Here is a 70,874-nt window from a genome sequence, read left to right on the forward strand (position 1 = left end):
GAATGTTGCTAGACGCCAACCTTAATTAGTAAATTTAGTATGACTAATTTACTACCCACTTAGTATTGAACCTATGGGGTCACACACTAACGAGTGTTCTAATCTTTGCTGTAGAATTATTTAATTATTATTTTGATTTGATCAAATAAATAATTATCTTAATTCAAATAGAATAACATTATATTATTTGTTAGCACCAAGAATATAATAATAGTATGATAATTGAGAATATTAAATGATATTTGAGAATAATTAATTATTTTATTTCTAAATTTGAATTCTAAATTTGGATGAGATCCTAACTAATTTTGTTTTAAATAGAGTTATGATATAATTCATAAATTTGAAAGATTCAAGTTTAGAATAGTAAGATAGGATTCAAACTTGAATTGAGATTCAAATTCAAAATCATTAACAAATCTCATACCATATATATGTGTATGCCAAGAGTAGAAAAATCACAGAAGAGAATAAAACACAAGGGTTTTATTCCTTTACCTCTACACACATAAACGTATGTGAGCTTGATTCTTGGAGAAGAATTTTATGACGTGCAAAGAGTTGTAAGAGGTTTTTCAATTTAGATCAGATATCTATTGGTCAAGGAGTTGACAGCAAAGGTTAGTCTCGATGTGGATACGCATAGCGCCTTCGTACTATCAAAGGAGAAATTGATTTTTACTAGCGTACACAGGTATTTAGATCTTATCTATATTACTCGAATAAAATTTAAGCACAAAATAGATCTTTAAAATTACTTTATTTTCTTCCACTGCATATTATGAATACATAGTAATCTTTAAATATCGTTGAACCCACAAATTCTAAACAATTAAATGTTGAAAAAAAGGTGTTCCTCTGAAAAAAAATGAAAGAAAATGCAAAAATAATGATGAAGTTCTTCGTTATAAAGTTGTGAGAGTTAGAAGCATTAGAAGTATGAACATTGCTGTTGAAGCATGAAGCAATTTAAATCAGACTCGGCTAATACATGGAGTACACTCTCGTACACTCTTTGTTGTCAAAATCCAAGAAAACAAACTGATAAAGGTAGAAACTCAGATGCAGTTGATAGTTAATAATCGTTGAATGATTTGAAAGATTTGACTAAATTATCATCTAACAATTCTCAGCTATCAATTTTACATGAAATTAGCTGCACCTAAGTTTCTATCAATGATAAAAACTAGACATATGAGTCGTACATGAACTACCACCGACAGTTACTACCACCTGTGTTGCCCATGGTTTCCACCGCCGAATCTCATAGCCTCCTCATCCTTCGTTCGGTTATTGATTCTCTGCTCCAAATGAGCCACCTTTGCTCCAATAGGCCGTCCAAAACCATGTAAAACTCTAATCGGTTTTTTCTCATCAATTCTTTATTCATTTTTCTATTTCTTTTTAATTTTTTAATTAAAAAATTCATGATTTCAAAGAAGAGGGATTTATATTTTTTATTTTTTAATATTTTTTATGAGTGTTTGTTGCTGCAAAGAGATTAATTTCTTTTTTCAAAATAAGATTGGGACTTTGGTTATTTTTAGTTAGTGAGGTATTTTGTTATTAATACGTTGGACCACAAATTCTAAATAATTAAATGTTAAATAAAAAGTGTTCCTCGAAAAAAAAGAAAAAAAAAGCAAAAATAATAGTGAGGTTTTCATTATGAAGTTGTAAGAGTATTAGAAGCATGAACACAGCCGTTAAAGCTTGAAGCAATTCAAATCAGACTCAAATCAGATTCGGCTTACATATGGAGTATACTTTCGTACATTCTTTATTATCAAAATGCGACAAAATAAAATTATAAAAACTAGATATATAGCCGTACACGAACTGCCACCGACGATTATTACCACTTGTGCTGTCGACGATTTCCATCGTAGAATTTCATAGCCTTCTCATCCTCTGTTCGATTATCGATGCTCTCCTTTAAATGAGCCACCCCTACTCCAATAAGCCATCCATGATCACCATAAAACCTTAATCGATTTTTCCTCATCAATTATTTATTCATATTTCTATTTTTTTAATATTTTTAAAAAAATTTCATGATTTCAAATCTAATCACCACTTTTTTATTTTTAATATTGGGGGAGAAGTGGTGTATAACAACGATATGGGGCTGCATGGTGTATAACCGGAGTGTGACGGCCAGGATCGAAGAAATCGGACGGTCCGTTTTGATGAGCTGAAATCGGAGGGTCCGATTTTAGGCTGGGCAGGTACGCAAATCGGACGGTCCGATTTGCGCCCCCAGCCACGTGTCGCGCATGCACGTTGGTCCAGCAAAGATGATCAAATCCCAACCACCCGAGCTCCCTTAAGCCAGTTTCACTTTCCCTTTCCCATTTCACTTTCACTTTGTTCCATTTCTCTTCTCCCATATACCCCACCCCTAAGCCACGGTAGTTCACTCCATTGTTGAAGGTTTGAGCTCAAAAAAATTGGACCACACAGAAAGTATGCCTAAAAGAAGAAAAGTAAAAGATGTGAATCGTCCAGAACTTCATAGTGCTAATTATCTTGATCATCCTAATTATGTAAGTTTTTAATCCAAAATTTTTTATTTTAGTTAAAATAATAATTATAATGTTAGAGATTAGTAATAGTTTATTATAATGATAATGTTAGGAATTAGTGGAGTAATAATATTTAGATATTTGAGTTCAATTAAAATAATATTAGAGATTATTGGGTATTAATATTGTTCAGATATTACATTATAATAATAAATTAATTATTGTTATTAATAGAATAATTGCAATAATAATATTGTTAATAATAATACGGTTATTATAAAATTTTGGATGTATGATAAATAAATAGAATAAGTAATATTAATATTAATTGTTATAACGCTTATTGTAATAATAATAATTATTACTGCTAGTAGCGTTTAATTTAACTATCAGTAGAATAGAATACATATAGTAGTGCTAATGTGCTGTACGTGTGAATATAAATAAGTTAAGTAGTTTTAATTGTTAGTAATAAATAATTTTTTTGTAGTTACTTACTATTGTATTAGTAGTCGTTCGTAAATAAATATTATGAATTAAAAATTGTTGAATTAATTATTTATGTTATAAGTTTAATATAAATAATTAATGAAGGGTTAGTGATTGATTTATTATTGTATGTTTGCTGTTAGAATAGAATAAAATAGAGTAGTTAGTTATTTGAGTATTAGTAGATAATATAATAGTTATTTGTATAAAGTATTGTATTGTATTGTTGTTATTAATATATTTATTGATTCTTATGTGTGGCTGATTATTTGATAATGAAAATTCGATTCTTTTAAGTTTGATTTGTTAATTTATTAATATTATTGTTTTTGTTTAGGGATCTAGAATGTTGCAATGTGACCACTACATGCCGCCGGATCGGTACAATTCAATAGTGGAGGGGTTTTTACGGGACACCGGCTTTTATTATGTTTCACAGATTGGAGTTGTCCAATGTCAGACGGCATTGGTTAATGCTCTGATTGAGAGATGGCGCCCCGAGACTCACAGCTTCCATTTTCCGGTTAGTGAGTGTGCTGTGACACTGGAGGATGTGGCGTTAATTTATGGTCTTCCGACGAATGGTTTGCCAGTTACGGGACCGACACTGAGTAGTTATGAGGCGTTAGAGGCTGAATGCTTGGATCAGTTTGGTGTTGCACCTAGGCAGGCAGACTGTAGGGGAAGTTTCATCAAGTTGACGTGGTTTCGAGCATTGAAGGATCGGTTAGTGTTGGTTGATGATATCCAGATTCAAAGGTACGTGAAGTGCCACATAATGTTATTGTTTGGAACCGTTATGTTTGGAGATAAGTTTGGAGCAGGGGTGCACTGGAAGTTTCTCGCATTACTCCGTAACTTTGCCGAGATAATACAGTTCAGTTGGGGTTCGGCATGCCTGGCACACCTGTACAGAGCTTTGTGTAGGGCAACTCGTGTTGACTGTAAGGAGATTGATGGTCCGTTGACACTCTTGCTTGCCTGGGCTTGGATCCGCCTACCGTTCCTTGCGCCGATTCCTAGCAATCCTCGAATCTTTCCGATTGCAAATAGGTAAATTTAATTACTAAACGCTTTATAATAGTGTATCTTAAATTGAGTTGATAAATGTATATTAACGAATTGCATGATGTTAGGTGGCATAACTGGGAACGTGAGAATTGGCCTTACAGATTGAGGAAACTTGAGCACCTTAGGGGAAACATGGATGCTCTGCAAGAAGGACAGGTCTGTTGTAATAAATACGTAGTTGTTTTCAATTAGCCGTGTTATTATTCATTGTGTAATCCTCGGTTACTTGCATAATGTGTGCAGTTTATTTGGAAGCCTTATGCAATAGGTCGGACCGATCCAGACGTGATTCCTGCTGACATCCGTCAGCATTCGGCTATTTGGAGTGCCACAGTTCCGCTTATATCTTTTGAATGTATTGAGTGGCATGCATCTGATAGGCTGAGGAGGCAATTTGGCTTGACTCAAGGCGTTCCTCAACAAGAGCGTGACCTAGGTGAAGCACACGGCCAAGTTCTAACAGGTCCGAAGAATCAAGATTGGTCTGGAACCCACTCAGTCTGGGTTATGCATTAGATGAACCGGTATAGTCATATTCTTGTTCAAGACACGGTGCCATCACAGCATCAGTCAGATATCTACTTGCATTGGTACCGACGTACATATGGTGACCACTTGCATCTGTCACAGCTCGGACTGGAAGAGAATCAGCACGGTGATCCTATGATTAACCAGGAGAATCAACAAGAACAACCACCGCCACCACCACCTCCCCCCTCACAGACACATGCACAACAAGAGCCTGAGCAGTTCAGTCCATAAATCCCTGATACGCATTCTGCGGATTACTTGAGTATTCCAGTTCACCAGCAGTACTGGAATGTCCCGCACCAAGAATCAGGTGAATATGGTTCATTTAGCCAGTTGCTTGGATTCATGGCTCCTGTGTCAGGTTACTCATACCCAGCATATGGAAACATTCCCACCGACCAGATGGCCCAACCAAGTGGGATTGCTCCAGGTAGATTTTCATTGGATACGAGACCTCGACAGATCACTTCGTCTAGTACTTCCAGAGGTAGGATTTCTGTTTACTCAAGTATGAGTGATGATGCCACGAGGGGGATCATACAGAGTGGAAATTCACGCCGTGTTCCGATGAATCTCATTCTAGAGAGCTACCAGCCAGTTGATGAGGACAATGATGACTATCTGGTTGACCATCCAGATGGGGATGAGGATGAGGATGAGGATGATGATGAGGACGACGATGAAGATGAGGAGGATGGTGAGGATGAAGATGATGGGGGTGATGGTCTGGATGATGTTGGAGTTATTCACGTCTTGGATTTAGTTATTTGTATCGTATGACTTATGTATCTATCAGGTGTTGGACTTATGCATTTAGTGGACTTGTTTAAGTACAATGTGTTGGACTCATTTATGGTTCATGTCTTGGATTTAGTTATTTGTATCGTATTTATTATGTATCTATCAGGTGTTGGACTTGTGCATTTAGTGGACTTGTTTAAGTAGAATGTGTTTGACTCATTTATGGTTCATGTCTTGGATTTTGTTATTTGTATCGTATTTATTATGTATCTATCAGGTGTTGGACTTGTGCATTTAGTGGACTTGTTTAAGTAGAATGTGTTGGACTCGTTTATGGTTCATGTCTTGGATTTAGTTATTTGTATTGTATGACTTATTTATGTTTTAGGTGTTCGACTCACACTAAGGTCACATATGAAAGTCATACAATAAGGTCACATATGAAAGTCATACAATAAAGTCACATATGAAATTCATACCATACATAAAATACTGAAAGTCACACTATAACTGGAGCCCTATTGGGTTGTCGCATCCGGATTACCTGCACCACCACGTTGACAACATCTACTACGACTGTGGCCCTCGGCCCCGCACTGCTTACATCACCTAGGAGCACGCAACATCCGAGTGTCCATCTCATTCAAGAAACGGGTCATCCTTGGCCGACCTTTAGACACCTGTCTAAGGAATGGATTACCTACGAATCGAGGTCCATGATAAACAGGCCATGTTGTGGAATTCCCGAGGGGCCTAAACCTAGCCCTATACACTCGTCGAACCTGTTCCATCTTGTAGACATCATGCACATACAGTTGCCAATCCAGCCGTTGGTTTGCACAACAAGCAAACACATGTCGACACGGAACCCGGTCCACTTGGAATTCACCACAGTCACACCGTTGACGACGGAGGTCCACTGTATACTCCACACCACTGGGACACTCACGCACTTCGAATACCTCGTTCTGTCGGTCAAAGCAACTAACTTGGATGTTACATGCTACCCGCTGATTCGCATGCAATTTGGAGGTTACAAGCTCAGAGAACACATGTCCTGCGTTAATTCGAGCCTCGGCCTCGGCTCTTTTCCGGGTGAACAACTCATTAAGCCTGTAAAACGTTGCCTTAACAAGTGCCGTGACTGGAAGATTGCGAGCCCCTTTCAGAACCGAGTTGATGCATTCCACTAGATTGGTTGTCATGTGACCCCATCGATATCCCCCATCAAACGCTAACGCATACTGCTCAAGCGGAATCCGATCCAACCAGTTGGTATAAGCCTCACCCCGCTCGCGTAAACACTGATAACGTGTCTCGTACTCGCAAACTGTTCGCGAGTATCTTGTCAAATCAAAAAAGACCCACGTTTAAAAAAAGCTCATCATAATAACTGAGTTCAGGAGTAAATGTAATCATAACTATCATACCGATGTTGACGATTAGTTTCTGCAGATACGGAGCCTTGAATTTCCTGAGAAAGTTGGACTCTATGTGTCTGATACAGAACATGTGGAATGCTCTTGGAGGAGACCAAGCTCCATTACTACGAGCAATAGCAGCTCTAATGGAATCGTGCCGATCGGAGATAAGGCCGACACCATCACGTGTCACAACATGCTGTCTCAGGTTACTCAGAAAAAAGTACCAAGTCTCAGATGTCTCTCCCTCAACTATCGCAAATGCAATCGGTACGATGTTGTTGTTGCCATCCTGTGAGACTGCAACCAACAAACAACCCTTGTACTTTCCATACAAATGAGTTCCGTCTACCTGCACTATTGGCTTGCAATGTCTGAATGCTCTAATACAAGGGTAATAACTCCAGAAGACTCGGTGTAGTACACGAATATTAGGAACCAAGTCATCTCCCTGATACGCAGGCATCGTTTCAAAATGAACGACTGCGGATGGCTCCTTGTGACACATAGCCTCAAACCATATCGGCAAGGCTTCGTACGAAGCTTCCCACCGACCGAAAATTGACTCCACTGCCTTCTGTTTTGCCAACCATGCTTTGCGATAACTTATGGTGTAGTTAAACTTTGCCTGTACTTCCGCAATCACTGATTTCACCCTTATAGACGGGTCAACTTCTACCAATGACTTTATTGCTTCTGCAACTGTGTTGGAATCCAGCTTCGAATGATCTTGAGAAATGGTGACCCTAGTACAGGTGTGACTTCCATTGTACCTCCTTATCTCCCAGCAGAACTTTCTGGACATTTTGGTCACCCTGATCAGCCAATCACATCCTGCACCATACTGGGTGCATTTAGCATAGAATGTCGTCGGTTCTGACTCATACACCCGATAATCTACACCTCTGCGGATTGTATAATCTTTCATCGCCTTAATTACTACCTCCCTAGAACTGAACTCCATTCCCACAGTAAATTCGCCATCTGGCATAAGGAGAAGCTCTGCTGCAATCACATCACAAATTTTAGAGTTGTCAGAAGTAATAATCTAATTAACTAATAATCACAGAACGATGTCGTTGGTCCGGCTGAACCGGTCGGCCCGGCTGAACCTGTCATTCCGGCTGAACCGGTCGGTTATCCTGAATAGGTTGGTCCAGCTGAACCGGTCGGTCTGACTGAACCGCCAGGTCCGGTTGACTTACTACACAGAAGACTAACTTATTACATGCTATATTTGGCCTATTTACCGTTGTCTCTACTGTTTCTCATAAACTCAAACCTCATGCTCAAATCATACTATAACAAATCTTAATTTAAATTGATGGCTCACCTGCATTTACATATTAAGGAAACTCTGGCTCATGCATAGCCTCCAAATCCAACGACCGCATGAAACTCGGCTCCACAAAAGGCTGCTGGTTTGCTAGTGCATTTGCCACATCCGCCACATCTGCCACCATAGCCTCGTCAGCTTGATCTTCGTCTACACCCGGATCAACAACTTCGTAGTTACTTTCGAACTCTTCTTCACTATCACTGTTGTAATCTTCCAATTCAATGTCTCGGTCCACTACAGATTGCTCGAACTCGACATACAGTTCGATGAACGATATTCGCGACCGACTTTCAAGATACACTGAAAACATTTCTTGCATGCTCGCTTCGTCGGTCACGTATTTCGTTTGAAATTGCACGAACCCACCAAAGACAGGTACAGGATATCTGTACAGAACACACGACACTCTGCTAGATATTTGAGAATCTATCTTCTCAGAAATGACACCTTTTAATTCTTCAAATGAAAGTGTGAACGGAATAATAATATCCAACGGATTTTCACACACAAACTTTACTCCTTCTGATGTTTGTAATAAAATTTGGCCATGGTAATACACTTTTAATCTTACTCTATCATCCATGATAATAGAGAAGAGCAGATATACAAACTAAAAGAAGAGATCCGGAGATAAGAAGTTTAGATACTTGTAACACCGGAGAAGAAGAAAATGAAATGAGCTGCTCAGCTGCTCAGCCTGAGAAGGAACATATATATATATATATATATATATATATATATATATATATATATATATATATATATATATATATATATATATATCACATTCAAATCGGACCATCCGACCGCTTGCATCCTCTTTCGAAATTTTTTGATCAAGAAAATCGGACAGTCCGATTACTAAGAAGCCCGCCCAAAAATTTTGAAACCCAGAAATCGCTGGGTCCGATTTGATGCTCTTTTTGAAAGAGGCCTAAAATCGGTCGGTCCGATTTTCTTGGGCCAAAAAAACTAAAATCTCCCCACGCATGAAATCGCACGGTCCGATTACCATGCACGCGACCTCACCACGCACAAATCGGACGGTCCAATTTGTGCCCCCTGATCCCTGATCGAAATCGGACCGTCCGATTTCAGTCCGTCAACTAACCGCCGTCATAACTCTGTTAAACACCTCCCATGTCCATAACCGGGCGTTACACCAAACGCTGCATCATATGTTAAAAAATCAGCCTCTAATCACACCAACATATTTATCGTATCTGATTAAAAGTTTTACTGTCATTAACAATATAAAAGTTAAAATCAAATAACTTTCTTCTATTTACATGTACTGCATTAATTGGTGAAAAGAATATAGCCATTGTAGTTACAGTATATTTAGGGATAGTGGCAATGAGTAGGATAGGGTAGGGTTTGGAGCCAATCCTAACCCTACCCACAGGTTGAGATTTTTATATAAACTCGACTCTATCTTACTCGTGGATTAAGAATATCCCAACCCTAACCCTACCTGATCTTATCCGCAGGTTACAAAAAAGATGCAATATTATTATATAATTTGATGATAATTTAAAATCGAATTGATTTTTATGTAAAAAAAAATATCGAATTATTAATGCTAAGGATCTTTTGCATCTAGTGAAAAGTCCTTGGTTCAACATCTACTTGAAACATATTTTTATATAAGTATATAACATATACATATACAAGGTATGAGTTGGTCAGGTAGGATTGAGACTCAACCCGCACCCTATCCGTTCTGCACAAAAATTCTACCCCGTATCTTATTCTATCCGCTGCGAATTGAATTGACAATCCTACTCGATAGAGTAAGATGAGATCAAATTGGGTCCCTACAAATAGAATGTATGTTGTCATCCCTAAATATATTTATGACTACTATAAACGGCATCCTAAAAATATTTTTTTTTATTAAATATAATTAAAATTCACAAAGACTTGTATTTCTGTGTTTGTCTTTATTTTTCAGTCTTTCACATTGTGGATAGACATCAAAGTGAGAACTAATTAAAAAATGATTATATTACATGTATATTAAAATCGGTTACCAAAATCAATTATCAATATAAAATATATATTAGAATATAGATATATATTAAAAATAAATTAAACTTTACATATATTTATATTTTATACATAAATATATTAATAACTGATTTTAATATACGAATAATATTTTTTATTAAAAAATAATATTATACGACATAATAAAAAGTAAAAATATTATTGTAACCCCGTCAAACACGCCCAACCTATCTTTTTCTCAAATTAAATAAGAATTTCACCATGAAAAAATAATTTATTGAACAACTATGTGCATGTTATTTTGTTTAGTTTAGTATCTAGTTTGGTGTTGGTAAAGAGAAGGTAGAAATTCACTAAGCACCAAGAAAGTGCTTCACACTTTTCTGCCGACCCTACAAAATTACAATTTTAATGTATTTTTTATCTTAAATTATTAAAATAAAATCATATCTTGAAATCATCGTACTCCTCCTAGCTTTCTTTTTCATCCTAAGCAATTTAGCACATTAAAAAAACAAACAAGATTACAAGGGAGGGTAAGTGTATGATAATTATTATATGAACTTGTTGGACATTATAAATAACTGTCCCTAAGCTTCTTAGAGTTCCCAAGTTCATTCACCAACAAGCACTTCTTAAAGCACATTTGTATCCTAATAATATTATCACTTTTTAATTAATTTCTATACTAAAATAACATGGTTGTATATACTGACAATGATGAGTACACATCTCCAATCTCTCCAACGAGGTTGTTCAAGGCCTTGGTGGTTGATTCTCACAACCTCATTCCAAAACTCCTGCCACAGGCTGTCGCCGGCATCCAGCTCATTCACGGCGACGGCGGCACTGGAAGCATAAGGCAGATTAACTTTCTTGAAGGTATATATGCCTAACTACTCTTTATCACATATTTAGTGGTTAAATTTCTATTTAATTAGCATTTCATGCTAATCAATCTTTCCAAGAGTTTATGCTATTATGTAAATATATAAATACTTTTATATTTAATATGTCTCTAAGAAGAATTCTCATAAGATTTCTTTCGGTCATAGTTCAGTCCATGATTTAAAAAAAAACAACTAATAAAATGGTCAAATTGGTTCAAATTTTTAATAATTAATTCATTTAAAATAATAAAATAAAAAAATTATGTAAAAATTTATATATTTCATACATAAATATATTATTTTATTATATTCAGTTGAATTATAGATGAACTTTTAAACTTTTTACTGTTATAAAATATTATAAGTTATCTTTTTTAAATTTTAATAAAAATATATAAATGGTTATATTTCTATCAATATTAGTAAAAAAAAAGAAAAAAAAGAAATGCATTGCTTTATTTATTTATCTACTCACTTATTTATTTTATTACTTTGTTGTTGTAGGTGGGGAAGTGAAAAGTGTTAAGAACAGGGTTGATGAGATAAACGAGGAGACGTTAACTTACAGTTACACTGCAATAGAAGGTGATGCATTGAAGGACAAGTTTGCATCAATTGCTTATGAGGCTAAGTTTGAGGCAGCACCAAATGGTGGCAGCATTAATAAGATGACAACAAAGTATTATACTAAAGGTGATGTTGAGATCACTCAAGACGAAATTAAGATTGGGAAGGAGAGGGTATTGGCCATTTACAAAGTTGTGGAAGCATATCTTCTTCAAAATCCTCATGTTTATGCTTGATTTTAATTTATAGAGATTATTATTATTAGGTATAATTTCTAGTTAATTATTATCAATAATAATAACCCTATAAGTCTCTTAGGTCTGTTTCATAGTAAATGTAAGAGAGTCTGAAATATGCTTGCAATTCACATAAGTCATAAATATCAAATCAAAGGATATCAACAAGCTTTTGATGCTTGACAATAAAAAACGGAATAATCTAGGTTCCAGAATCTAGATTAACGGTGTTCTATTTCTGAGGGTGCTGGGATGTTTCAATCAAATAATCAAATAACAATAAGTAAATTTTAGTATAATTAATTAATTATGCTATAATGATTATGTAAATGTTATTAAAATTAAATTTATATTTTTTATATTTTAATAATATTTTTTAAGTAATATTTTAAAAAAAAATATTATTTAATAATAAAAAAATATTACTTTCAATTTTTAGTAATATTTTTTAAAATATTATAATCATTGTATTTACGATGACATAATCATATTAGAATTATTCATAATAATAGTGCTACATAATTTTAAAAAGTTGACCATCTATATCTATTATAAAGAGGATTATCTTTTGTAACTGCTTTCTTGGCGTTTAACTTTTATTTATACATAATTATATTGTTAACTTTTATTTTTCATATTCATTAATAAAATTGACAATTTTAAAATAATTAATTCATTCAATCCACTATTACACATGTCAAGAAATAATAAAATTAAAAAACATAAAACAATTAAACCTTCTTTCACTTTTTTCTTCTCACTCATATCTTTACTTTAAATTTCTGAAAAAAAAACCTTTAAATTAATCAATAAAAATACAATTTAATAGACAATTATATTCAAGAATTATAATTGTTTTATTGTGACCATCTCAAAATCCTATCTTTTAGTTTTTTTCTGTTTTGTCATCAATTTAATAGCAATATTGCCAAATAAGTAGCGTCAGGTCTGTTGTCTCATCATCAATTGTGCTAACATCGCCGTACGCAGCTCTTTTTCGCTACTATGCGGTGCACCATCATTCCTGTCATGGAGCAATCCACATCTACATCAACTTTCATCCAATTAGATACCATGATTCGATTAAATCATAACTAAATAATTCAGAACAACCTTTTTACACTTACACATTTACAACATAATTTAGTACAATATGCATCCAACTCTTCAGTCCATGAGCAAACCGAGACTCATGAGGACTCACTGGTTATATATGATGAAGCCGACATAGCTGAGAGTATTAATATGTGCAAGTATAATCTTGTGGAAAAACTTCTCACCGACAAATCAATTAATCCTAGCTGGATACAAAGTGCTATGACTAATATTTGAAGGAAACCCAAAAGATTCCGCATGAAAGAAATTCATTTCAAACTCTACCAATTTTTCTTAGACAAAGGAATCATATATGGTACGTATCATCATATCCTTAAAGAAAGTCTCTGGATTTTCAAAAATTCATGGCTACTCGTTGAAAAGTGGGAGAGAAACCTTAACCCACGACATATGAATTTCTCTATTGCTAATGTTCATGTGCAAATGTGGAGCTTGCCGAAACATTATAAGACTGACAAATTGGGCCGAAAACTGGCAATTTTACTTAAAGATGTTCTTGATTGCTACCTCTATGATGGAGGCAACAGATTTAAAAATTTCATTAAGGCCAAGGTGAGGATGCGAATTGATAAACCATTCTTGGTGGACACACATATCGGTAGCCATCAAGGCATAATTATGTGGGTTGATTTCAAATATGAAAGATTGTCAACCTTTTGTTACTTTTACAGTCATATTGGACATGATGACACTAATTGTGATGGTTCTACCGAAATAGACGAATTAAATTCTATACAATCACGTGAGTGGAGTATATGGCTTCGTGCTAATATTATGGGAAGGAGAATTCAGGCGGAGGATACTACACAGGATTGCGAGAGCAGTTTATGTGAGGAAAATTTTAAGTGAAGGGATGAAGCAGCAAGGAGACATGAGAAATTCCTTGCTAAACTAGTCAATCTCTCAACGAACAATTCTACTACAACACCAAATTCGGCATTACCTCAGACAAAATAGAAAGTATGGGCAACTGCTTCCTCAGACCTCGAACAAATTCCAATATTACATCCAACCCAGAAATAGGTGTAGTCAGTATATATTGTTAATGATCAAGCACATATTGTTAATGACGGAGTTGCAGTGATGGTCCCACATACGGTGTCACCAGTGACACTAGAAAATACTCCCCTAAAATGGAAGCGAATGGCTAGAGAGATGTACACTAAAGAAGGGCAGTTAGGGGGTCAGCTGGAATCACATGGAAAGAGAAATAATAAGGATGACCATTTTATGGAGTTAGCAGATGAGACTGCCCGAGTAAAAAGACAACATTAAGGATCACACAACTCAGAGACAGAGGCTATGGGGCAGCCATGCCTAGAGCCATGAATTTACTAAGTTGAAATTGACGTGAACTTGGGAACTCATGGGTAGTTAGAGCTTTAAACAAGCCCATTAGTCAACAAGCTCCTATCCTCGTCTTCCTTGTAGAAACTCAAAGGAAAGCTAATGTGATCAATCATTTATAATGGCGAGGACAGTTAAATAATGTAGTAGGAGTAGATTGTTTTGGAGAGGGTAGAGGCTGATATGGGAGTTTAGCGGTTCTTTGGGATAGTGCGATTATTGTGGAAATCCAATCTATATCTTCCAATCATATTGATCTGATTATCCGGGGAAAAAGCAACAACCATCTTTGGTGGACTACCGGATTTTATGGTTGTCCCGAAGCGACGAATAAGCAAAGGTCTTGGAAGCTACTCAAATCACTCAGTTATTCTAATCACATGCCTTGAATGATTTTTGGTAATTTTAATAAGATTTTGGAGCAACGTGACAAACAAGGGACCTACTAATGACATATACTCAGACTATAGGGTTCCGTGAGTCCGTCCAATAAAATAACCTGCTGGATTTAGGCTTTGCTGACCATGCATTTACTTGGTCAAACAATCAAGTGGGTGACCTCAACATCCAAGAGCAACTCGACCAGACTATAGCTAATATTGATTGAAAGGATGCTTTTCCTGATGTAGTCATACAACACCTACAATGGTACAGGTCTGATCAGTGTCCAATTTTACTTGATACTAAAGATAAATGACATCAAAAGAATCGACCTCACCTTTTTTGTTTTGAGGAAGCCTGGCTTAGCAAGACTGAATGTGAAGAAATGGTCACATGACATGGATAGTAGAAAAAATGTTATACAATACTTGTAGAATTGTGGCAAATGTCTTGACGAGTGGGGGCTAACGGAATTTGGGAATCATATCTATAGCTATAAAAGATAAACAAAAAAAGTTGGAGCACTCGCAAACCTCGATACAAAATGAACAAGTGTTGAAGGCTATACGGCAGACCCAATTGCAATTTGATGAACTCTTGAAACAGGAAGAGGTTTGGTGGGCATAATGCTCTAGAGCAACTTGACTCAAGGTCGGGGATCGTAATACCAGATTTTTTCACCACAAGGCCTCTCAAAAGAGGGATAGAAATAAAATTACTCAAATAATAGATGAAGCTGGGATCGTTCATAGAGAAGAACAAAAAATTGAGGGAGTCATAGTCAATTTTTTTCAGGATCTTTTTCGGCGGGAGGCAATTCAAAGTATTGACCAGGTCACAGAGATGGTGCATGATTGTATAACGAATAATAGACTGGCAATACTTCAACCTCACCCATGAAGAAGTTGACATAGCATTAGTTCAAAAGCACCCGATAAAAGCCCCAAGTTCGGATGGAATGTCGACCCTCTTTTATCAGAAAATGTGGAGTATTATGGGTGCCAGCACAACTAATTGGGTGTTAGATATCCTGAACAACAAAGGAGACTTTTTTGTCACAAACAAGACTTTTATTTGTCTTATCTCAAAGGTAAAGGAGCCTAACCACACTAAGCAGTTTAGACTTATTACGCTATGTAATGTTTTGTTTAAGATTATACAAAGACAATTCTTCCTAAGATAGTAAGAGAACTTTAAAGTGCTTTTGTCCCAGGCAGACTAATTACAGATAATGATTTAGTGCCTTTTGAGGCTTTTCATTACATTAGGAAGAAGAAGTATAGAAATAAAGGCTATATGACACTCAAACTTGACATGGCAAAGGCGTATGACCGAATCGAATGGCCTTTCCTCCTATCAGTCTTGCGACAAATGGGTTTTTCTCAATGCTGGATTGACTTAATAGGGGGCGTGTATTAGTACAATGTCATTTCAGATTCTTATTAATGGAATGCCTTCTAAGGAGTTCAGGTCAACCCGAGATATTCAGTAAGGTGATTTCCTCTTCCTATATCTCTTTATTCTTTATGCAGAAGTATTTTTAGGACTTCTACGATGAGCCCAAGAGAGAAACACAATTTGTGGGATCAAAATAGCCAGGATTGCGCCAGAGATCACACATTTGTTCTCTACGGATGACAACATACTTTTCTTACAATCCACTGATCACAACATTGCTACCATGATGGAAATTCTCACGTTCTACCAATTGGCTTTAGGTCAGAGGGTCAACTTGGAGAATCAGAGATTTTGTTTAGCCAAAATATACCTCCTCTCAGACAAACGCTTATCCAAGATTGGTTGAACATTAAGGCTGTCGAACATTACTCTAAATACCTGGGACTTCCTACAGTAGTGGGTTGCTCTAAGAAACAAGTATTTAATTTTATCCAAGGAAGAGTCTGGGTGAAGCTAAAAGGTTGGAAAGAGAATGCTCTATCAAAGGTTGGAAAAAAAGTTTTGATTAAATCGGTCGTACAGTCCATTCCCTCTTATATCATGAGTTGCTTCAAACTTCCCACGAGTTTATGTAATCACTTGGAGGATATGGTTAGTAGGTTCTATTGGGGTAGCCGACAAGGTCATCAAAAGGTTCATTGAGTTGCATGGAATAAACTATGTATAGCTAAAGTAGATGGAGGTTTAGGGTTCAGGAGTTTCGAAGTCTTCAATCATGCATTACTTGCTAAACATGACTGAAAGCTTATTAAATCGCCAAATTCTCTAGTTGTAATGACCTTGAAAGCCAGATATTACCCATGTCAACTCTTTACCGATTCAAATATAGGACACAACTCTAGCTATACCTGGCAGAGTATATATGGCTCTAAGTGGGTCGTAAAGCTAGGAGGTTTTTGGAGGGTTGGCACAGGGGAAATGATTAGAATATGGGATGATCCGTAGCTGCCTAATCAGAATGGTTTTAAAGCATGGAGTAATCTGTCAGATATGGATTCACAAGCTATATTGGATAATCTTATTAACTCAATAGACAAATCATGGAACCATAACGTTATTCAGAACACTTTTCTTTCCTTTGAGGCAGACAAAATTCTAGCCATTCCAATCGACATACAAGGGCAACAAGACACATTTTATTGGAAATATAATAATGGAGTTTTAGGTTAAGAGGACATACTGGTTGGTCCGACAGCAAGCTCAGACACAGTGAGGGGGGAACAACCTGGCAACCATCATTAATTGGAAACAATTTCGGCAGACTAAAGCCCCACGAAGAATGCTGAATTTTATGTAGAGATTCCTTCATAATTCTCTTCCCACAAAGCTTAGCCTGCAGTGGCGAAGGATTAATTGCTTAGCTTTATGTTCACAATGCTGAGAATATGAAGAATCAACCATTCACCTTTTCTTACATTGCGATTAGGCTAAGTATTTCTGGTTCAGTTCCCCATTTACGCTTCGATCAGCCAATTCACATAACACTTCCTTACAATCTTGGGTAACCCATATGTTCTACAAAATTGAAAAGTAGCACATAGTTTTATTCTTTTATTGAATTTATCAAATTTGGTTTGAGATGAATCATTTTCTTTTCAAGAATGAGACCAAATTACTTGAAAGCGTAGCATTGGATACGCAGCAACAGTTCTCCGAGTTCACCGTTGCTGTAACCTCCACGATTTCTTCTCTGGTAGTGTTAAGATCTCTGCCTTCAGGAAGCCATAGTCTCGCGTTTTGGACTACACCACCACCAACCTTTTTCACGAGGAAGCGTCATTGTCCGCAACCACCATGGGGAGGTTGTCGCTACAGCCACATTTTCGCTCCCAACCGTTCTCTCTAATAGGGAAGTAGAGACTACTGCTGTCTTTTTGGGCTTAGATTTTGTTAGACAAGGCTATTTTTTGGACTTTATTTTAGAATCTGATAACATACAAGTTATTACTACTTTACTAGATACATATACAAAGATTAATCCTTTTGGGCTGATTGTTTCTAATAGTAAAGCCCTTTTGTATAGCTTTAGAACTTATCAAATCTCGAGTTAAACCCCAAAATGGTCCCTGAAATTGGCGTCGTGCACTAAAATCATCCCTAAGATTTCAATTGCACTAATTACGTCCTTGAGATTGACAAAAATGCATCACATTAATCCCTGACCCATTTTTCATTAACGGCGTGATGACATGGCTTAATGAGGTGGCATGTTAGTGACACGTGTCACTCCATAATTTGACCATGTATAACAGTATGATGATGTGTTGACCAATGACGTGGCATGCTGACGTGGATATTGTGACACGTGTCACAATGCTATTTGGTCACGTGTCGCAAAAGTATTCATCCACGTGTCATCTATTATGTCATCATTGTAGATGCTGCAAATTAGTCCCTCACTTTGCGCTAAGTGACTCATTTTAGTCCCTGAAATTGAATGTCATGCACTAAACTAGTCCCTTCACCAATTTTTTCTCATTTTTTTTTAAAAATTTAAAATTTTCAACATTTTAGATGTATTAATTTCAATTCTATTTTTTCACATATCGTATAAATACAAGTGCTTTTATAAAAATTTTTAAAATTTTAGTTTTAATTATATAATTTTTTTCTATAATAATTTAACATTGGCAAATTTTGTAATATATAAGTATGCTATTATAAAAAAAAGACTTGTACGATTGATTAGATACATTTTTTCATAAAAAAATGTATTTTTAACAAGAAATTAAGAACTAAAATACACATTTTTCTGGTTTTTAATGAAATACACGTTTTCATTATGTGTAAATGGACTAGACTGAAGGCACTTCAAGTACCCTCACTACCATCTCCGACCTCCTCAGTCTAGACGAAAGAGGTCGGAGATAGTAGTGGGGGTGCTTGAAATATCTTCACGTCAATTCCAAGACAGCGATTCAAGGTACCCGCAAGAAAAAAATATTTTATAAAAGCACTTGTATTTAAATAACATGTGAAAAAATAGAATTGAAATTAATGGATTCAAAGGTATTGATAATTTTGAATTTATAGAAAAAAAGGAGAAAAATTTGTGAACGGACTAGTTTAGTGCACGACATTCAATTTTAGGGATTAAAATGAGTCACTTAATGCAAAGTGAGGGACTAATTCGGTGCATCTACAATCATAACATTATGGATGACACGTGGACGAATACTATTGCGACACATGGTACAAACAGACACGTGGCCAAAAAGCATTATGACACGTGGCGCAACCATCCACGTCAGCATGCCATGTGTCACTGGTCAACACATCATCATACCATTACACGTGGCCAAATCATGGAGTAACACGTGTCACTAACATACCACGTCGTCAAACCATGTCATCACGCCGTTAATTGAAAATGGATCAAGGACTAACGTGGTGTATTTTTGTCAATCTCAGAGACAAAATTAGTACAATTAGAATCTCATAAATGATTTTAGTGTACGACACTAATCTAAAGACTATTTTGAGATTTAACTCATCAAATCTCACATGTGAAAAGAGATGAAAACTTAGTTGCATATGCACTAGCTAACACAATTCTTATCAGACTAAATGTTGTGTGGTTGGAGGAAACACCATCTGAGATTTGTAACCAGGTCCAACATGACATTTTGGGCCTTTCTACTTAATATAGCCTTTTCTTTTTAAATTCAAGAATTATAATTTAATCATAACCAAATAACCCAGGAGTAAACCAAAATTACCACTACCTTTCTTTTTATCCAAGATACCGATATTTTATTTTATTGTGTTTTTATTTTCTTCTTATCTAACGATGAAGCCCCAACCTTATGTCCTTACTGATTGATTTTTTGTTGGAACATTCTGATATGTTATTTTGGTCGTGGGTAGGGCCATAGACCCTGCCGAACCTGAAACAAGACGGAAACGGGTCACTTTTAAACAGTGAACCCGAACTAATCCCTCCAAATTCCAATGGCTACACTTCTGTTGACTCTTTTTAGCTCGAGTTTTAAATCTCTAAGATTCCAATTTTATGACCAAAAACTATTTGCTCTGAACTCTCAACGGCTGCGTTTCAATTTATTATATTCAAATATACAATAAACGTTTTTCTCTATTCTTAAATTTTCTAATAGTCACCAAAAAAAAAAATTCTAATTACATAGTAATTGTAATTCGGAGCTTATGGCTACCACGTAACAAGTTTATACAGGGCTTAGATTTCTAGAGTCGAATGCTAATCTGAAACAAGTAAATTACTATTAAATTACTATTTTATGCTAATGCTAATAATTTTTTAAAATTAAATTATAATTAAAATTAAAAACTATCATAAATTTTAAATTATAATAAATTCTAATATTAAAGTTGAATAATTATAAAATATAATAAATAAAAAATAAGAATTTATTTAATTAACGAAAACTATAACCCTCTTTAATTAATAGAGAGCGTTTATCGACGAAACACCTTTAGATACTGCAAATAAAGCCAATGAGATCTATTGTAATGAATTTTCATCAATGGAATTCATATGTTATCTTGGGACAAAAAAGAAGAAGAAAATATAAGGTACCCAAAGTGGATAAGGATGAAACACAATGACAGCAAAACTTTCCTTTGAATAATTCCTTTTTCCCTTAGTGAGACAAAGTTTCCACATAGACGTGCTAATTATTAAAAGGGAAGTTTTATAGTAACATGATTTTGGTGGTTAAAGGTAGCATAAGTTTAATCAATAAATAAAATATTAATATATAACAAAATAAATCTAAAATTAAAACAATTTTGAATTCTTTCTTTTATAATTTTTTATGATTATTTTTATTAAAATAATTTCTTATAATTATTTTTATAATTATAAAAATAATTTAAAAAATAACACTAAAATAATTTTATAATTATTATTTTATTATTATTTTTATTTTTAAAAAATAATTTTTATAATTATTTTTACTAAAATAATTTATATAATTTATTTTATTTTTTAATTTTTTTTATTATTATTATTTTTAATAATTTCTAAAATTAACACCAAAATTATTTGTTTAATTATTTTTATTTTTAAAAAATAATTGTTTATAATTATATTTTTTGTAATTTCGAAAAACTAACACCAAAATAATATTCTGCCTCTTGGTGTTAGTTTAAAAATAATCATAAACAATTACAAGAGAGAGAATATTATTTTGATTTTAGTTTTTCAAAATTACAAAAAGAAAATATAATTATAAAAAAATTATTTTGATAAAAAATAATAATAAAAATAATTTAAAATAATTTTGGTATTAATTTTAGAAATTATTAAAAATAGTAATAATAAAAATAATTAAAAAATAAAAATAATTATAAAAAATTATTTTTTAAAAATAAAAGTAATACTAAAATAATAATTATAAATATAATTAAAAAATTATTTTGATATTTTTTTTAAATTATTTTTTATAATTATGAAAATAATTATAAAAAATTATTTTTGATAAAAATAATCATAAAAAATTATAAGAAAGATAAAATTATTTTGATTTTAGATTTATTTTTTTATTATATGCCAATATTTTATTTATTGATCAAACTTATGTCATCTTTAACCACAAAAACTAATGCTACCATACAACTTTCCTTATTAAAAAGCTTATGTAACATTAAGATTTATGTCTTATGTATCCAACAACATGCATATGGCAAAATCTTTGGTGTGATTCCATATTCCATTGGTCGTGTCACTGTCACAATCAGTACTCTGATCTCATGCAAATTCATTTCTACTGTATTTTATTTCTGTTAACATGATTAGGCTAAATAATAATGCTGTGTTAAGGGATATAGAAGTTATGTTTGGCTCTTTTTCATTATATTCCTTTCTTTCATTATATTCCTTGTTTCAAATTGGTTCATTGTGATTCAAATTATACTAGGTTGGATACGAGTGATTCATAAATTTATGAATTCAAGTATAGTAAAGAAAAAAAAAGGTTAACTGAAAGAGATTATTTTAATTTCTCAAACTGAATTACCATAGAGTTTAGATATCAATGCAAAATAATAATAATAATAATAATAATAATAATAATAATAATAATAATAAATAAATAAATAAATAAATAAATAAATGAAGAAATATAACCTATGAAGATAATCCAACCAATCTTGATTCTTTAGTTGGATGAAAAAACTATCCTCACATTATCGAGGTAGGTAATGCACTATTCTTGAACAAAAGCCAAGTCTAAATTGTTGGCAAATGACTTGTTCTGCCAATTACAGCCGCCCAGGGACGGATCCATTCATACGGGTGCTGCAATTTGAAATTTTATTAAGTAGTATATAATAATAATATTTATTTGTTTTTACTAAATTATTAAATTTAACTCCACAATAATTTTTTATTTAATTTTCGATACTTGATAGCCAATTTGAGAACTTTATATTAGATATCTATTATAATGATCAATTTTTAAATTTAAATAAGATTAGTGTTCTTTCTTAAAAATCGACTCGAAAGAATATTATCTATTCAATTGTGTTTCTTTTTTTTAAAATTAGCTTTAATTTTTTTCATAATAACTACACTATTTGAATAAACTTTTTTAACTATGAATATCATCAAGAGCTAATTATATGGAAGTTGAGTTTTAAATGATTGTTAACGATATATACAAAAAAAGGACATTTTAATTATATTGTCAAGGTTTTAAAATATGAAATATAAAAAATTAAATTTTAAATTATATGTTATTATTTAAATTACTATTTTAGTATTTTAATTTGTAATTAGATATTTTGAAACCTAATCATATTTTACAATAACAAAATATAATTATAGTAATAATTATGTTACGTATACATAAAATAATTACTTGTACAGAATAAATTTTAAAATACAAATTTTGAAATACAAAAATCACATTAAAAATAAGTTAAATAATATATATATTTATACACAAATTTATAGTATAAATGTAATATTTTTATTATAAAAATTATTATCATGTTATATATATTTTGTTCCATTATCAAAATTTTCTAGATTCGTGACTGTAAGCGCCCATATGTGTTGCATAAGTTTGATTAATACATCTTATAGGAAAATATGAGTAATTTATATTTTTTTCTCAAAAGAAGAAAAACTTATAAGCCACTAATATTGAACACCGTTTTCTAAATAATAGTTAAGCACTAATTATTTTTGTTTTTTCAGTTTCCATAAAATTGATCAACCTACTTCTACTTCATCCAGAAAGGTCAACTTTAATCACCAATAATTTTTCTTTTTTCAGTTTGTATACCTACTTAGCTTCAAACGTGTAGAACTACTACTACTACTAGACCTTAATCTTAGGCTATAAATTAAAACAATAAAGTAGTCTTCTCTCTCATCAGAATCCAAAACTCATCACACCCTTGAATATTGATCTTATATGTGATTTCTTCAATAATAATAATAATAATGGGTGTCACAGCAACATTCACACATGAGTTTTGTTCCTCTGTTGCTCCGCCACGCCTTTTCAAGGGCTTGATCACAGACTCAAGTAATTTGCTTCCAAAGCTATTACCGCAGTTGATTAAAGATGTCACCATTATCCAAGGAGATGGAGAAGCTGGAACCATTGAACAAGTTAACTTTGCACAAGGTTAGCAAAAAGACATTATATATACAACAATTTGATTAGTTAATATTACATATGTAACACTACTATACTACTATTTAATTTTTTGATTAGCTTTTCTTTATTACTTTTTTTTTTCCTTCAAAAATTTTAGAATAAAAAAAATGGCTTAATTACTCTATCCGTTCTTATAGTTTTACTTGATTTTCAATTAGGTTCTTATATTTTTTTTTTATTTCGATTGAATCTCTATATCATATCAGATTTTGTAATTAAGTTCCTACTGTGATAAAAATGTTGGAATTAACGGAATATTTCGTTAAGCAAAATGAATATGTCTAAACACTTGACTGAATATTTTATATAGTTTAACAAAATATTCCGTTAATTTTAACGTTTTTGTCACGATAAGAACTTAGTTATAAAATCTGATATGGTATAGCGACCTAATTGAAAATTCGATGAAATTATAGGGACCGACAGAATAACTAAACCTAAAACAATCATATTTTTTTAATTTTTTTTCATTTTCACAAAATACTAAAATAAATCAAATTATAGTATCACATTTTTTAAAATAGAACAGCGTTGAGTGTGACATATATCTAGCCAAAATTTCGGAAAAATTAGTGTATAAATTACAAATTAATTAGAAAATATCCTACATAATATCTTTTAGTAATCATAAAAAAAAGACGTTATGTATATTATTCATATTTTATTTATTTAATTTATTCCATATGTGCTTGATTATATTATAACTCCTGGTTAATGTTTCTCTTATGCAGCTATCCCCTTCAAATATCTAAAACACAGGATTGATGTGGTTGATAAGGAAAACCTGGTGTGCAAATACACTATGATTGAAGGGGATCCATTGGGAGAAAAGCTTGAGTCTATAGCTTATGAGGTGAATTTTGAGGCCACTAGTGATGGAGGTTGCATATGTAAAATGACTAGCAAATACAATGCCATAGGTGATGCTGAAATTAAGGAGGAAGAAGTAAAGGAAGGAAGAGAAAGCTCCATTGGAATTTGTAGGGTTGTGGAAGCCTACCTATTGAAGAATCCACAAATTTATGCTTAATTATTTTATTTAATTATTATATATAAGAGATGATGATATACAAACTTTATTCCATTTTTTTTTATAGAATTTAATTCTTATTAAGTCCTCACTTCTCATGTGGGTTTTGCAAAATATTTGTATTTTTTTTTTAGTGACAATGAGTTGAAGATTATATTTTATAAACCAATAGCATCACATACATGACTCTCTAGCTAAATCTCCCGAATTCTTGTGCAACTCATAAAGCTTATGCTATGATCCAAAACATATACCAAAGAACCAACGTTTAGAACAATGTTCAATCATGGTTAATTACTATAATTCAGACTATTAGGTAATTCAACATTGTTTTGGACATAAGACGTTTGTTTTCCTTTACTACAACATTTAGGTTCAATTTGGGTAAACAGTTTAATAAATTTTTTTTTTAAATAGTTTAAACAATAAATACTTATATTAAAAGTAGTTTATAAATAAGATATTTTGTATTTGATTTTTTAGTTTTAAAAGTGCTTATTTTAAAAAATATATATATATATATATATATATATATATAATAAAAAGTTTTTTATTATGAGAGAAGTCAATTTTTTTTAACTTTTTCATAATGACTTAAATAACTTCTTAATTAAAAAGCTACAATTTAATTTTCGAAATTGTACCAGATGTTAATATTACTATTTTTCATAAGTTAAAAATAAAAAAAAGTAACTTTTGAAACTTTTTAAACAGACCCTTAATGTTAGAGGATGGTTGAGTCAAATGTTTTTACTAAAAAATATATATGTATAAATAATTTTTTTTTACTCATTCATTTAATAATAAATATTGAATTAAATCCATTTTTTTGTGGGGAAGTAAGACAAAAGCATGATAATCTCAAAGGTTCTCACTTGGTCCACCCTTAGAACCGTGTGACACTGTGAATGCTTCACCATAATTTTCTATATATGCTATATATAATTCATTATGGTGAAGGCAAAGATATATTTGACTTTTTGTGAGAATTATTAGAGAGCATAAATCATAATAAATTAAAGAGGTTAAATTAGCACCTGAACTAATCACCAAATGCCATAGCATGTAGAGACAGAATCTAATCAAGTATATATAATAAAAGAGGGCAATTATTCCTACCAAACTCTGAAGAAACCACCTAGAAATTTTGTAGAAAAGGACCAGAAAGTTTTGAAGTGGCAACTAATAGAATATTAATTCTGCTAATTATTTGTATTATGAGTTGTGACACGTGAAGAAATGAATTGATCACTAAAATAAGTTAACCTTTTCGTGCTACTTTATGCCAAGGGCACATCTCTTAATCATAATATTATAGCTAAAGTACTAAAAATACACTTAAATTATTTTATTATTAATAAAAATATTCTTAAATTTTATTATCGATAAAAATATTTTTAAATTATTTAAAAACGTAACAAAAATACACACTCGTAACTAGAGATGTTTTATGTTAACAGAAAAGAATAATGTAAGTATGTAACAAATAGAACTTCTTATATAATAAGTGAGACTTTGACATTAGCAAATAAATCACATTATGCTTTTTTATTAACGGGTCGATCTTTGATACAGTTGAATATTTTTGATATATTTTAAAATTATTTAAAAACAATTTTATCGATAACAAAATTTAATAATATTTTTATCAGTGTAAAAATAATTCAGTCGTATATTTTGTAATTTACCCTAATATCATAATATGTGACTAATTGTAAAAGTTGGATGCTATGATTAATTGGCTGGCCGCAGGCCCATAGATGAGGAAGATTTTATGTGTATGTGCATTGATGCTATGCTCTATTTGTGGTTGCTATACACAGCTACATTAGATACACCAAAAAAAAAAAGAATCAATTGTTAACTAACAATAGTACTAACAGTTCTCAGATAGTAATAGAGGTACATTTATTGCTTAAGACACAAACAACAGCATTAGTTTGCCTGAAAATGAAAAAAATTGTGACTGATGTGTGTAGCAAGTCTTTGCCAATGTTGGATCCTTTCAAAATTAAGTGGGCATTGGATATCCATCCAACTTTACGCATAAATCATGTCAAGATTTTGCAGTACCAATATGCCATCCATAATAAAAGTGAAATCCCTTTGCTTCCCTTGTTATACAAAATGCTCTAAATTAGCTTACTTTTATTGTAAAATTATTTTTAACTTTTATTTTTTTAAAAATAATAATTAAGATTAGAATTTTAAACTTAAAATTTAGGATTTAAAGTTAATTTTTTAACATATTATTATTATTATTATTATTATTATTATTATTATTATTGTCAATAATATCATTTTTTAATATGTATTTAGACTAGAACAATGCTATGCATACATTTAGAAGTAATCAAACAACTAATAACCCTTGTCAAAAAGCCAAAAGTAAAAGGCAGGAAAAAAAAAAAACAAGAAAGAGGTGAGAAAATTTTTCACTTTTCTACAAAAGTTTTTCAACTACTTTTTCCTTTAGAATTTAGATTAATTATTTCCAAATTGTATTAAACATTCAAATCTGAAGAGGTACTGTATTTAAAATTTTAAATATTCTTATAGTCTTTGACTTTAGACAATGACTTTGTTGGACCAATGAAGCAATACAATTTATCTTTTGTTTTCTTCCCTCTCCATGCCACAAAAAAAAAAAAAAAAAAAAGATTCCTAATTCTTTGCATACTCTTACATATATTTTTGCCTTTTACTTATTCCCTGCCCCATACAAATAAATGGTACTCACAATATTCTCAAGTACCATAATTCAAACTCAAATCTCAATTGGTTTCTCTTAATTCAATTCAATTCAATCCAATCTACACTTCCATGGTTCCAGCTGAATTGCAGGTACATAACACATAATTGATTATAAACATGTCAATCCAATTATGTCTTTCATTCACACTACTAACCCATCATGAAATAATGCAGATACTGCAGAAACCTCGAGTAACAGAGGTACATGTTCGAATGGACTGTCAAGGATGCGTGCAGAAGATCAAGAAAGCACTCTCCGGCATCAATGGTAAGATCACTTGCATGCATGCCAGATGTATGATTAATTTCGCCAACCAACAAAACATTGTATATATGATAAAGCAACAATGCTACTATTATTAACCATTCATTTAATCCGATCACAGTGGGTTGGCAATCTAACACGGCCAATCCTATCCGTCCAACCGGCACTGTTAATATATAATATGCATGGTCATAAAAATATATATTTACATATGATGAACGAGTAGAGATTTAAATCCAAATTCTTCTCTTTTGATAAGAACACAGATTGAGGGGTTTAAGCTCATGGTAGAATTACGGTGGAGCTTAAATCTTACCCTAGCTTACCCTATCCCATCCCTAATTTGATAGATAAAGCTTCCATGTTCATGCAGGTATATATGATCTATATATTGATTACCCCCAACAGAAGATAACAATCATAGGTTGGGCAGATCCAGAAAAGATTCTCAAGGCAATCAAGAAGACAAGGAAAATTGCCACCATTTCCAATATAGATCTTCCAACCGATGTGCCGCAACCACCACCACAAGAAGAAGCAGAACCAACACAACAACCAGAACCTGAAGCAAATTCAGAAAAGGCACCTGAACCAGCACAAGAAGAAGCACCACCACTACCAGAGGAACCCCTGAAAGGCGAACCACCAACCAAGGTAACATCACCAAGACCTCCAGAGAATAATAATGAATGTCATTGCCAGAATCCACCACCTAGCACCCCGGAAACTAGAGATGTTGGAGAGGTTCATGTGATGCACCAACATCACCCATATAACTATGTGAACAGATATGATTTTGGCCATAACTATGTAGGATATTCGGATAGATTTCAATACCAGAATAGGAATATGCCAATGTTTCTAGGAGAGCGACCCCAACATGTTCATGTGACACATAGCTACAATGCTTATAGGCCATCACCTTATGTCACTGAATATGAGTATGTTAGGTCACCACCAAGGTACAGACATTATAATAGGATGGAATACTACACTACTAGAGACTACAATCACTCCTACTACAATGGCAATGGAAATGGAAACATCACATCCATGTTCAGTGATGAGAACCCAAATTCATGTAGGATAGTGTAGGAGAAGAACATTAAGGTTGTTCTTGGTAAGTGTTTCAACTTTCAAGACAAAAATAATATTGTGACTTGAGACGATGCCATCAAGTTTTTCATGGCAATTCGGCAAAACAACAAAATTTGAGCTCAGAAAACAAAAATATGGGATAAAGTATGTTTTTTGTCTCATATTTGTATTTTTTTTTCCAAAAAGACCTATAACGTTTAATTTCATTCAATTTTGTCTCTAACGTTTTTAATGTGTCAAAATTGTCCCTGAATATTAACTTCATCTAAAATGTTAGGGATAAAATTGAAAACATCCAGGAATAGTTTTGACACAAATAAAAAACATTAGGGACCAAGTTGAATGATCTGAAAACGTTAGGAATAAAATTGAATGAAATTAAATGTCAGAGATAATTTTAAAGAAAATCATAAACATTAAGGACAAAAAGTATACTTTACCAAAAAATAATGTATTTTTGGTTTTGCAAGTGAGGGATGAAAACAAGAATCAGATTCTCATCTTTTGGGTGTGCCAGAAGAACTGATTCTAGATTCCTTTCCCCAGAGAAAACAATGCATGCTACCTTATTTTTCATAAAACAAAACGTAAGCATATATTCACAAAGATATTATTGATGACTTGCAGTACTATTCCCATAGTCCCATGGTTTTCCTTATTTGAAAACTTTATCTTTGCAAATCCTAGAAATGAGAACATGCTCAACAAGTAGAATACTAGATTCCTAGTGAATTCTAAGTCTAGAATGATGATGATTGCTATCCCTACTGAATCCATTCAGTTAATATATTGCATCATTCTGGTTCTATGGGTAAGCATAATCATGCTTGTGATGCCGTAAAATGCATCAAATAGAAAAGGGCCATACTAAAATCTTCAGATAAAAATGATTATAGTTCAATGAAATAAATTTCTGCACTGTTTCTCACCCTTTAATTTCTGCATGCACTTATTATAATATTTATTCTGTGTATATTTTACTTTTCATATCTGATTCTATGTATGCAAGCTTCAATTCACATCCATAAGATGTTCAAAACACTTAGAAACCTGTGTGAAACAATTAAGTGCGGAAATTAAACCTTTGAGCTTGTGATCTTTTAGTACAAGACAAATTGATTGCGCCACAACAAATTAACATAAATTTCAATGTGAAAAAAAATAACAAAGAAAGAAATAAGCAAAGAACATTTTTAAAAAGGAAATTGTGATTAAAAATTAGGAGAATAGCATCGCTTGATCAAGCTTTTAGAACACAGAATTATGGCTCAAAATATATTTTCTTTAATCGAAGTATCATCCAAATCCACCTCATGCTTTACACGAAAAAACAAAACTATTAGATTGAGTTCTCCTGTGATGACACTACCAAAATTTCCTTACACATGAATGAAGAAATGAAACTGTACAAATAATGTGTTTTCACGCAACATGCAAGAATGTAAATCTAAGGGATGAACAAATGAATGATTGGACTATCTTATTTTCAAAGAATATTGAACCAAAATCTTAGAAGGTGGATGACCGTACACTTTTTTCATCGACATCAATCAAACAAGATACCCAAGAAGATTGAATCTTCTGGTGAAGTGAAAGAGAATCACAGTGCTGAGGCTTTTCTTCCACTGGTACTCAGTAAGTAGAAACACGACGAGGAAGAGTTTGTAGGGTTCCGAAGTTCTGGACAAGGTTCAGGATTGACAAAATCCGAAGATCCTAAGACATTTGAACATTCCCAGGCACTTGAAATAGAGTTTATAGACAAGGTTATGTTGGAAAGGCATATGTTGGTGAAAGGGGATTCTTCTATTCCAGCAAAGCTTCCGGCAACAGTGATGTTTCTGCCAATAACACCCTTCAAGGTGATAAAATCCAAATGTGGAAGAGCGTTTGGATCAAACTTGTCATCAGGATGAGAACCACAATGACCTGTGGCCGCAATCGCAACATAGACATTGTCCATTTGTATGTCAGATATAACAATTTCTTTCATGTAACCACCTCTACCTCTGGTTGTTCTGAACTGGACGCCTTTATCTGAGTCGAGAACATGAGAATGTTCCACGAAAACATTCGAAAGACCACCAGACATTTCACTACCAAATGCAAGAGTAGAGCCAGAAAATGCACTCAAAGTCACCCTTCTAATGTGTACATTCTCTGTTGGTCTACCATAGGCAACACCATACTCATCCCAACCACTTTTAAGAGAAATTGCATCATGTCCCATAGCAACAATGCAATCTTCTATACAAACATTATTAGAAGAATCTGAAGAATGAAGTACACAAACATTAGCCAAGTGATATTATAGGCCAAAGTGAAGTCCATAATATGTTACATTACATACCAGGAACTATACCAACAGTAAAAGGTGATTCTGCAGGAGCAGAAATTGATACATTTTGAATATGTACATAGCTGCATCAAATTAAACATAACTAAATCAGTTAAGAGCTCTATTTAATTAGAAAACTGAGCATTGTTTCAATAAAAGCACATACCTGCAATAAACAGGGTGTATTGCGTATGCCGGGGCATTCAAGATTGTGAGATTTGAAACTACCACATAATCAGATTCGACGAGTTCAATCAGATGAGGACGGCTATGATTCAGTGTATGCAAGGTAAACCACTCCCACCAAACAGATCCCATGCCGTTGATGGTTCCATTGTTACCTGAAGAAGCACATCAAAATATATAACATCAGAGTTCATTGTAGAAACAAAACAATGACAAAAAAGAATGAAACTTGGGACCAGAAAACTAGAAACCTGTTATGACCACATCATGTAACTGGTATCCATTGATCAAGCTCTGGTATCGTCCCCCGGGAACTTCGAGCCCTCGGCCATAAGAAGGTAAGGGCTTTACAACATCCCAATGAGTTGGATCCTGAACAAAAAATCAAGAACATGCTAAAAACACCAAAGCCTAAGTAAAAGTGTGAAACACACTTGAATCTTGATTAATTAACCATTGTACTAGAACATGTGATCCATCAATACCTGAGATCCAATAATAGTAGCACCTTTTTCCAAAAAAAGGGTAAGGTGGCTAGTGAGGTTGAAGCTTCCTGTGAGCCATTTTCCGGGCGGCACATAGAGCTGAGCGCCACCTTTATCAGCGAATGACTTGAGATAGAAGACAGCATTTTGGAAAGGGATTGTGTTGAGTGTTTTGCCATCTCCAACAGCACCAAACTCAAGAATTGAGACACTGTGTGGTCTAGGATCAAGTGTTGGATTCAAACTACATTGTCCACCATATCCATCAACAATTATCACGGCATTGCTCCATGCCAGAAGCAAGAGCAATGCCACCTGAAAAAGATAATAGTAAAAAGATGGAAAATGCAACCCACTGATTCTCACAAGATTTCCTACAAATGCAAATGATTAATCCAAGGTTAAGGCACAATGCTCAAATATAGTAGAAACAATAAAAGCACAACGCTCATCTGAATTCAGAATGCATGATGCTAACACTACACACTAATGAATTGCTAACAGTTTATACAGTTTATACTTGATAATGACACCCAAAAAACAGAGGCTAGTTTATCAGATCAGAAAGGAATGGGAGTTGATTTGATTGAAGCAATACAATTGGTGGCAATTACCATTGCCATGTGCCTATGAAAAGGAATAATACAAAGACCAAACCAAAACAGAATCACATACATAATAAGAACATAGACACCCTTTGACTTAAACATAAAAAAAAAAAACAAACAAAGATTGTAACTTGAGAAGGCCTTGTGAGTTATAATCAAGACCCAGAATCCAAAATTTCATTACGGGCAGAAATAAGAAGAGAGAGGAATGAAGAACCAAAAGAAACGTACTTACAAGCATCTTCTATGAGTCAAAGGTGTGGCAAAAGGGTTAGAGACCAAAGGGGAGACAGGAACCGGTACGCACTAGTGCCAAAGCAACTACTAGTGACTAAACAACTTACACAAAAGAAAAACGCAAAAGAGGCAGAGAGAGAGAAAGAGAAAGTAAAAAGAGGAGGAAGAAGAATGACCAGCCGCAGGAAAAGGATGCAGCTTTGTGCAGTTTTATGAGAATTTTATAAAGCATTAATAACAAACAATCATGTAAAATGTAAATGATTAATGGTCCTTTCACACATGGGTGCATATATGATATATGTAATGTATATTTGGTTTTAAGAAAAAAAAAAAACTTGATGGGTATTGGTTGGGAGCATAGCTAAATTATTTTACAATCTTGCTATGCGTATATTATTTATAATGGGTTATGTTAACTATACATAAAAATTAACTATACTTTAAAATATAAAATATATATTAAAAATAAATTAATAAAATAAATATATGAGGACTATTTTTAACATATATAATATTTTTAATTTATAATAAATATTATTTTAATATTAATATTGTTTATAATTAATACATATTTTTTATTTTGTTAATTAATAAAATTAACTATATAATTAATTATTCATAATAAGTATATTTTTATATAAATATAAAAAATATTTAGTATAAATATTATAAATGATAATAAAAAATAATATTGTAAATTATGTTATAATAAAAATAATAAACTTTAAATTTTTATACTCATTATTTGAATTTGAATAAGTATTTTAAAAATATATAATTACATGATAAAATAAAATTTATATGAGATTAATTACATCTTTGTGGTTAGTCTCATAAATATTTAAATTGAATTTAGAATTTACATTTGATAGTTTGATTTTTCTTTCTAAGAATATTTTAAACTAAATTTTTTTTTGAAAATTTGAATTAAATTCTATTTTTAAAATAAATTATATGCCAATTTTTAATTGGTAAATTTATATTACCAATATATGCTAATTATCTTAATTTTTGTATACTTTTTCTTGGTCAAAATTAAAGTCTAGCCATACCACATACAAAAAATGAAGTATCTTTTATGCCTATGTTTATATAATCGAACCATATCATATTATATGTATATTAAAAATTAATCATCAATTAATTATTGCGTACAAATATATAAAGGGTAAGTATGGTTTGAGTCCCAAAAGTTTAGCGCCATAATCGAAATCGTCCATCATCTAATTTTTTATTTAGAATCGTCCTTAACGTTTTTTCCATATTAAAATCGTCTTTTTTATTTAAATTTTTAATTTAATTTCTAAACTACCCCTGCTTTAAAAAAAGGGGTAAGTATTGTTTTGGTCCCTAACGTTGAAGCTGAAAATCGAAACCGTCCCTCATCTAATTTTCGATTTAGAATCGTCCTTAACGTTTTTTTCGTATTAAAATCGTCATTTTTAATTTTTTTTAGACAAAAATACCCTCACCACTACCAACAAAATTATCTTCTCAACGCGTGTAGGGGGGAGGGGAAAGGACGCGGGGTGGAGGTGGGGTGGGGGAAGGGGAGACGGGGAGGGGGAAGGGGGGTGGCAGCGGCGAATCTTGGAACCGCCGTCGCCGTCGTCGTGGCCGTCGCCGTTGGGGATCGCGAGGGAGAGAGGAGACGCGAGCCACTGTCGCTGCCTCGCCGCATCGCCGCCTCGCAACCTTGGTGTTGGTGGTGGTGGTGGTGGACCGGCCAAACCAAGCCAAAACCTTACGCTATAATCATGAATTAAAAGTAGTGAGATACTAGTACACTTTAGGGCTTGTTTGGTGATCTTATAAGAAAAGATCTTTTTTTGAGTTATCTTTTTTTAAAAGATCTTATAGAGAAGTAAAAATAATTTTATGTTTGGATATCTCATGTAAAAAAGTCTTTTTATCTATCAATTATGTTTCGGTATAACAATATAAAAGTATTTTTTTGTTTATTTATTACATGAAAAACATCTTTTTTAAGGAAAAAATCTTTTAAAAAAAGATGTAAATTACAGCTTCTCAAAAAAGATCTTTTTTTGATTTTACTGGTACTTTTACTTTTACTACTAGAAATTTGCCAAACACGTTAAAAAATAAAAAAAAATCTTTTTTCATTGAAAAAGATATTTTTTTAACAAAATAATGGCGTCCAAACATGCACTTAAAGATAGATACATGAGTAATCAAAGTTTTAAAAACCAGACCGGACCGGCCGGGTCAACTGTAAACCGACAACAAAAGCAGTCCGATCTACTATCTAAAATCACTGATAGAAAAACTACTCAAAAACTGGCGAACCGGCCAAAAACCGGACGGTTGGATCGGACCGGCAACCGGCCGGTTCGGATAACACGACGCCGTTTTTTATTTGAAAAAAAAAAAGAAAACAGAAGCAAATGCAATAATGCATTCGAGACCCAACACCCCCGACTAAAACCCCAAAGTGGTCCCTGAGATTGGGCGAGTTACCCATACTTGTCCTTGACTTTCAAAATTCCCTAACAGCATCCCTGACATTCAGCTCCGGGACCCATAGTTGTCCTACAACCCTTTCCGGCGCCAAGTCAGCAAACGGAGGGATGATCTGGCACCTCCAATGCCACGCTGGAGTCAGTAATGGCTAGCTGATGTGGCAAATCTGAATTTTGTACCCAATCTGGTCCCTGGTCCCATTAAAACCCTAAAAGCTAAGATCATCCTCTTCATCGCCTGAGCTTCATCCCTGGTCCTTCCACATCCACCTACTTCAAAGACCCTCTCTCTTAATGGTAAAGGTTCATTCTCTCCATTGTCAAAGGTTGCCCACTCATTACGGGTTACTCCAATCGCATCTTTGGGTCAAGAAAGTGTACATGGCAGACATTTGGGATGTGCTTTTGATTTAAATGTATGTCTCTTTTCTTCAATCAAGGCAACTGTTTTCAAAGTCCAACCTATCTTTCATAGTCACGTGGCCTAAATCATCATCATCAAATGGTATCCCTAACATATTCAAGTCTAATCCATCCCAAAGATCATCAAGTATCACAAGGGTGTTCTCCTTCTCTTGCATCAATCTTCTCCTTAAACGATCTGCTCTCCCAATCTCACCTTCCCCTTCAAAATTCAATCCCAAATTGTATGCAATTTCTTTTTGAACTTTTTGTCGATTTGGATTTTTTGTTATGCTTACTATAACTACCACACTAAACAACTTTCTATCTCTAGCCTCCTTAGCAATTTCTTTAACTAAAGTGGTCTTGCCAACACCACCTGGCCCATGCACTCCAATCATCCTTCCCTGCAATTTATATACATTGGAAATAAATACCTTAAGAAACAACAACTAGGCCTTGCATGCGAGTTTGGAGGGAAAGGGAAAAAAAGGGAAGAGAAGCAATGAGCTTCCCTTTCCCTCCTCATGTTTGAAACTACAAAATAGAGAATAGAAGAAAAAATGGATTGTTTGTGCATCATGTTTACATTTTTCTTTTAATTTCTTATAGTATCTCCTAGTCCGGCAGGCCAAAGTAATCAAATGTGGATCTAAATTCTATTTAAGAAAACAAAGCATGTAGCCAGTTTCCTTACCACCTAACCAGGAACCAGGAGTCCAACACGGTGTCAATCAACCACCAGGATAATCAAGTGCACAAACAACATCATAGGGAATGCGTTGCGCACGAAGCGAGATGAACTGAGGAAGAAGATGAAGGAAAGCAAAGTGCAGACAATGTGTTTGAAAAAATGCTTGAGAGAAAGAAGTAGAGTACAGCGAATGAGCATGCTGTGAATGAAGATGCGAACAAGGGTCCATGTCAAGCACTTTACGAACCGAAAGCAAAGCGAGGAATGGAGGGGATCCAGTGCGGAAAGGACCAAGCGCAGGAAGTGTGTTTAATGGGACCAGGGACCAGATTGGGTACAAAATTCAGATTTGCCACATCAGCTAGCCATTGCTGACTCCAGCGTGGCATTGGAGGTGCCAGATCATCCCTCCGTTTGCTGACTTGGCGCCGGAAAGGGTTGTAGGACAACTATGGGTCCCGGAGCTGAATGTCAGGGATGCTGTTAGGGAATTTTGAAAGTCAAGGACAAGTATGGGTAACTCGCCCAATCTCAGGGACCACTTTGGGGTTTTAGTCCAACACCCCCTCTTCTTCCCCCAACATTCGTCACACCTGGAGAACTCTGAAGAAAGGAAAAATAAAAAACCCTAGCCCTTCATCGCCGTCGCCATTCCCGGATCCTCAGCGCCGCCGCCGTCCCTAGGTCCTCAGCGCCGCCGATCTTCCTCTTCCCCGTGTCCGGAACCCAGTAGATCGGCACGTCGTCTTCATCTTCGCCGGCTTCTCGGCACGGAACCCAGGTTAGTGGCTTCTCGTCTTCATCTTCAGTTCTTCACTGAATGTTTAGTCTTGTTCTTGGCTTGAACTTTGAAGCTCTGAAGTTGTTGTTCTTCGATCTTCTTCTTCGGCCTTCTTCTTCAATTTTTGTTCCGTTTTTCTTCAATTCTTCTTCTTGGGTCTTGGTTTGAAGTTTGTTTCTGAATGTATTTGTTGATGGATCTGTAATTAACTAATTACCCAGGTTAGTGTTTTCTCTGTTTTCAAATTTATTGTTACTCTGTTTAGTGTTTTCTAATTGCTCGTTGGCTAGTGTTTTACACTTTTACTGGTTTACTGGTTGCTGATGGCTCCAAATTTTTTTGTTCACATTTGCTAATGGCTTTGATTTGTAGTTGCTGGTTTTGTTTTGATTTGTAGTTGCTGGCTTCTAATTATTGCTGGTTTTGCTGGCTTTGTTTGTTGCTGAATGTTGCTGGTTTTTGCTGGCTTTGTTTGTTGCCGGTTGCCGTTCGGTTAGTGGCCTCCGCTTCTTCTTTTGAAGTTCTGAAATTGTTGTTCAATCATGGTGGTTCCATTTTTCTTGTAATCTTCTGTAATTGGCTGTTGCTGATGGATTTGTCTTGTATTTGTTAGTTGGTGATGGCTGTAAATTTTTTTTTTTTCAAATTTACGGGTGGCTGGCTCTGATAGTCTGATTTAGTGTTTTACTGATTTGAAATTGCTGGATTTAGGCTGAAATTTTTGTCAAAAACTTTAATAAGAGCATTAACTTGTTTTACTCTTATCACATTCAAGAACTTTAATAAGAGCATTAAGTTCATCAGTTTGTGCTTTTCATCTCACTACAAGAGCTAACTGTGAGGAAACGGTGGATTCTAAGCTGACCACTTTGCTGACTTATTTTATCAGCATCTTCTTCCAACTCTTTTGTTTCAAATTTATTGATTTAGTCTGAAATTTTTGTCCAAATTTACTAATGGCTCTGTTTTGCAATTACTAGTTGCTGATGGCTCTTAATTTTTTTGTTCAAATTTACTGATGGCTTTGTTTTGTAATTGCTGGTTTTGCTGGGTGAAGGTTTAGTGTTTTGGAATGTTTTATAATGTGCTAATGTTTGTAATTGCTGGCTTTGTTTGTAACTGTTGGGTGAGGGTTTAGTGTTTTGTGATTATTGGTTAATGTTTTGGTTTGTTTGTTGCGGAATGCTGTAGGCCAAAGCAAATTTGCAACAAGTTCTTGCAGATTTTGATGATTGATAAATCATGATGTTGGGATTTAATATTTAGATATGTTTTTTTACTATTTAACTTTTGAGTTTGTATTTTGATAAGATCATATGGATTTGGTTGATGATATTTTATGCAGTGTTTTAAATTTTGAAGATATTTTAAAATTTATATTACACTATAATTATATTTTAGGATGTTTATTTATAATTTATTTATTATTCTATTCTAAAATGGTTTATCCGGTTGAACCACCGGTTGGACCAATAAACCAGTGACTAGAGCGGTTTGATAACCAGTCCGGTTCTCAGAACCTTGTACATAATACTTAAAGAATAATAATATAACAAAAGCCTGTGAAGGAAAAAAAATAAACAAAATCGTTAGCCGTTTTTACGCACGAAACGTTAAAGTGAAAACATCGCATACAGAAACTATATATATATATATATATATATACTGGTCAAAAAATCGGCTGAACCAGCAATTAATCGGTGAACGGTCAGACCGATCGGGTTTTTTAAGACTTTTCCGGTTCAGTGGTTTAGCAAAAAAAAAAAAAAAAGGTCCCCAAGCCATACCCCCTATGGCCCATCCCATCCCTCTTTCTCTCTGAAAATCCAATGAAGGACAACCCTCCTTGGAAGTTCGAACGCAGCCGCAGCCACCATCGCTCTTCACTCATTGCGGATCTCTTCTCCTCCGGGGACAGACCGTGGGTGCCGCGTTGCGTGTGGAAGCTCTGTTCGCCAGAAGTTCGAACGCAGCCCACAGCCACCATCCCTCTTCTCATCGCTCCTATCAGAGGAAAGAGGAGCTGCAGCCGCCGCCACCACTAGTGTAGTCTCGTCGTCGGCCCTGAAATCGTCGTCTCTGTCCTCGCGTCAAGCCTCTGTCTTCGAGTCCCTTCCCTCTCTGTCCAAGGTCACATATCTGTTGAAATAATGGTTGATAGTTGATTTGAATGATTCTGTTGAATTTTTTTGTTGAGTTAATTTGTCTGAGTTAATTTTGTATGGAGTTATGAGTTGGGGTTTATGGTGGATTTGAATGTTGTTAATTTTGTATTCTGAGGCAGGAGACAGGGTTTGTTGCTGATATGATTCAGAATTTTGTTTGGATGTTAAGTTTGTATATTTTTTGGTTAATTTTTCTGTTTTTGGTTTCTTTTGGCTTCTGAATTTAGTTTGGAGGTTAAGTTTGTATTCTTTTTTTGTTTAATTTTTCTGTTTTTGGATTTTTTTAGCTTTGGATGCTGAGTTTTCTTTGGATTCTGAGATTTGTTATTGAATACTTGATTAGAAGTTTTTGTTAAAATTTGTTGTGATTCTGAATTCTGTTGCTGATTCTTTGGGTTTCTGTATAAATTTGTGTTTTTCATTGGTACTGATTACTTGATTATTAAAAATTATTGTTGAAATTTTTGTTATTCTAATCTTTTGATCCGCAATTTCCCATTCATCCATGTCGTGAAACGATAAGTCGTGAAACGATGAAGGGAACACTCTGTGCATGTTGGAATGACGTAAAATTATAAAATTTTGAATTTTATTAACTTAGAAATTATTAAATTTAATTATTTGAAATTTATATATTAAATTTTAATAATTTAATTAAATTGGTTGAATCTTGATTGAATCTGAGAATTATTAAATCGATTATTTTATTGGTTTATTGACCAGTTGGTTCTTGCAACCTTGATTATATGCATCTCCATCCTTTTCACACCGACACTACTCTCCCCACTCTCACTATAGTCAAATACCTTATTCTCTATCTGGGTTTTACCCTCTTCTCTTTTTACCCGCTTTATTATCTCAAAGTCTTGGTTTTGATTGAGACCCTGTCAGGCCATTTCTTCTCGTGTCCAACACTTTCTTGTTTTGTTGGCTTTATCAATTTTTTTTATTAATGTAATGTCTTTACCATAACTCTCTCTGTGTGTATCTTTGTTCATATGCGATTCCAGTAATGACGAGCTGAAGAAAGAATCAAATATGGAAGGCGATCTTCAGAAGTCTTTGTCCTTGCGCCCCAATCGTAGAGGAGACCGAAATAATCAAACCGCATCTGATAAAGGTAATGGAGGAATGCCATCAAGTATGTTTGGTTCTTAATTTGTTGAAAAAGCTTGTCTTTTTCTTTACTAAATGGCATGCTGGGAAAGTAAACAACTAGTTTGGCTTTGGCTGATGTACAAAATTTGTAACCTTTTTTTGGGGTTGGCTATGCAGATTCAGAAGCGGGTTTCCTTTCTTCAGGGTGGGCCTCCCAAGATGGTTACCCGGTTAAGATTGTTTGGAGGAAGGGGTTTATTCGGTTGGTTCTTGTTGCGGGGATCCTGTGGATGCTATTAATTCTTGTTGCATTGTTGTTCCATATATGGTCTTGTCAATCTACTGTCTCCTTTTTATCAGGTTTAGCACATTCCGCTACTACTTGTGTGCCTTCTCAAGTTCATCCATTATCATTAGCTGTCCTTGATTATGATCACATGAGCATTTCATCATACTTTTATCCTTCACTTGATCTATTGGGAATTAGGCAGAAAGGAATAGATAACATCAATGTTAGATTTTAGTTTTTGTGGCTGTATTCCATTGCCCAGTATTAGAATGCGAACTCCCTAAACCCTAAATCTATAGATATTTGTCTTTGAGCAATATAATTTGGAGATTCTGTCTCTCTCTAGTTTATATCTAAAAATAGTTCCCCCCCTGGGGGCCGGTTTTCTTTTTCCCTTCACTGTAGATTCAGGAAGTAACTCTGATTTTTATTAAAGCTTGAACTAGTAGAATTTGGTACTGAAACATGAATTTAATGATTTATTGGTGTATAAGAAATTATTCCTCCTCTATTTCCTGTTATTCTAGTTACTTTGCCCTTAACTCTTTGATGATTCAGAGGTTTCACTGAAGGGAAATAGGACTGCATAATAATTAATATGCATTTTGTTTCTGAAGCATAACTGTGCAAATGCATATGTCTACGTTGTTATTGGTGTATTTATATGCACATTTGCTATGAGTATGATTGCAACATGATGGGGACATTCTGATTATTTAATTTTATGCTTCACCAAATTTGTCTTCAATTTTCTTCACCAAGATAGTCCATGAAGTGTCATAATATCTGAAATTATGTGGTTTCTACTTGACCTGCAGTTATGTGTAACAAAGAAAGCAAGGTTTACTACATGTTAGACACTATGGGACTTGTATCAAAACCTCACAGTAAGATTTTTGCAGTTTGGCCTCCAACCATTCATCTTAGACTATACCAAATAATAACAGATGGTTGATTTACTTCTTCTATTCATTAGGGTGCCCTATTCCTGTTGCCAACAACCCTGATAAAATTATTATCCCAAATGGAAGAACTTCTGACAAAATTGTTAAAAAGTTATCATATGTTATGGAAGATGAAATTTCACATAATGGTTCTCAATCATCTCCTCTATTTGGAGGCCATATAAGTTGGAAGCAGAGGGAGGAAAGTTTCAAACTAAAATCAAATATGAAGGTAAATTTATTGTGATGTTTGATATAGTTAGTTCTGATTGCAACTGCTTTACAGTTTTATAAGTTTATGTGTTATCTGCCATTGCTGAATCTTGTTTTCCTGTGGGCTCCATGATCAGGTGCACTGTGGATTTATCCAAGGCGGTGGTGCTGACATGGATCCTGTAGACATCAAATATGTCAAGAAATGTAAATTTGTTGTTGCATCTGGCATTTTTGACGGCTATGATCTACCTCATCAACCATCAAATATAAGTGACCGCTCCAAGAAGCTCTTTTGCTTTCTTATGGCGGTGGATGAAGTATCTCTGAAATTCATTAGGGAAAATGCTACTGTCAAAGTAGACAATGATGGTGGAAAATGGGTAGGAATTTGGCGTCTTATTCTTCTTAAGCATCCACCTTATGATGAACCAAGAAGGAATGGGAAGGTTCCCAAGATTTTAACTCACAGAATGTTCCCTGAAGCACAATATAGCATATGGATAGATGGTAAAATGGAGCTGATAGTTGATCCATTGCTAATGCTTGAGAGGTACTTATATCCGTCATTATAATTTTGCCTGGTCTTAAAGATGATATGAATATTTAAAAGATAGTGATGTGTGTAACCCTGAAAACGGTGCTTGCCGTGCAGATATCTATGGCGTGGGAAGCATTCATTTGCCATTGCCCAACATAAGCATCACCGCAGTATATATGAAGAGGCAGATGCAAACAAAAGGCGAAAGCGATATGCACGACCCCTCATTGATCTCCACATGAAAATCTACTATTATGAGGGAATGAAGGAATGGAATCCAAAAAAAGGGACTGCTAGTGGTAAGAGAGGAAACTGAGCCCTTTTTTAAAGTTTGATTTCAACAACGATTTTTGTACTGTCACTCTCACTTCTGATATTCCAAATCAATCCTCCTCAGGTTTTAGCTCTTGAATCACAATAGTAAATCCTCTTTTTTTTTTTTTTTTTTAAAGCATGGCGAATGCTTCAAAATTCTGCTCATCAATTCCGGTATTGTGTTATTTCTGACAGTAAGTTTAATATTTCAGATGTGCCAGAGGGAGCAATCATACTCCGAGAACACACTGCGATGAACGACTTGTTTAGCTGCTTGTGGTTCAATGAGGTTCATCTCTTCACACCAAGAGATCAACTTAGTTTTGGATATGTTGCTTACAGATTAGGGGAGTCATTCAACTTCTTCATGTTTCCAAACTGTGAATATAATTCACTGTTTGTGTTGCACCCTCACACAAGAGAGCACTCTTCTCCCATTGAATGGGTTAAACGGTTGGACGAACTCAAGAATAGCAACTTAAGAGAAACTAGAGGAGGATTAGGTTTATTCACCCCTTATCCAGGGAATCTTAAATCTGTTGTTCTGCCAAATGTAACAAGAACATCTAAAGCAGGCTGAATTTTTGTTTGATAACATTAATACATCTCTTATGTAATTTTTCCCTCGAGATTTATTGTTAATTTACTTGATGAATGTGAGGAAAAGATATATTTTTGTTTAACATTATCCATCTCTTATGAACGCTAAAATCGATTTTATTTTCTCGTTTTTTCCTCGGTTGTGCATAAACGACAGCTGATTAATTGAGATTGAAAATGGACAACTAAGAAAATACGATTGAAAATTTACACTATACCAAAATTACTCGTGATTTGTTACCATTCCTTTAACTTCAGTACTTTAATCGAGTCAGAAAAAAAAAGGGGGAACAACGATCAACAAAGATTTTTTGGATTTAGAAAATTGCCAAAATAGCAAAATCATCAAGACCAGTTATATTTTTCTATGGGAGATGGTATTTATTAGGGACGCAATTCTCTTAGAAAAACCAAACAAGAAAAAATGCAAAAGATTTCCTTGAAGGAATTAAATTAAATGATAGTCACCAAATAAATTGTTGCAGAGACCATCCGCATTATTTAAAGCCTTATTGCCTATCCTTGGTCACGCCATCGTAGATGATGTCCGGCATTCTTTCTAGAATCTCGATCCGATTCGCACTAAAATTATTGGATCGGATTCATTATTCGTAATTTTTATACTTAGATCTGATTCGATCCGCACATTTGATGATATCAAATCAATTTCCATAAGAAATTGTAGTATCTCCCTATATTGGAGGCGAATTGCGACTTGGACAAGTCGCTATCCTTGAGGTCAGACACTTTGTAGTAATCCTTTTCTAAAATTTCAGTAATCTTATAGGATTCTTTTTAGTTTGCTGTCAACTTTCTTTTGCCTGACTTTTTGTAACTCGATATTATTTCTTATCAGGATGAGGTCTTTTGTGGTGAATTTTGTCGTACTTCGTAGCCATCATTTGTCTTAAAACCTCTTTTCTTATCCGAATTTGCTCTTGAATTTCTGAAGGAGGTCGAACTCTTCTTTTTGAACTTGAATGTTACCAACTTCATTTTAGAATTTCTCAAAACCTTTTCTCTTATCTGAGTTTGCTCTCAGATTTCTGGAAGGAGGTCGAGTTCTTCTTTTGTATTCCGACTTCATTGTAGAATGTTACCCTTGGTTTTTCTTTATTTATGTCGATGTGAATCATCGCTTCTGTGCCATATGCATGTCGAAAGGAGATTCTTCAATGGTAGTTTGAGTCGTTCCATATGCTTATAGCATTTGTGTGAGCTCTGAAGAGTCGGTTAGTAGAAGCCAACTCACAACACTTTTTTGCCGGTGACCTGCTCCCAGATGAATTCCACATATTTCATTATGGGTTTCATCTAGAATCTCTTGTATTTAAAGTCGGGATGCATTTTGATAGAGGTGCTGAGATCCTTTTTTATAGAGAATATTATAAACTAAGGTGTAGTGATGAGCTTCTTTCATTAATCTCCTTGCCTCCCTTTACTCTTGAGGAATGATGTCGAACTTGATATATTCAACGTTTGGAGTCACCCATCCCTAGATTGTGAGGATGTCCGTCTTGTGATAACGTGGACACTTCGATTCAGAGTGCTTATAGAATTTTGGTGATATTTCTCTGTCTTGGCATTCCCATCTTCTTTTGCAGTCCAACGTCCTTGTAGCCATGTATTTGTCTAACCGACCTTTTCTAGCCAATTTTTCAATTACATTTTTCAAATTATAGTATTTATTAGCAAAGTGATCATAGATTTAATGGTACCCATAGTAATCTATCCGACTTTCTTTATTATTGTTTTGGTTTCGTAATGGAAGATGTATCTTTTTGTGGCATATTTTTTCGTATATACTTACTAGAGAAATACAAAATGGAGTGTAGGAGTGTTACCTTTGGGGGTCGGTCAGAATTCTTGTCTTCCTTTTGGTTTTTCTTGTTACCTCGGGACTTGTGTCTCTTCTGATAATGACTTGGATGTCTCCTTCATGGAAGTGACTATATCATAAGGAAGACTTACATTTAGGTTCACTCCAATTTTTACTGTATTTGTTAGGTTGTACGATTGTAATTTTTGTGCCAGCAAATCCATCAAACGAAGTCCTTTTACAAGACTTTTTGGTAGATTTTGCAATTAAGTTTTTAATCAGACTAGTTTTTTTTTTCTGCTGGAGTAGTAGAGATCTTGTTTACTTCTTTTCTTTTCATATATTTTCTCTTGCCAATTGAGTCTTCTTTTAGTTGAACATTCTTTTTGTTAATTAGCTTTCGAGTTCATTTTGGTTTGCTTTTTGCAATGACTTTGAGACGGTGCTTTCTTATTTATTTTTCTGGAGGGCATCCGCCTTTAATGGAGTGCAAACAGCATCAAATTCTACATGACCATTTTTTTCATTCTCGAAAATTGATGTGTCTTGAGTATCTCTTGACTGGGTTGCATTCAAATTGGTTGATGCTGCATTCTTTGGCATGAACATAAGTTGGGAAGAAAAGTTTCATTGATTTTACCAACAACATTTTTCATTCTTCCTTTAGTTACTGACCAATACGAAATATTTTATTTATTTTATTCTTTCTTCATAAAACCTATGTATTTAGAATATGCAATTGCTCCATTACCATGAGTGGGTATCTGCAGTTGACTTTCCTACTTGGTCAGTAGATCAACACTCTATAGTAGAAGCATGAATCTTCAAAAGGGAGTGTGCATCGTGTAAGTAGAGATTCAGTATCGTGATTCTTTTCGAGGTTGTTGTTAAGAGAAATGTATGAACACACTAGAGTTTTACAGCAGCAGAACTTCTAGCTGGAAGAGTTCAGATCAATAGGGAATAGTTTCCTGTTAACCATACACTGTAAAGAAGAAAACTAGTTTTATTTATTGATATTGAATTCACACACTTACAATGGAGTATATATATATATACTTACTAAAGCAGAGGAGTTTAGTTAGGTTGCTAAGGTGGAGAAAACAGAATTAACAAACTTTCCACCTTTTGTGGTTAACTAATTGATATAGCTAATCTAACTACTCTAACAAAACTTTTCACCTTTTGTAGCTAACTAACTGATACAGCTAATCTAACTACTCTAACCAACTAGCTTCTAATTTGTGTGCTTACTCTCAACACCCCCTTCAAACTTAGGGAGGGATGAGTCCCTATCCGAAGTTTGATTTTAAACCTGGTGAAGAGGGTAATTGAGAGTGGTTTGGTTAATAAGTCCGCCACTTAATCAGGAATCGAGATATGAACCACATAAAGATTTTTAGAATTAATCAAGTCCCTGATAAAATGGAGATCCATCTCCAAATACTTGCACCTGCTGTGCAGAACAGGGTTAGCAGCAAGCATACAGGTGCTATGATTATCATAGTAAATTGTTGGAGGTATTTGTTGGTGGACTCCCAACTCTTTCAACAGCTGCTGGATGCTCATGATCTCCGTTTGAGCTTAGGCCATCGTCCTATATTCTGCCTCTGTGGTAGACCTGCTAACCTTTGACTGCTTGCCACTCTTCCAAGCTATTAAATTTGTGCCGAGATAGATACAGTACCCAGAAGTTGACCTTCGATCATCCAAGTCTGAGGCCCAGTCCAAATATGCAAAGGAGACAATACGATAATCAATGCATTTGAAAAAAATTAATCCCTCTTAAAGTTTACCTTGAAGGTATCGAAGGATCCTCTTGACTGCTTTCCAATATTGAACGGTTGGTGAGTGCATAAACTGTGAACTTTGTTCACGGCAAAAGCTAGATCTGGTCTTGTAATTGTGAGGTACTGCAGAGCTCCTACGATGGACCTGTAACCCTTAGGATCTTCATAAAGGTCTGAGTCATTCTTACTCAGCTTCGAAGATGTCATCATAGGTGTAGGCATAGGATTGCAATTATGCATTCCTGCACGATGTAGCAGATCCTTTGCATACTTTTTTTGAGTAAGTAACAATTTCTGCTCAGGAAAATAATGAGCTTCAAGGCCTAAAAAAAAGTGAAACAAACCAAGATCTTTTAAAGAGAAAATACAGTTTAACTATTTAATCAAAGTATCAATTGCAGCAGAATTGGACCCTGTAACAATTATATCATCCACATATATCAATATGTAAGTGACATCAGAATTTGTGTTTCTTATAAACAATGCCACATCAGAAGTTGTATTCCAAAATCCAAGGGTTTGTAAGGTAGAAGCAAGAGTATGATACCAAGCCCTTGGGGCTTGCTTAAGACCGTAGATGGCCTTGTGCAAGTTGCAAACTTTGAGTAGCTGCCTTTCATTGTACCCAACTGCCTGTTGCATATATACATTTTCAGATAATGCTCCATTTAAGAACGCATTATCAAAGTTAAACTGCCTGAAGCACCAATTATTGGTGAGGGCAATAGTGATGATGATTCGCACTGACATTGGCCTTACTATAGGGCTAAATTTTTTTTCAAAGTCAATCCCCTCCACTTGATGAAAACCTTTGGCAACTAATCTTGCTTTATACCCCAAAGTCTTACCCTCTGCATTCTTTTTGATGGTATATACCCACTTGCACCCAACAATGGTTGCATTGGGTGGAGGATCAACCAGGGACCATGTCCCACATTTGGCTAGGGCTACAAATTCATTGTCCAAAGCCTGCTTCTAATGAGGACAAGTGAGAGCCTGTTCAGCATTTTTTGGAACTTGAGTGAATAGATCAGGAGTTTCAGCAATGACGACCAGATTTTTAGGCTGTATAGCACCTGATTTTAGTCTAATGGTCATGAAATGAGTGTTGGTAGAAAGGGGGTGGAGGTGTAGTAGGAGGGGCCAAAATCTCTATTCCAGAGATAAGGAGAGTGTTGGTTGCAGTAGGTGGACTAGAGAAGGAGGAAATTGAACAAGTCTCAAGTGCTAATGTAGATTTAACAGTAGTTGAGGGAGAAGAAAATAAGGGATGAGTGGAAAGGGTTGGAGGGGCTGGCAATGTGAGATGAGTGTGTAGCAGGTGAAGAAGGAGGTTGGCTAAGAAAGGCAGACGAAGAATCAGATAGGCCAGAGTGACTGATCAAAGGAACGACTCTAGCTGGTGCATTATGAGGAGAATATGGTGATGACAGTTTAGAGGGAGGTGAAGTTTTTCATTGCTGAAAGGGAAAAATTAGTTCCTCAAAGAGTACATTTCGAGAAATAAAAGACTTGCCATCCTGATTGAGACATTTGTAGCCATTATGATTTGAATCATAGCCTAAAAATACACACATTTCAGATTTAAAATTGAACTTTCTATTATTGTATGGTCGTAGCAAGGGATAGCAAGCACATCATAAAATTCTTAAGGACATATAATCTGGTAGTTTATGAAAGAGTGTTTCATAAGGACTACGAAAATTCAACTTTGCTATAGGAAACCTATTGATAAGAAAATATGTAGTAGTAAAGGCAGCATCCCAATATTTTAGGGGCATGGATGCAGTAGCCAAAAGAGATAAACCAATCTCAGTTATATGTCTATGCTTCCTCTCAACACTCCCTTGTTGTTGGTGAGTGTAGGGGCATGATAGACGGTGTGAAATACCATGCTCTTGAAAGAATGATGTAAAGGATTTTAACAAAAACTCCATGCCATGATCACTTTGAATGCTTTTTAGTTTCATGTTGGTTTGATTTTTCATGAGTGTTTTGTAATTTTGAAGAGCAAAAAGGGTCTGTGATTTGTTAACAAGAAGAGAAATAGATGAAAATTTTGTACATGCATCGACAAAGCATATATAATATCTAAAATCAAACTTTGAGATAAAGGGAGCTGGCCCCCCAAATATCAATGTAAACTAGCTCCAAATGACTAGTGTAAACAAAATCAGAATCTTTAAAGGGTAACTGATGCATTTTGGCCATAGTGCAAAATTCACAGACTTGGTATGGTAAATCAAACTTAGAGAAAGGAAGATTGCATTGGGATATGAATTTTTGAACAGTGCCTAAATTGCTATGTCCAAATCTTTTATGCCAAAGATCAATAGGTAGAATAGGCCTAATTTGAGTGGTAAGTGCAATAGGATTGTTAGTAGTTTGCAGATATCTAGAGGTCTCTTTTGTGTGAATGAGACTGTCATTACCAGGATTGAGTTTTAAGTGCACAATTCATAGTCGAGGATGTAGATTTAGGCAAATAAATACATAATGCAGCATTAGAAATAATAGGATTGAAAACAGTAGAAGAGGAAGCATGCTTAGCAAACGGAATCAGAAGTAAAGCTAGAAAATTGAAAAAAATAAGAGAAATATTAGAATCATTTTTATTCATCATGATGTCTTTATTAAGATCATTACAATTCTGATTTTTACATACAGCAACAGTATTGAAAGAAAGCATAGAATTTTGTGAAACTTTTGAATGGGCTGAGACTTTAGAATTTTCAGCAGTGGATTTAAATATTCTATTTCTTGGAACAACTAATTGATCAACACAATAGATTTCTCCTTTAGCCATTCCTTGAAGGAGATGATCCCGAGTAACCTGATCACGGATCTCACAAAAATCAGGCCAAAACTAAAAAAAGACATGATTATCCTTTGCAAATTGAGAAACACTTAATAAATTTTGAGAGATATTAGCAACATGTAAAAGAGTATTCAATTTAAAATATATATTGCGACATTTATCATATAGAAGAGATGAGCCATGGTGTAAAATAGGAATCCCATGGCCATTACCAACGAAGACTTGTTCTAGACAATTCGTAGTTTCTGATGTATTGAGAAGGTTAGCATGATCAGCAGTTAGGTGGTGGCTAGCCCCTGAATCAGGGTACCATGCAGTGTATGGGAGAGCCAAATTTGTAGAAAGATAAGCCCTTGGTTGGTGGAAGGATGAGAAGGGTGGTGGTGGGAACGAATTGTTGTAAGGAACTTGTGGTGGAGGTGGTGTAATAGACTGCGCTGAGGTAGTCGAATTCTGATAATGAGGAGTAGCGGGTGAAGAGTTGTTTGAATTCTGGTATTGGGGATCATATCTAAAGAAGCAGTTCTGCACCATATGGCCAATTTTGCCACATAATTGGCACTGTGGTCGCTGAGCACCAAATCTTCCACCACGGCCAAGCCTGCCTCCACGCCTTCTTCTTCCACCAGTCCCTCTATTGAAATTAAACCAAGGAGTGGAAGGAGTTTGTGCTAGATTGGCCAAAGCAATTCCTTGATCAGGTTTCTTGTATCTATCAAGTAAATCTTCATAGCTAAGTAAAAAGGACTCAGCTTCTTGAACCGTAAAGTTTAACATTCGTGACATTACCGAAGTGACATATCCATGGTATTCCTCTGTGAGACCATCTAGGATAGCTTGAATATGATCATCCTCGGTGAGAGGATATCCAATGGCTAGCAGAGAATCCACGTATTTTCGAATGAGAGCCAAATATTCAGTGACACTTGAGGTTTTCTTGACAAATTGGAGTTGTGTCTTGAGGCTTTGAATTTGGATTCTTGAGGATGTAATGAAATACAAATGAATTACATTTTATACCTGATAAAATTATTTGCAGTTTACCACCTTATGCTTGAATGTGACTGACATAGATGCCAGAATCCAGTTCATGAGGGCTTTGTCATTCTGCCTCCATTCTTTGAACTAGCTTGATTCTTTCTTGCTTGAAGGAGAAGCTGATGGTTTTGTAGGGGTGACTTGTTTTGTTGAATCGACTGCTGCCTTTTCTTGAATAGGTTCTTCTAAATTAAATTCTGGAGGAATTTTTGAGGGATCCAGATGATCTTCAAGTTTGAGAGTTTCAAGGGTGAGAAGAACAGCTTGCTACCATGTGGAGAAATTATTTTCTTCAAGCTTGTCTTGAATTGGAACCAAGGTATTCTTGATAGTGGAGGTTGAATTCGGAAGAAGAAACGCCATGGATCTTCACAACCTTGCTCTTGATACCATGTTAAGAGAAATGTATGAACACACTAGAGTTTCACAGCAGCAGAACCTCAGAAGAGCTCAGATCAATAGGGAATAGTTTGCTATTAACCACACACTGTAAAGAAGAAAACTAGTTCTGTTTATTGATTTTGAATTCACACACTTACAATGGAGTATATATATATATATATATATATATATATATATTGTTCCGAGGGTTTACCTGAAACTGTAGGTCGATCTCAGATGAGATCTTCTGTGCTGGTCGGAGCCGACGTGTCCGGCAGGTGTGTAGCAGCCGGAGCTGGTGTGTCCGACTTGTGGAACTAAAAATGCTGCTGATCCCTTGTCACCGAAGGGTGGGGGGTACCTGCAAGGGACTCCGATGCTTAAGTTAGCAAGGGTATTAAACATGTATTGAGTAGAATCAGAGTATGAGTTATACCTGGGTGCTCCAGTGTATTTATAATGGTGAGATGTGACCTTCTGTGGATAAGATAAGTTAGTTATCTTATCTTATCTTATCTTTTGTCGAGGTCAGCTTATCTTCCATGGAACCGCCCTTATCTCTATAGGCTTGGGCTACCTTTAGATCGGGGTCGTATTCCTTGAGTTGGGCCCTTCTTTGGGCTTTCCTGTCGATTTGGCCGAGTTCTTTACGAAGAAGTCGGTCCGCTTGACCTAAAGAGGTCGGTCGCTTTGTCTGTAGAACATCCCGGGTCGGACAGCTCGACCCAGGGTATGAACAGTGCCCTTGCTTGAGCTCGGTCTTTTTGTTGAAGTCGAGTCCTGGACTTCGGTCCTTCTCTAGTGAAGCCGAATTCAAGCATTTTGTCGATTTCTTTGTAGAAGCTTTTGAATGTAGAACGTTTTTCCTCTAAAAGCGCGTGCTTTTGTATCGGCACTTTGGGAACGTGCGAGGGTTTAATGCCTTCATTAATTTTAACATTAATTGCCCCGTTTCCCTTAGGCTTTTTATTTTGATTTTGAAAACCCAGAAACGGTTTCTCTCCTTCGCCCTTTTCGTAACTTCTTTTCTCCGCTCTCTTCGCTCTCTGTTTTTTGTTTGCGCTTCTGCTTTCTTGTGTTGTGGCTTTCGTTTGGCGATTTTCTGGGCAACTTTCATTTCTGCGCCTCCATTTTTCTTTCTCGAAGCTTCTTTCGTCTCCAGGTTAGTCGCCTTTCATGCTTTCTCTTTGTTTTTGCTTTTGTGATGAGGTTTTGATTTTGATCCTCCTTTTAGAGAAAGTTTGGATCTTTCTGTTTCTATTGTGCCCTAGATTTGTTGAAATGTGCGTTCTGGGAGTTTCTCCATCTTCTGCATGATCCTTTTTGCTTTTGCTTGATGCTTTTAGGGCTTTGCATGTTCTTTGTTGTTTCTGTTCTAATATCGCTGTCCGCATCTGTTCCTCGTTTTATTTGAAGGTTGCTTTTGTCTGATTCTGAAAAAGGGTTTCATCTTTAATGGTCTCTGCTTGGCATGTTTGATGTTTTAGGGATGGTTTTTGCTGGTTTAGACTGTAAGGCAATGTTTTTTATGACTTTTTATGTTTTGCTTTGATGAAAAAATGCTTGTTGTTTGAAGCCTTCTTTTCTTGTTTTGAGAGGTGCTGGGATGCGAGAAGTAGATTTTTTCTAGAAACCTTGCTTTATTATTGCCTCCAAAGGATGCCCCAGGACTTTGGTTTGAGTCTTGGGGTTTTCCTTTTCTGTGTGTTCGCCTGTATCGTATTGAGTTGTTTTCTCCTTTGTCTAAAATGTTTTTAGTAACCCCATCTTCTTTTCTTACTTGTAGGATTAGTTGGCCTCATGTCTTCTCGAAATAACATTGTAGAGATGTCTTCCAGAGTTTCCGAGGGGATGTCCGATTGGCTGGACTCCTTTGTTTTGTTGTGTGTTTCTGTTGTGGATGCTAAATTTTGCACAGAGCTGAGGAAGCACCGTAGGATTTGTGGTAACAGTGCCGTGAGGAGGATTATGAGCTTGTTGCTCCCGATTCTGATGAGAGAGTTTATTTTCTGACTTCCATCGAGAGGGAGCGTCCCTTCTTCTATGCCTATGAATACTTCTTCAGTCAGTTGAACTTTTCCTTTTACTGCTTTCGAGACCGACCTGTTGTGGTCGTGTAATATTGCTCCATCCCAGCTTCACCAAAATTCCTGGGGTTTTATTAAAATTTTTCAGCTTCTCTGCCGAGAATTAGATGTAACACCCTCTCAGACTCTTTTTCTTTATTTGTTTGTTTTCGCCAAGCCTGGCGGTTCTTCAAAAAAGAAAGCTTCCTGGGTTTCTTTCAGGTCCGCCCAGGGCCATAAAGTTTTTGCTATGTATGATGAGTCCTTTAAGAACTTCAAGAATTACTTCTTTAGGGTTCGTGCTGTCGAGGGGGCCTGCCCCTTTTTTCTTGATGAAAATGATGAGCCTTCTTTCCCTCTAGAGTGGCAGAGGGATGTGAGAGTGTCTCGCTATACCTGGGAGATGCTTGATGATGTTGAGCGTGCCTTTGTTGTTGTTCTTGAGGATCTATGGGGGGAACCACCCCATCTTGATACAAAAAGGTTTTTGAATGACCCGTCCTTGGTTCAGACTGTTTTGGGTACTTGTCTGACTTGTTTCTACACTTGTTTCTTAATTTTTTCTTCCTCTTATTGTGATTGTAACTCTTTGCTGTGGCTGATTCTGTATTTGCAGAGATGTCAAAGAACAACGACTCCATGAAGGCCTTTAAAAAGGCAAAGAAGGCAACTGCTGCTCTGAACATCTCGGCCAAGGTGGCCGAAGAGGGATCTTCTCAAGTCCCAGTGAAGCCTCCTGTATCGAGTTCTCCCGGGCCGAGGAAAGCAATTCCTACTCCTCGATTTTGTCAGGTCAATCCTCCACAGACTTCTGCCGTTGCTTCAGGTGCTCCTCCCTTAAAAAAAGTAAAAAACATCCGAGCCCTTTAACCTGGATGCCCCGGATTTTGATGCTGTCGAGTTTGTTGACCAGCAAATTGCCCCCTATGGTGGGCTCTCCATGGACGATGTGTCTCTTCTTCAGCATCTGGATTTTATCACCAAAAGTAGTGTGAAAATGGCACATATGGGTACGGCTATTTTCCGAACTGTTCAGGGGATCCCGATTCATGCCACAAAATCCTTCATGGAGGAGGCCAAATCGGAATTTGATCGGATCAAGGGTCTGAAGGATGAGTTGGAGGTGAAGTTGGCAAAGGTAGAGAAGGAACTGGAGAGTGAGAAGGCCAGCTCTATTGCCTTGGCTGCTTCTTTGAAGTTGGCTGAGGACATGGCACTAAAGCACAAGGATAGCTATGTCTCAGCTTATAGGGAGTTGATGCATCTCCGGGATGATTTGGAAACTGCTCGGGTTAATTATGCCGAGCTTCAGGGTCACCTTGTGGGCAGCGTGACTGCCGCCTCTGAGAACCTGATGGAGCAGTTCCGGATTGTTGCTCCTGATGCCAATTTGACTCTCGTTAGTCTTGATAATGTAGTAAAGGATGGCAAGATTGTCCCAGATGATCCCGATGATGATGTTGAACCTCCCCTAGTGCCTTCTATCAAGGTGTCGACCTCCTTGGTTCCTCTAGTTATGTCTGATCCGGATTGTCAGATTCTGAACCGGGATGATGGAACTGTAGATGCTGTGCCTATTCAGACTCGCCCTCCTTCTCCCCGTACTGATGCTGCCGGGAAGGCTCCCGATCTTTGCTGATCTTCTTTTTAAGTATTTGTGTAAATAGCCCGGTTTGTGGGCTTTTGAACTTTATTGTTTTGTTTAACTGCTGACGCTTTTTTGTTGCCTGCCTAGCAACTTTTACTTTGAAAAACAAAAGTGGCTTTCTAAGGTAGATTTTGGTAGCCTCTTGAAGCTTTATTATACTATGCTTCCATTGCGCTTTAACATGGTATCTCTTCTGGTTTCTGAGAGTGTTGGAATCTTGCTGCTTGACCTCTTTGGATTGCTTTTGCACTTATTGTTTGTAACTTGGATCCTTTGAGGTCGTGACTGTATGGGTCCAACTTGTTTCTCGGTTTTCTCGCTTTTGCTTGTATTTTTAGCGTCCTATAACCGATTTCTTTATGTTGGTCCCCTTCTAAGTTATTTTTGTAATCCTCTTTCTTGGACCTTTGCCAGGTCTCTTTCAGGGATTACTTTTATAACTTGTCTTGTAGGAGACCGACTTCGTTAGGTCGATCTCTTCTAAGTTATTTTTGTAATCCTCTTTCTTGGACCTTTGCCAGGTCTCTTTCAGGGATTACTTTTATAACTTGTCTTGTAGGAGACCGACTTCGTTAGGTCGATCTCTTCTAAGTTATTTTGTAATCCTCTTTCTTGGACCTTTGTCAGGTCTCTTTCAGGGATTACTTTTATAACTTGTCTTGTAGGAGACCGACTTCGTTAGGTCGATCTCTTCTAAGTTATAGCAATTCCTCTTTAATAGGGTTGGCCAGACCTCTTTCCAGGGATTTGCTGATAACTTGGGTTGAGTTGATCTGACTTTTTAGTGTCGGCCAGTCTTTTTAAGTTATTATATAGCAATCCATAAGACCTCGTCAGGTTCTTTTTGGGATCACTTTCGATAACTTCTTGCATTATTCTGTGTTCATCTTTGCCGATTTGTAGATGGTGGTTTTTGTCCCGGTTTGATCGTCCTTTAGGTGAATCGCATTTTCACCTTTGTCGGTCGATCATTCCTATTAAGATCGTACAGTGAATCTGTTCTTCACTTTCTGTCGATCTGTTGCTTTATAATCGGACGATGAATGCTTCAGATTAATGCGTCTTGGGAATTTGTAGAATATCTGAAATGTATTTTATTCAAAGAAAGTGCAAATATATACATGCGGGAGTTTTCCGTACCCTTAAGTCGGATTAAATCTCAATCTTGACGCCTCATTAAAAAAACCTTTTTAGGAAAAAGAGTGCATCTTGTGAGGAGATCTTTTACCTGTCCTAGCTATTGTACCTTCTTAGGTTACAGGCGTGCCATGATCTGGGGAGTTCTCGTCCCTCGAGTTCGGACAGTCTGTAGTAGCCCTTCCCAAGTACTTCTGTGACTCGGTAGGGTCCTTTCCAGTTGGCTGCCAGCTTTCCTTCTCCGGGTCGAGTTGTTCCAATATCATTTCGGATTAAGATGAGATCATTCTCAGCAAAACCTCTTGGCACTACCTTTTGATTATACCTGGAAGCCATTCGCCGCTTTAGTGCTTCTTCTCTGATTCGAGCTCTTTCTTGGATTTCCGGAAGTAGGTCGAGCTCTTCTCTTTGAAGTTGAGAGTTGGTTTGTTCATTGTAGTGGACTACTCAGGGAGACCCTTCCTCAACTTCTATTAGAATCATTGCCTCCACTCCGTATGCTAATCGAAATGGTGATTTGTTTGTAGTAGAATGAGGGGTTGTTCGATACGCCCATAGGACTTGTGGAAGTTCCTTGGCCCAAGCCCCCTTTGCTTCTTGCATTCTTCACTTCAGCCCGGCCAATATGACTTTGTTGGCCTCTTCAACTTGTCCATTGGCTTGGGAATGTTCGACGGAGGTGAACTGGTGTTTTATATTCAAGTCGGCCACTAGTTTTCTGAAGCCTGCATCTGTGAATTGGGTGCCATTGTCTGTGGTGATGGAGTATGGGACCCCGAACCTTGTAACGATGTTCCTATATAGGAATTTCTGGCTTCTTTGAGCAGTGGCGTTGGCTAGGGGTTTTGCCTCGATCCATTTTGTGAAATAATCTACCCCTACTATGAGGAATTTTACTTGTCCCGATCCCTGTGGAAAGGGTCCGAGAAGATCGAGTCCCTACTTTGCAAATGGCCAGGGTGAGGTTACACTGATGAGTTTTTCCGGCGGGGCGATGTGAAAGTTGGCATGCTTCTGGCATGGTGGACATGTCTTTACAAATTCTGTAGCTTCCTTTCATAGAGTTGGCCAATAGAATCCCGCCCGGAGTACATTTTTGGTGAGAGCTTGCGCTCCAAGATGATTGCCGCAAATGCCGCTGTGTACTTCCTCCAAGACTTCCTTTATTTTGGAGGTCAGTACGCACTTTAACAATGGTATTGAGATCCCTCTTTTGTACAGGGTGTTGTTTATGATAGTGTAGTACTGTGCCTCCTTTTTTAACCTCTTTGCCTCTTTTTCATCTGTAGGGAGAGCTTCTGTTTTGAGGTAATTAATTATGGGGGTCATCCATCCGTGATCCCGACCTGTTATGGCTAGGACTTTTTCTTCTCTCGATATTGACGGGTTCTGCAGTATTTTCTGGATGAGGCTTCTATTGTTGCCCCTTGGTTTGGTGCTGGCTAGTTTTGAGAGTGCGTCAGCTCGGGCGTTTTGCTCACGGGGTATGTGGCAGATCCTATATTCCCCGAGTTGTCCGAGCCGTTCCTTGGTTTTATCCAAATACTTTTTCATTGTAGGATCTTTGGCTTGGTAGCTCCCTATTATTTGTGAGGTAACGACTTGAAGATCGCTGTAGATGTTAAGTTTTCGAGCTCCAACTTCTCTAGCCAGCTTCAAACCAGCTAATAACGCTTCATATTCCGCCTGGTTGTTTGAGGCCGGGAATCCGAATTTGAGGAAAAGCTCAAGTTGGGTTCCTTGGTTGCTTTTGATTATCACACCTGCACCACTTCCGGTATTATTCGAGGAGCCATCCACGTATATATTCCACTCTATGGGGATCTCTGGGGTGTCTGTGAATTCTGCAATGAAGTCGGCTAGGTATTGTGATTTAATGGCTGTTCGCACCTCGTATTGGAGGTCAAACTCAGACAACTCGATTGTCCACTGTAGGATTCTTTCTGCTAGATCTGTTTTCTGCAATATCCCCTTTATGGGCTGGTTGGTCCGAACTTTAATGGTATGCGCTTGGAAGTACGGGCGAAGTCGTTGGGATGTGAGTATGAGAGCGTAGGCAAATTTCTCTATTTTCTGGTAGTTTAGCTCTGACCCCTGCAGTGCTTTGCTAATGAAGTAGACGGGTTGTTGCCCACCCTCGTCTTCTCTAATTAGTGCTGAGGCTATTGCCTGGCTTCCTACTGCGAGGTACAATATGAGTGGTTCTCCTTCTCGTGGTCGGGATAGGATAAGTGGCCGTCCCAAGAATTCTTTGAAGTCTTGGAAGGCTTGCTCACATTCCGTTGTCCACTCGAAGTTCTTTCCCCTCCTTAAAGTAGCGTAGAAAGGGAGGGATCTTATCGCTGACCCTGCTAAGAATCTGGACAAGGCCGCCAATCTCCCATTGAGTTGTTGTACCTCTTTGATGCAGGTTGGGCTCTTCATGTTGAGTATGGCCTGGCATTTATCTGGATTTGCCTCAATTCCTCTTTGTGTGAGCATAAAGCCCAAGAACTTACCTGTTTCCACGGCGAAGGTGCATTTAGCCGGGTTAAGTCGCATGCCATGCTTTCGTATGGTGTCGAATACTTAAACCAAGTCGGACAGTAATGTTTCTTCACTTTGTATCTTTATCAACATGTCATCCACATAGACCTCTATGATTTTTTTGATGTGATCTGAGAAGACCTTATTCATTAGCCTTTGATAAGTAGCTCCTGCGTTCTTAAGGCCGAAAGGCATTATGATGTAACAATAGTTTGCTTTGGGTGTTAAAAACGAGGTTTTTTCTTGATCTGGTGGATACATTGGGATCTGGTTGTACCCCGAGTATGCGTCCATAAATGAGAGATACTTATATCCCGATGAAGCGTCTACTAGAGCGTCGATGCTTGGGAGTGGATACGGGTCTTTTGGGCAGGCTTTGTTGAGGTCGGTGTAGTCGGTGCACATTCGCCACTTCCCATTTGACTTTCTCACCAAGACGACGTTTGCTAGCCATAGTGGGTACTTAACTTCTCTTATGCACCCTGCCTCTAGTAGTGCTTGCACCTGTTCTGCTACAGCCTGAGACCGTTCTGGCCCGAGTTTTCTTCGTCTTTGTTGTACCGGCCGGGATCCCGGATAGACTGCCAACTTGTGGCTCATCAGTTCGGGATCTATGCCTGGCATGTCAATAGCTTTCCATGCGAAAAGATCAACATTATCTCGTAGGAACTGTATGTGTGATTCCTTTGCATCTCCTTTCAGGATCGTGCTAATATTAGTTGTCTTATCCGAGGTGTCTCCGATCTGAACTTTCTCTACTTCACCTTCGGGCTGTGGACGGAATTCTTCTCGCCTTTGAACTCCACCAAGTTCGATTGTGTGGAACTTTCCTCCTTCGCCTCTGAGGTTTAGACTTTCGTTATAACAGTGACGCGCCATCTTTTGATCTGCTTTTATTGTAGCTATCCCTTCTGCAGTTGGGAATTTCATACATAGATGTGGAGTTGAAACTATTGTATCAAGTTGGTTTAACGTTGTCCGACCTATTAAGGCATTGTAGGCTGAGCTTACGTCGACCACGATGTAGTCTATCTTGAGTGTTTTGGATTGGTTCCCCTTTCCGAAGGTTGTATGTAGCGATACGTATCCCAGTGGTTGTACTGGGGTATCCCCAAGTCCGAACAGGCTGTTCGGGTATGCTCTTCGCTCTTTTTCTTCTAAGCCGAGCTTGTCGAAGGCAGTTTTGAATAAGATGTCGGCGGAGCTTCCTTGGTCAATTAATGTACGGTGGAGGTTGGCATTTGCCAGTATGATAGTGATGACCATGGGGTCGTTGTGTCCTGCGATGATTCCGGATGCGTCTTCTTTGGTAAACGTGATTGCTGGGATGTCTGGCGCCTCCTTCTTTCCTTCGACATGGTATACTTCTTTGAGGTGTCGCTTGCGAGATGATTTGGAGATTCCTCCTCCCGCAAATCCGTCGTGTATCACGTGGACGTGTCTTTCCGGTGTGCGAGGTGATCGCTCAGACCGTCTGACATCTTCATCCCTTCTTCTTTTTCTTGGCTCTTCGTCCCGGTTGGCCAAAAACCGATCTAGTTTTCGGAGTTATCTATTTTTCCAGATTAACTTTTCTTACTAACTATTTTAATTATGTAGAATTTAATTTATGGCAAACTATATGTGACTAGACCCTAATTCCTTAGACCTTCCTAGTCTCCTTTAAAATTCATTAACTACCAATTCCTTGGTCAATTAATTCCAATTAAAGGGTACATGATCAAATTCCAGTTTGCATGCCACAAAAACTCTAATTACCCAAAGAATAAAAGGATTATATGTCACGTATCCCGTTAAATCCAGATAATTAGAATTTAGGAGAATATGTTTTTAAGCTGTTATTTAAGTATAGAGCTTTTCCAAGTTATACAAGAACTCAAATAGAAAGAGGGTCATACTTCTGATCCACCCAAAATCATAAGATAAAGAACGAAAACAATTCTTAAATATAAATCCAAAGCATAAATTAAAATAGAAAAAGTAATAAAATCAACCTATACAAATAGACAGAGTTCCTAACCTTAACAGTGGAGGTTTAGTTGCTCATGGAATGTAGAATGTAAATTTGTATAGAATTCCCTAATGGAATCCTCCTAATGTAATGTCCCTAATAGAAGAGAAGTCTCCCCTTTTTATAACTAATCCTAATTAATTTAAAATCTAATATTTTAAATTAAGATAACATATTTTCCTAAAAGATAAGATTTGAATTTAAATTCAAATTAATTAACAGATTTTCAGTTGATGGGTGGAGACCACTTGATTTGTCCATTTTGCAGCTTTTAATATGTGTTTTCTGGGCTGGAAAGTGGGTGAAAATAGCCCAGAAATTCGTGACCACTTGATTTTTAGGTAGCGTTCGCGTCATTTGTGCATATTCCAGTCCACGCGTTCGCGTCAGGCACGCGATCACGTCATTGCAATTTCTCCATTCCGCGCGGTCGCGTGAGCTATGCGTCCGCGTCGGTCTTCACTGGTCATCTCTTTGGTTTCTTCTTCTTCTCTGCAGAAACTTCATCAAATTCCTCCGAATGCTACCTAAAATAAATAATATTGCACAAAACTCAAAATAGCATCCATAGTGGCTAAAATATAATTAATTCTTAATTAAACTCAATAAATTAGATGCAAATTCACTAGGAAAAGATAGACAAGATGCTCACGCATCAGATACTCATAGTATTCGTTCCGATTTCCTCCTCCTCTTTTGCCTTTGAGTGGTCGAGCTGGGGGTATTTTTTCCGTATGGCAGACTTCTTTGTAAACATCTACCAAGGATACCCTAAGAGGGGTGTAGTTATGATATTTTTTGATTTTCTCCCTGGAGCGATCTTCCTTTTTCTTGGATTCTTTATCTTTATCTCGGTAGGCGGAACCGAACCTCGAGGCTTCCCCAAGTCGAGAATTCTCCTCCATGTTGATGTACTTCTGCACCCGTTTTTGTACTTCGTCTAGGGATGCAGGGTACTTCTTTGATATAGATTGGCTAAACGGTCCTTCTCGTAGGCCATTTATAAGGCCCATAATGGCAGCTTCTGTTGGTAGACTTTGTATGTCCATGCATGTTTTGTTGAATCTTTCCATGTAGTTACGAAGACTCTCCCAATCTCCTTGCTTGATTCTTAGTAGGCTGGGTGCGTGTTTAGCCTTATCTTTTTGTATGGAAAATCTGGCCAGGAACTTTTTGGCCAGGTCGTCGAAGCTTGAGATGGACTTTGGAGGTAGGCTATCGAACCATCTAATGGCTATCTTAGTAAGAGTTGTTGGAAAGGCCTTACAGCGAACTGCATCCGAGGAGTCAGTGAGGTACATTCTACTTCTGAAATTGCTGAGATGATGGTTGAGGTCTGAAGTGCCATCATACAGAGTCATATTCGGAAGTTTGAAGTCCTTTGGGATTTTGGTCTTCATAATTTCCCTGGTGAATGGATCTTGATCCTTGCGAGAGCTATCCTCTGGAGTGGATCGAGTAGCTTTAGTTTTGAGATCGGCTTCGAGTTTTAGAAGTTTATCTTCTAATTCTCGGTGTCTCCTTATCTCCCGATGCAGATCCTCTTCTTTTTCGCGTTGATGTTGGGCTTCTTTCTCGAGTTACTTTAATCGATCTTGAAGCGCCTCTATCACTCCTGGATTTGATGAATTTTTGTCCCCGTTGGGCTCCGGAGTATCTTTGAGTGTAACATCCGCGTTCTTGTGCGGCGTTCTATCTTCCAAACCTGAATCGTGGTCGTTGTCATGGTCGTTCGCCATGGTGATGGGATGACTTCCAGGTTCCCCGGCAACGGTGCCAATTTTCTGAGGGTTTACCTGAAACTGTAGGTCGATCTCGGATGAGATCTTCTGTGCTGGTCGGAGCCGACGTGTTCGACAGGTGTGTAGCAGCCGGAGCTGGTGTGTCCGACTTGTGGAATTGAGAATGCTGCTGATCCCTTGTCACCGAAGGGTGAGTGGTACCTGCAAGGGACTCCGATGCTTAAGTTAGCAAGGGTATTAAACAGGTATTGAGTAGAATCAGAGTATGAGTTATACCTGGGTGCTCCAGTGTATTTATAATGGTGAGATGTGACCTTATGTGGATAAGATAAGTTAGTTATCTTATCTTATCTTATCTTTTGTCGAGGTCAGCTTATCTTTCATGGAACCGCTCTTATCTCTATAGGCTTGGGCTGCCTTTGGATCGGGGTCGTATTCCTTGAGTTGGGCCCTTCTTTGGGCTTTCCTGTCGATTTGGCCGAGTTCTTTACGAAGAAGTCGGTCCGCTTGACCTAAAGAGGTCGGTCGCTTTGTCTGTAGAACATCCCGGGTCGGATAGCTCGACCCAGGGTATGAACATATATATACTCACTACAGTAGAGGAGTTTAGTTAGGCTGCTAAGGTGAAGAAAATAGAATTAACAAACTTCCCACCTTTTGTGGCTAACTAACTGATACAGCTAATCTAACTACTCTAACCAGCTAGATTCTAATTTGTGTGCTTACTCTCAACAGTTGTAACGTCAGCCCAGCAATGACGGATTCCGAGTTTGAGAAGAAACCAAGTCCTACATCGTGACTCGATCGCTCATTCTAGAGCGTCATCAAACACGGTTTCATAAACATCGCTTTTGGAGCCGCGAGTCGTTCTTTGTATACTAGCGAAGCTTTGAGGGTGCTTCGTGAGCTTGGAGAGATCGTTAATGGTGACGTGGAGGGAGAGGCGGAAGAGGAGTTTGGGATCAATAGTGTCTGCGACAGTAGAGATGGCAGGGAACACACGAGTTATGGAACTTTGTCGTTCCCTCTTATTTTCTTTGACATGGTGAATTTACAGTTTTTAATCCACCATAGTCGGTGGGGATGGTGTGTTAGCAGCTGCAGGTGCATCATCCTCGTCTCTATTGTTTGGTTTATTTAATCTAATTTAACTGTAGATTTGATATCGTCTGCCTATTGGAAGAACTTTTTATGGAATTTTTGGTATCCATAGAAATTGCATTTCATCCTCTCTTTCCATGGGTTTTTGTTGCCTGTAGTAACCTTGATGGGTTCAGGGTCAGATTGGTCGTCGTTAGAGAAATCGGGCCGAGAATGATTGGGAACAGAATTTTAGTAGAGGATAATTGTGCCATTGATTTGAATATGCTTGCATCTCGTTCATTCCGAGTGGTTGTTTGACCATTTCTTTACTGCAGTGTTTGATCGTCGTGGTCTCTATTTTTTTATTCGAGTTCATATTGATGTTGATGATTTGCCATTTTCAAGGGTTGATCTCCAAGTACCCGACAACGGCGCTAATGTTATGAGGATTACCTGAAACTGGGTTGCTTTTGGACTTGGACGTAAGGTCTAAACGCCTTAGGGTGATTTGTCCGACATCTTTCCGCTGCAGAGGTGCCGTCGTCCGACGTCTTTGCAAAGATGGGGGTGGGTACCTGCAAGAAACTTTAATACTTAGGTTAGAAAGGGTTTTAGACAGGTTTTTAGAAGATTGGGTTCGAAGAATACTTGAGGGTATCAGTGTATTTATAAGTGTAGATGTAGAGTCAATAACTATCTTTGGAGTAGTTCCGCATTTGATGTTGGGTTTGTTACTCCCTTTTGTTAGGGAGGTTGTCGAAATCTCCTTTCTAAACAAATAGGAGAGATTGTAGGAGTTAGTTGAGATTCATCTTATTTGAATAAGTCGGGTCAAGTTGATGCCGCATAAGCCAACCTTTGTGAGGTTAGATAAGTTCCAGAGTGTTATCTGGACTCTCGCTCTGTAGACTAGGCTTTTAATCATTTTGAAACTGGCTAAGTTGTGAGCCAGAATATGAACATATATCTATATAATTTTTATATGAAAAATGAAAGAATATAAATTCAGTCAAGATCTAAATAAATGATTAATTTAAATTTTAAAATAAAACCAATTCATTTGTTCCTTTTTCATTTATTTATTTTGTAAACAAAAAAATATAATTAAAATTGAAACAAATAAATGGTCAGCATTAAATCAAAGGCTACTATGTTTGTGATTAAAATTTTTATCATTGAATACTAAGTTATTGATTAATAACAACTCAAAGGAAGACAAAAAATTTTTCATGGTGAAAAATGAAAATCCTGCCTCTAATAAGAATATATTTGTTTTAAATTTTAGTATTTTATGAAAATATATTTTATAAAAGAGAAAAATGAAAAAAATTTAATACATTCGTGTTTTTTTCTCTAAACAAAAAAATATTAAAATAAAGTAGGTGCTTGACTTTTTTTACTTTAAATGAACTATCCTTTTGAAAAAAATAAAGTATTAATTTGGTTTCTTACTATAGTAAAAGGTAGACATATTATGTTTCTCTATCAATTTATGGTATGAAATTTAGTGGTAATGTTTATATATTTTTACTAATTAATATTAAGTCAAAATTCTCAAAAACCTACTACTTAACTCAATACTCTAAAGATTTAAAATAAATATCTTTATTAATATTTTAAAAATTATATAAATCTTAAAAAGTTATAAATAAAAAAGAATATAAAACTAAAATTAAATTAAATGAATATAAATAATTCAATTATGTATGTATATAATATATATAATAACTAACACATAAAATAATAAAAAAAATAAAATAATAGTGGCATGTATTATTAGACTGTAACAAGAGGATATGAGTTCAAACCTCTTGAGGACCCACGAGGTAAAGGAATTTTCGAGCTACCAAGAGACGCTGGAGCACCAAAAACCTACGAAACGTTGGGATTATTATAGGACTGGCCGATTTATAAATTTATATTAAACCGATCAATTTTTTCGATTTATAATAAGCTGTCTAATTTTTGACGGTTTAATTATATTTTTGATCTAAATTTTTAACCAAATTGATTAGATCACTGATTTATTAATTTTTTGGTCAAACCGATCAATTTAATCTGATTTTTATAACTATGCATCAAACTATCCCAACAAACCTATTACAGGCCCAACTAAACGACCCAGCTAACAACAATAACATATTTATATATTAAGTCTGCAAAATATATATATCACGCATCCACCCCAAAAACAAGATCCAAAAATATAATTACTAAAAGATTAAATAAATCTGTCTAAAAGTCAGAATTACCACGTTATTTTTACACATTATCAATCATTAATACACCTGTTTATTATATACACTCACACGTACACAGTCCGTACGAGGCACTCCATTAGCCCCAATTAGATCGGCGCAAGCTAAAACGCACCATTCCGGTTGTCGAAATCCCCTTTCTAAACAAATAGGAGAGATTGTAGGAGTTAGTTGAGATTCATCTTATTTGAATAAGTCGGGTTAAGTTGATGCCGCATAAGCCAACCTTTGTGAGGTTAGATAAGTTCTAGAGTGTTATCTGAACTCTCGCTCTGTAGACTAGGCTTTTAATCATTTTGAAACTGGCTAAGTTGTGAGCCAGAATATGAACATATATCTATATAATTTTTATATGAAAAATGAAAGAATATAAATTCAGTCAAGATCTAAATAAATGATTAATTTAAATTTTAAAATAAAATCAATTCATTTGTTCCTTTTTCATTTATTTATTTTCTAAACAAAAAATATTATTAAAATTGAAACAAATAAATGGTCAGCATTAAATCAAAGCCTACTATGTTTGTGATTAAAATTTTTAGCATTGAATACTAAGTTATTGATTAATAACAACTCAAAGGAAGAAAAAAAATTTTTCATGGTGAAAAATGAAAATCCTGCCTCTAATAAGAATATATTTGTTTTAAATTTTAGTATTTTATGAAAATATATTTTATAAAAGAGAAAAATGAAAAAAATTTAATACATTAGTGTTTTTTTTCTCTAAACAAAAAAATATTAAAACAAAGTAGGTGCTTGAACTTTTTTACTTTAAATGAACTATCTTTTGAAAAAAATAAAGTATTAATTTGCTTTTTTACTATAGTAAAAGGTAGACATATTATGTTCCTCTATCAATTTATGGTATTTAGTGGTAATGTTTATATATTCTTAGTAATTAATATTAAGTCAAAATTCTCAAAAACCTACTACTTAACTCAATACTCTAAAGATTTAAAATAAATATCTTTATTAATATTTTAAAAATTATATAAATCCTAAAAAGTTATAAATAAAAAAATATAAAACTAAAATTAAATTAAATGAATATAAATAATTCAATTATGTATGTATATAATATATATAATAACTAACACATAAAATAATAAAAAAAATAATAGTGGCATGTATTATTAGACTGTAACAAGAGGATATGAGTTCAAACCTCTTGAGGACACACGAGGTAAAGGAATTTTCGAGCTACCAAGAGACGCTGGAGCACAAAAAACCTACGAAACGTTGGGATTATTATAGGACTGGCCGGTTTATAAATTTATATTAAACCGATCAATTTTTTTGATTTATAATAAACCGTCTAATTTTTGACGGTTTAATTATATTTTCGATCTAAATTTTGAACCAAATTGATTAGATCACTGATTTATTAATTTTTTGGTCAAACCGATCAATTTAATCTGATTTTTATAACTATGCATCAAACTATCCCAATAAACCTATTACAGGCCCAACTAAACGACCCAGCTAACAACAATAACCTATTTATATATTAAGTCTGCAAAATATATATATCACGCATCCACCCCAAAAACAAGATCCAAAAATATAATTACGAAAAGATCAAATAAATCTGTCTAAAAGTCAGAATTACCACGTTATTTTTACACATTATCAATCATTAATACACCTGTTTATTATATACACTCACACGTACACAGTCCGTACGAGGCACTCCATTAACCCTAATTAGACCAGCGCAAGCTAAAAGGCACCATTTCGGTTGTCGAAATCTCCTTTCTAAACAAATAGGAGAGATTGTAGGACTTAGTTGAGATTCATCTTATTTGAATAAGTCGGGTCAAGTTGATGCCGCATAAGCCAACCTTTGTGAGGTTAGATAAGTTCCAAAGTGTTATCTGAACTCTCGCTCTGTAGACTAGGCTTTTAATCATTTTGAAACTGGCTAAGTTGTGATCCAGAATATGAACATATATCTATATAATTTTTATATGAAAAATGAAAGAATATAAATTCAGTCAAGATCTAAATAAATGGTTAATTTAAATTTTAAAATAAAATCAATTCATTTGTTCTTTTTCATTTATTTATTTTCTAAACAAAAAATATTATTAAAATTGAAACAAATTAATGGTCAGCATTAAATCAAAGCCTACTATGTTTGTGATTAAAATTTTTAGCATTGAATACTAAGTTATTGATTAATAACAACTCAAAGGAAGAAAAAAAATTTTTCATGGTGAAAAATGAAAATCCTGCCTCTAATAAGAATATATTTGTTTTAAATTTTAGTATTTTATGAAAATATATTTTATAAAAGAGAAAAATGAAAAAAATTTAATACATTAGTGTTTTTTTCTCTAAACAAAAAAATATTAAAATAAAGTAGGTGCTTGAATTTTTTTACTTTAAATGAACTATCCTTTTGAAAAAAATAAAGTATTAATTTGGTTTTTTACTATAGTAAAAAATAGACATATTATGTTCCTCTATCAATTTATGGTATTTAGTTGTAATGTTTATATATTCTTACTAATTAATATTAAGTCAAAATTCTCAAAAACCTACTACTTAACTCAATACTCTAAAGATTTAAAATAAATATCTTTATTAATATTTTAAAAATTATATAAATCCTAAAAAGTTATAAATAAAAAAATATAAAACTAAAATTAAATTAAATGAATATAAATAATTCAATTATGTATGTATATAATATATATAATAACTAACACATAAAATAATAAAAAAAATAGTAGCATGTATTATTAGACTGTAAAAAGAGGATATGAGTTCAAACCTCTTGAGGACCCACGAGGTAAAGAAATTTTCGAGCTACCAAGGGACGCTGGAGCACCAAAAACCTACGAAACGTTGGAATTATTATAGGACTGGCCGGTTTATAAATTTATATTAAACCGATCAATTTTTTCGATTTATAATAAACCGTCTAATTTTTGACGGTTTAATTATATTTTCGATCTAAATTTTTAACCAAATTGATTAGATCACTGATTTATTAATTTTTTGGTCAAACCAATCAACTTAATCTGATTTTTATAACTATGCATCAAACTATCCCAATAAACTTATTACAGGCCCAACTAAACGACCCAGCTAACAACAATAACATATTTATATATTAAGTCTGCAAAATATATATATCACGCATCCACCCCAAAAACAAGATCCAAAAATATAATTACTAAAAGATCAAATAAATCTATCTAAAAGTCAGAATTACCACGTTATTTTTACACATTATCAATCATTAATACACCTGTTTATTATATACACTCACACGTACACAGTCCGTACGAGGCACTCCATTAACCCCAATTAGACCGGCGCAAGCTAAAACGCACCATTCTGGTTGTCGAAATCTCCTTTCTAAACAAATAGGAGAGATTGTATGAGTTAGTTGAGATTCATCTTATTTGAATAAGTCGGGTCAAGTTGATGCCGCATAAGCCAACCTTTGTGAGGTTAGATAAGTTCCAGAGTGTTATCTGAACTCTCGTTCTGTAGACTAGGCTTTTAATAATTTTAAAATTGGCTAAGTTGTGAGCCAGAATATGAATATATATCTATATAATTTTTATATGAAAAATGAAAGAATATAAATTCAGTCAAGATCTAAATAAATGGTTAATTTAAATTTTAAAATAAAATCAATTCATTTGTTCCTTTTTCATTTATTTATTTTCTAAACAAAAAATATTATTAAAATTGAAACAAATAAATGGTCAGCATTAAATCAAAGCCTACTATGTTTGTGATTAAAATTTTTAGCATTGAATACTAAGTTATTGATTAATAACAACTCAAAGGAAGAAAAAAAACTTTTCATGGTGAAAAATAAAAATCCTGCCTCTAATAAGAATATATTTGTTTTAAATTTTAGTATTTTATGAAAATATATTTTATAAAAGAGAAAAATGAAAAAAATTTAATACATTAGTGTTTTTTTCTCTAAACAAAAAAAATATTAAAATAAAGTGGTACTTGAATTTTTTTACTTTAAATGAACTATCCTTTTGAAAAAAATAAAGTATTAATTTGGTTTTTTACTATAGTAAAAAGTAGACATATTATGTTCCTCTATCAATTTATGGTATTTAGTGGTAATGTTTATATATTCTTACTAATTAATATTAAGTCAAAATTCTCAAAAACCTACTACTTAACTCAATACTCTAAAGATTTAAAATAAATATCTTTATTAATATTTTAAAAATTATATAAATCCTAAAAAGTTATAAATAAAAAAATATAAAACAAAAATTAAATTAAATGAATATAAATAATTCAATTATGTATGTATATAATATATATAATAACTAACACATAAAATAATAAAAAAAATAATAGTGGCATGTATTATTAGACTGTAAAAAGAGGATATGAGTTCAAACCTCTTGAGGACCCACGAGGTAAAGGAATTTTCGAGCTATCAAGAGACGCTGGAGCACCAAAAACCTACGAAACGTTGGGATTATTATAGGACTGGCCGGTTTATAAATTTATATTAAACCGATCAATTTTTTCAATTTATAATAAACCGTCTAATTTTTTACGGTTTAATTATATTTTCAATCTAAATTTTTAATCAAATTGATTAGATCACTGATTTATTAATTTTTTGGTCAAACCGATCAATTTAATCTGATTTTTATAACTATGCATCAAACTATTCCAATAAACCTATTACAGGCCCAACTAAACGACCCAGCTAACAACAATAACATATTTATATATTAAGTCTGCAAAATATATATATTACGCATCCACCCCAAAAATAAGATCCAAAAATATAATTACTAAAAGATCAAATAAATCTGTCTAAAAGTCAGAATTACCACGTTATTTTTACACATTATCAATCATTAATACACCTGTTTATTATATACACTCACACGTACACAGTCCGTACGAGGCACTCCATTAACCCCAATTAGACCGGCGCAAGCTAAAACGCACCATTCCGGTTGTCGAAATCTCCTTTCTAAACAAATAGGAGAGATTAGGAGTTAGTTGAGATTCATCTTATTTGAATAAGTCGGGTCAAGTTGATGCTGCATAAGCCAACCTTTGTGAGGTTAGATAAGTTCCAAAGTTTTATCTGAACTCTCGCTCTGTAGACTAGACTTTTAATCATTTTGAAATTGGCTAAGTTGTGAGCCAGAATATGAACATATATCTATATAATTTTTATATGAAAAATGAAAGAATATAAATTCAGTCAAGATCTAAATAAATGGTTAATTTAAATTTTAAAATAAAA

The 70,874-nt window shown here is 35.2% G+C and overlaps 8 protein-coding genes across 9 annotated transcripts; 6 read left to right on the forward strand and 2 right to left on the reverse strand.

Moving 5' to 3' along the window:
• The first annotated feature begins 1,205 nt into the window (after nt 1–1,205).
• Nucleotides 1,206–4,601, forward strand: LOC130974718 (serine/threonine-protein phosphatase 7 long form homolog). The gene is made up of 4 exons (XM_057899574.1): nt 1,206–1,289; nt 3,352–4,067; nt 4,151–4,241; nt 4,329–4,601. Exons 1-4 carry the CDS (start codon nt 1,206–1,208, stop codon nt 4,599–4,601), a joined length of 1,164 nt encoding a protein of 387 aa, XP_057755557.1.
• LOC130974719 (uncharacterized) lies at nt 4,602–5,396 on the forward strand. The gene is made up of 2 exons (XM_057899575.1): nt 4,602–4,839; nt 4,888–5,396. The coding sequence occupies exons 1-2, from the start codon at nt 4,602–4,604 to the stop codon at nt 5,394–5,396; spliced, it is 747 nt and encodes a 248-aa protein (XP_057755558.1).
• A 460-nt stretch (nt 5,397–5,856) lies between these two features.
• LOC130974720 (uncharacterized) lies at nt 5,857–7,897 on the reverse strand. The gene is made up of 4 exons (XM_057899576.1): nt 7,891–7,897; nt 6,788–7,783; nt 6,058–6,687; nt 5,857–5,966 (listed from the first exon to the last, which is right to left on the reverse strand). Exons 1-4 carry the CDS (start codon nt 7,895–7,897, stop codon nt 5,857–5,859), a joined length of 1,743 nt encoding a protein of 580 aa, XP_057755559.1.
• Nucleotides 7,898–10,713: 2,816 nt separating this feature from the next.
• LOC130977060 (major allergen Pru ar 1-like) lies at nt 10,714–12,008 on the forward strand. Its single transcript, XM_057902059.1, has 2 exons — nt 10,714–11,009; nt 11,522–12,008. Exons 1-2 carry the CDS (start codon nt 10,826–10,828, stop codon nt 11,818–11,820), a joined length of 483 nt encoding a protein of 160 aa, XP_057758042.1. The 5' UTR covers nt 10,714–10,825; the 3' UTR covers nt 11,821–12,008.
• Nucleotides 12,009–23,443: 11,435 nt separating this feature from the next.
• Nucleotides 23,444–24,934, forward strand: LOC130976975 (pathogenesis-related protein STH-2-like). Its single transcript, XM_057901961.1, has 2 exons — nt 23,444–23,738; nt 24,503–24,934. The coding sequence occupies exons 1-2, from the start codon at nt 23,552–23,554 to the stop codon at nt 24,799–24,801; spliced, it is 486 nt and encodes a 161-aa protein (XP_057757944.1). The 5' UTR covers nt 23,444–23,551; the 3' UTR covers nt 24,802–24,934.
• Nucleotides 24,935–27,525: 2,591 nt separating this feature from the next.
• On the forward strand, nt 27,526–29,859 carry LOC130973065 (heavy metal-associated isoprenylated plant protein 35-like). Its single transcript, XM_057897447.1, has 3 exons — nt 27,526–27,645; nt 27,730–27,823; nt 28,194–29,859. Exons 1-3 carry the CDS (start codon nt 27,625–27,627, stop codon nt 28,913–28,915), a joined length of 837 nt encoding a protein of 278 aa, XP_057753430.1. The 5' UTR covers nt 27,526–27,624; the 3' UTR covers nt 28,916–29,859.
• Nucleotides 29,860–30,185: 326 nt separating this feature from the next.
• On the reverse strand, nt 30,186–32,947 carry LOC130973064 (probable polygalacturonase). Of its 2 annotated transcripts, none has more exons than XM_057897446.1 (6): nt 32,771–32,947; nt 31,928–32,242; nt 31,694–31,814; nt 31,423–31,597; nt 31,269–31,339; nt 30,186–31,189 (listed from the first exon to the last, which is right to left on the reverse strand). In XM_057897446.1, the coding sequence occupies exons 1-6, from the start codon at nt 32,774–32,776 to the stop codon at nt 30,519–30,521; spliced, it is 1,359 nt and encodes a 452-aa protein (XP_057753429.1). In that variant the 5' UTR covers nt 32,777–32,947; the 3' UTR covers nt 30,186–30,518. The 2 variants fall into 2 exon arrangements, with proteins under 2 accessions (XP_057753429.1, XP_057753428.1); XM_057897445.1 differs by having other exon boundaries at nt 31,928–32,301; nt 32,767–32,947.
• A 5,974-nt stretch (nt 32,948–38,921) lies between these two features.
• Nucleotides 38,922–43,358, forward strand: LOC130972922 (probable hexosyltransferase MUCI70). The gene is made up of 8 exons (XM_057897262.1): nt 38,922–39,262; nt 40,308–40,417; nt 40,573–40,755; nt 41,503–41,571; nt 41,661–41,860; nt 41,979–42,394; nt 42,497–42,681; nt 42,910–43,358. The coding sequence occupies exons 2-8, from the start codon at nt 40,336–40,338 to the stop codon at nt 43,275–43,277; spliced, it is 1,503 nt and encodes a 500-aa protein (XP_057753245.1). The 5' UTR covers nt 38,922–39,262; nt 40,308–40,335; the 3' UTR covers nt 43,278–43,358.
• Nucleotides 43,359–70,874: the final 27,516 nt, after the last annotated feature.

The sequence above is a fragment of the Arachis stenosperma genome, chromosome 4 (genome assembly GCF_014773155.1).
Source record: "Arachis stenosperma cultivar V10309 chromosome 4, arast.V10309.gnm1.PFL2, whole genome shotgun sequence".
NCBI classification, from domain to species: Eukaryota; Viridiplantae; Streptophyta; class Magnoliopsida; order Fabales; family Fabaceae; genus Arachis; species Arachis stenosperma.

What these genes read in the sequence shown, in the direction of transcription:
- LOC130974718 (XM_057899574.1), top strand. Translation starts at nt 1,206, where the DNA reads ATGAACTACCACCGACAGTTACTACCACCTGTGTTGCCCATGGTTTCC. An exon ending in GCCTCCTCATCCTTCGTTCG is followed by an intron (nt 1,290 to 3,351) that starts GTTATTGATTCT and finishes GTTTTTGTTTAG; the next exon opens with GGATCTAGAATGTTGCAATG. An exon ending in ATCTTTCCGATTGCAAATAG is followed by an intron (nt 4,068 to 4,150) that starts GTAAATTTAATT and finishes GCATGATGTTAG; the next exon opens with GTGGCATAACTGGGAACGTG.
- LOC130974719 (XM_057899575.1), top strand. Translation starts at nt 4,602, where the DNA reads ATGAACCGGTATAGTCATATTCTTGTTCAAGACACGGTGCCATCACAG. An exon ending in ACAAGAGCCTGAGCAGTTCA is followed by an intron (nt 4,840 to 4,887) that starts GTCCATAAATCC and finishes TGAGTATTCCAG; the next exon opens with TTCACCAGCAGTACTGGAAT.
- LOC130974720 (XM_057899576.1), bottom strand. An exon ending in GAAACTAATCGTCAACATCG is followed by an intron (nt 6,688 to 6,787) that starts GTATGATAGTTA and finishes ACTCGCGAACAG; the next exon opens with TTTGCGAGTACGAGACACGT. An exon ending in TCATGGACCTCGATTCGTAG is followed by an intron (nt 5,967 to 6,057) that starts GTAATCCATTCC and finishes GCGTGCTCCTAG; the next exon opens with GTGATGTAAGCAGTGCGGGG.
- LOC130977060 (XM_057902059.1), top strand. Translation starts at nt 10,826, where the DNA reads ATGGTTGTATATACTGACAATGATGAGTACACATCTCCAATCTCTCCA. An exon ending in GCAGATTAACTTTCTTGAAG is followed by an intron (nt 11,010 to 11,521) that starts GTATATATGCCT and finishes TTGTTGTTGTAG; the next exon opens with GTGGGGAAGTGAAAAGTGTT.
- LOC130976975 (XM_057901961.1), top strand. Translation starts at nt 23,552, where the DNA reads ATGGGTGTCACAGCAACATTCACACATGAGTTTTGTTCCTCTGTTGCT. An exon ending in ACAAGTTAACTTTGCACAAG is followed by an intron (nt 23,739 to 24,502) that starts GTTAGCAAAAAG and finishes TCTCTTATGCAG; the next exon opens with CTATCCCCTTCAAATATCTA.
- LOC130973065 (XM_057897447.1), top strand. Translation starts at nt 27,625, where the DNA reads ATGGTTCCAGCTGAATTGCAG. An exon ending in TGGTTCCAGCTGAATTGCAG is followed by an intron (nt 27,646 to 27,729) that starts GTACATAACACA and finishes GAAATAATGCAG; the next exon opens with ATACTGCAGAAACCTCGAGT. An exon ending in AGCACTCTCCGGCATCAATG is followed by an intron (nt 27,824 to 28,193) that starts GTAAGATCACTT and finishes ATGTTCATGCAG; the next exon opens with GTATATATGATCTATATATT.
- LOC130973064 (XM_057897445.1), bottom strand. An exon ending in ATACACCCTGTTTATTGCAG is followed by an intron (nt 31,340 to 31,422) that starts GTATGTGCTTTT and finishes AATTTGATGCAG; the next exon opens with CTATGTACATATTCAAAATG. An exon ending in TACTGTTGGTATAGTTCCTG is followed by an intron (nt 31,190 to 31,268) that starts GTATGTAATGTA and finishes TTCATTCTTCAG; the next exon opens with ATTCTTCTAATAATGTTTGT.
- LOC130972922 (XM_057897262.1), top strand. Translation starts at nt 40,336, where the DNA reads ATGGAAGGCGATCTTCAGAAGTCTTTGTCCTTGCGCCCCAATCGTAGA. An exon ending in TACTGTCTCCTTTTTATCAG is followed by an intron (nt 40,756 to 41,502) that starts GTTTAGCACATT and finishes CTTGACCTGCAG; the next exon opens with TTATGTGTAACAAAGAAAGC. An exon ending in ACTTGTATCAAAACCTCACA is followed by an intron (nt 41,572 to 41,660) that starts GTAAGATTTTTG and finishes TCTATTCATTAG; the next exon opens with GGTGCCCTATTCCTGTTGCC.